The sequence below is a fragment of the Ranitomeya variabilis genome, chromosome 7 (genome assembly GCF_051348905.1).
Source record: "Ranitomeya variabilis isolate aRanVar5 chromosome 7, aRanVar5.hap1, whole genome shotgun sequence".
Lineage (NCBI taxonomy): Eukaryota > Metazoa > Chordata > Amphibia > Anura > Dendrobatidae > Ranitomeya > Ranitomeya variabilis.
This window is the reverse complement of record NC_135238.1, coordinates 31,683,662-31,755,750: the sequence shown is the minus strand read 5'-3', so window position 1 is coordinate 31,755,750 and position 72,089 is coordinate 31,683,662. Positions and strand designations below refer to the sequence as shown.

At 43.4% G+C, this 72,089-nt stretch overlaps 1 protein-coding gene across 1 annotated transcript; it reads right to left on the bottom strand.

Annotated features, from left to right (window-relative positions):
• Nucleotides 1-27,388: 27,388 nt before the first annotated feature.
• LOC143784890 (galanin receptor 2a-like) lies at nt 27,389-56,810 on the bottom strand. Its single transcript, XM_077273517.1, has 2 exons — nt 56,470-56,810; nt 27,389-29,485 (listed from the first exon to the last, which is right to left on the bottom strand). Exon 2 carries the CDS (start codon nt 29,341-29,343, stop codon nt 28,045-28,047), a length of 1,299 nt encoding a protein of 432 aa, XP_077129632.1. The 5' UTR covers nt 29,344-29,485; nt 56,470-56,810; the 3' UTR covers nt 27,389-28,044.
• Nucleotides 56,811-72,089: the final 15,279 nt, after the last annotated feature.

Sequence of the window (72,089 nt, the reverse complement as noted above, 5' to 3'; positions counted from 1 at the left end):
AGAAAAGATTCAGCTTGCTGCCACTACACTGTATATATGTATATCCCACCAAGGACATTTGCAAGGAGTTTGTACGTTCTCCCCGTGTTTGTGTGGGTTTCCTCCTGGTTCTCCGGTTTCCTCTCACATTCCTAAGACATACTGATAGGGAATTTAGATTTTGAGCCCCAATGGGGACAATGAGGATAATGTATTTAAAGTGCTGTGGAATCAATGGTGCTATAAAAGTGAGTAAAATAAATACCGTAATACCTTGGCCAAGACAGAATGGCTTCTTGGTCACCCTAGCATGCAACACCCCCTCTTAGCTATGCCCCTCTGTGCAACCTCCTCCGACTAAGTCTTAATCTAATATTCTTGTGTTTTGATCCAGGCTCCAGAGCCACATGTATTGAAAAGGGAAAACTATCAGAACCCTAAAACTCACTATTGGGATTGTCTACACCATTCTCATATCCTATAGTTATACCTTCTGCAGGCACCTAGTGACGGTAGAATGAAGTTGAAAAATATTATCATTTTGCATTTTCTCAAATTGTACTATGTAGGTAAAGGGGACAGAATAGCCATTGATACCTGTCAATTTACACTTATTTAAAGCTACGGGTACCCCATTTCGAACCCGGTTGGCACATCTAATAAATATATATATACAGCTTGTTTCAAGCATTTCATCTCTTTACACTTTTTTTTCAAATTTAGACATGAATAGTACTGGTACACAAATTTTTCACAGTATATTTTTTCTTGCTGAATGTGATTTTTTCTCTCTGTATCAGCGCATTCCCCTTTGTCTTTTTCATTTTTTCACGGACATTTAAATGAAGCATTTCTGATTGATTGATCACAATCAAGACTTTTTATTTTTATTGACAGGAATTTTAAGCCTGTGAGAACAGATATATGTTACTGCATAGGACAGAAGAGCATTATACACCCCCCATGAGAGTACTTTTTACCCAAGCATCATCAAATATGAGATTTTTTTTTCAATTACAGCAATAATTATGTACTGAGACCAGATGGTCTAATTTCAACTTCTGCATTGCCAAAAGCTTTTTAGTGTCAAAAGCTGAAAAATCTGACCTCGCCATCTTTAACAACTTTTTCAGCATTGCTTTAACTTACATCATACTTATTTTTTCTACTCTAAGTTATTGAAAAGTACTGTATGGAACGTCACACAGTGGTGTGAAAAAGTGTTTGCCCCTTTCCTGATTTCTTATTCTTTTGCATGTTTGTCACACTTAAATGTTTCAGATCACCAAACAAATTGAAATATTAGACAAAGATAACACAAGTAACACAAAATGCAGTTTATAAATGAAGGTCTTTATTATTAAGGGAAAAAGAAATCCAAACCTACAGGGTGCTGTGTAAAAAAGAGATTACCCCCCCCCCCCCCTTTAAAACATAATTTAACTGTGATTTATCGCATCTTTGGGAAGCTGAGTTCAATTTCCCTAACTAAATCGAGGCCTGATTTCTGTCACACCTGTTCTCAATCAAGAAATCACTTAAATAGGACCTGCCTGACAAAGTGATGTAGACCAAAAATGTTTTAAAAGCTAGACATCATGCCACGATCCAAAGAAATTCTGGAATAAATGGGAAACAAAGTAACTGACATCTATCAGTCTGGAAAAGGTTCTAAACCATTTCTAAAGCTTCAGGACTCCATTGAACCACAGAAGAAAACCAGGAGTTTGGATATACTTACAAACTGAAAATGAATAGATAATCCTGGACTTGCAGCAGACAAATAGTTGATGGCAGAGTCGTATGCAAGCAACAGAGATATGGTTAACTGTAAGGCAGCAGTGATGAACAGTAGTGTTGAGCATTCCGATACTTGCGGTATCGGAATTCCGATACCGAGTTCCGATACTTTTGTGATATCGGGAATCGGTATCGGAACCATATTCATGTGTAAAATAAAGAATTAAAATAAAAAATATGGATATACTCAACTCTCCGGCGGCCCCTGGACTTTACCGATGTAACCGGGAGCCTCCGGTCCTAAGAATGAGCGCGTGAAGGGCCTTCGATGACGTCGCGGCTTCTGATTGGTCGTGTGAGCGCTCATGTGACGACTCACGCGACCAATCACAAGCCGCGACGTCATCGCAGGTCCTTCACGCGCTCATTCTTAGGAACGGAGGCTCCCGGTTACAGCGGTAAGGTCCAGGGGCCGCCGGAGAGGTGAGTATATGGATATATATATATATATATATATATATATGGATATACTCACCTCTCCGGCAGCCCCTGGACCTTACCGCCGTAACCGGGAGCCTCCGTTCCTAAGAATGAGCACTTGAAGGACCTGCGATGACGTCGCGGCTTGTGATTGGTCGCGTGAGTCGTCACATGAGCGCTCACACGACCAATCAGAAGCCGCGACGTCATCGAAGGCCCTTCACGCGCTCATTCTTAGGACCGGAGGCTCCCGGTTACATCGGTAAAGTCCAGGGGCCGCCGGAGAGTTGAGTATATCCATATTTTTTATTTTAATTCTTTATTTCACACATGAATATGGATCCCAGGGCCTGAAGGAGAGTTTCCTCTCCTTCAGACCCTGGGAACCATTCCGATACTTTGCGTCCCATTGAAATGCATCGGTATCGGGTATCGGTATCGGCGAGATCCGATATTTTGCCGGTATCGGCCGATACTATCCGATACCGATACCAATGCATATCGGAAGGTATCGCTCAACACTAATGAACAGGTAAACTGGCTTGCAACGAGGATTACATACTGTTGCAGAAGAGTTATGTGAGCAGCACCAGTATTAGCAGAGAAGATATGGTTATGCTAACTGCAGAGAAATTGTTAGACACAGGTATAAGCCAATAAGTAAATGTAGATAGTTGATGAACAGGCAGGAGATTGATGAAGAAATTAGTGAAGAGGATGGTGAGGCAAACTCCAGAAGTACATGTGAAAACTGAATGCAATGCTTACTGAATACAAAAGGTGTCTGAATAGGTATTATTAAAAGACTCTGGGTCTCTGGGCTTAGCTCACCTTCGATTTTGGGGGTGACAGGTTCCCTTTAAACATGGATTTTTGATCGTTTTGAATGGCTAATGTTTGCCTCATATATCAGCTCCTACAAATTATTCCTCTACCTTTGCAAGACAAAACCAAGAGAAGGAACAGCCGAACTCAAAGAGTCTCGAATGGTGGCAAAAAAGAACTTGTGTTTATTTCATGTGCAAGAAATGTTCACCACAGGAAAAGAAAATTAGTGAAAACAAGGTAACATTTCGACCCTGCTCTGGGACTTTGTCCAACCTCACTTGAAGAGTAGATAGAATCAATAGTAGATTAACATGGGTAGAGAGAGAAACAGGAGTCCCATCACAGGCTTATCCAATATATGGTATGGAGTCTGGATGCTATCTACCGTACGAGACTCTTTGAGTGTGGCTGTTCCTTCTCTTGGTTATGGTTACTGGACTTGGTCCACCTTCAGTCTGCACCTATACTTAAGCAGAGTGCATATCATTTATCCTATACTATCTTTGCAAGACAGTGATGCAAGGTCATTGGACAAGGGATGTTTGCTAAATATGTTGATTGACAATTGTGTGGGTCCTGTGGCTTGTTGACTTGCAAAAGAGAGGAGTGAAAACTATGCAAATTGATTAAATAGTCAAACAATGTGAGTTAATCTCATTACCCCTTCCCCTTGACCTGTGAATAATGGCTTGAAGAACAGTTGTGAATTATAAAAAGGGGAGATATGCCTCTGTAAGGGTACTGTCACACAGTGCAATTTTGATCGCTACGACGGCACGATTCGTGACGTTCTAGCGATATCGTTACGATATCGCTGTGTCTGACACGCTACTGCGATCAGACATCACGCTGAGAATCGTACGTCGTAGCAGATCGTTTGGAACTTACTTTCGTCGCTTGATCACCCGCTGACATCGCTGGATCGTTGTGTGTGACAGCGATCCAGCGATGTGTTCGCTTGTAACCAGGGTAAACATCGGGTAACTAAGCGCAGGGCCGCGCTTAGTAACCCGATGTTTACCCTGGTTACCAGCGTAAACGTTAAAAAAAAGTACATACTTACATTCCGGTGTCTGTCCCCGGCGTCTCAGCTTCTCTGCACTGTGTGAGCGCCTGCCGGCCGGAAAGCGAGCACAGCTGTGACGCGGTGACGTCACCGCTCTGCTTTCTGGCTATGGTGCTCACACAGTGCAGAGAAGCTGAGACGCCGGGGACAGACACCGGAATGTAAGTATGTACTGTTTGTTTTTTTTACGTTTACGCTGGTAACCACGGTAAACATCGGGTTACTAAGCGCGGCCCTGCGCTTAATAACCCGATGTTTACCCTGGTTACCCGGGGACTTCGGCATCGCTCCAGCGCCGTGATTGCAAAGTGTGACCGCAGTCTACGACGCTGGAGCGATAATCATACGACGCTGCGACATCACGGATCGTGCCGTCGTAGCGACGAAAATTGCACTGTGTGACAGTACCCTAACAATATACATCCATACATCCAGACATACAAGTGAGTCAAGAGAGTCATCTGTTCCTTAGGTGTTTTTACATTTTTTAAGTATTTTTGCACATATAATATGAGAAGCTCTCAGTATATCTGACAGTTCTAGTAACAATACATAATACATACTCTAATAACATTTGAGCTTAGTTATCCCAACTCACTTTGGAATCTTGTCACAATGTATGTCGGCTTATGGAGGCTTGGAGACATGAAGGCCATGATAAAATCTTTAGATCCCTAATTAAAGAGGTAGGTTTGAGGCAATGCAGCAACACCATCCCCCCAGGGATACTTCATCTGCAGTCTTGGTTAGAGGTGGAGAACATTAACCAGACGTATTCACAACCCGTAAAATCTTTTTCTCCTGGTCTTTCATTTATTTTTCACAGTTGAGCGCTGTAGGAAATCATGGAGGCAGCTATATCTACCATATAACCCTATATGTGTCTTATTAGTGGGATTTCTGTACGAAAAGGTCCCTATTGATTAAATAGAACATTTGAGTGGTGATATCACTGGATTTAATTCTGATCTTCTGGTGCTGCCTAGGACAAGTCTCCAGATGCCTGTCTGTAGATGTTTTATCTCTTCTTCCAGTGACTCCAATTATGTAGGGTAGTGGGTTGAATGATCACATTCTGGTAATAGGACGGTGTCGGTTAATATATGGTCCTTATTACCAACATAAATGAAAAGTAATAAAGATCCTATGGCCCCCATAGTTATGTTGGTTTCACACACAACAGTAGGCCTCATTATCTTGGTTTCCCATAGCAACCAATTAGAGCTCAGCTTTCATTTTACCAGAGCAGTTTAAAAAATATAAGCTGAGCCCTGATTGGTTGCCATGGGCAAAAATAAGCAGTTTTTGCTAATTACCCCCTCACAGCAAAAAGCGGATGTTGTTAGCTATTATAAGTCAAAAGGGAAATATTAACGCACTACAAACACTGTGAGTGTTTTTTCACAACTTCAGCGCAATTTTAAGTTTTATTATTTACTTACTGCAGGGTATATGCTCATTTTGTTTTTTTTCTTGGGTTTTGTCTGTGAAATGGCCACAGTGTGGACGTGCTCTTACATATTGCACGTAGACCAACTTATGCTCCAGCTCCTTTTTTTTTGGTTTTGCTGTTGTTTCTTGAACTTTGTACAAACAGGGACGCGGCTCCCCCTTTCTGTGCTAGGCATTTCATCTACATAGCTTCCCTTGGGCTCCTGTCTGAACAGTCAGGCTCCGGTTCTGGTCTTCCCTTATTCACATTGATGTCGTATGACACAAGGTGAGGTTTGAATACTAGAAGATAGGACTTTCCCGATTGGGTACACCTTGCTGCAGTCAGATGACTTTTATGATTTTTTGATCAAAATAAAAATCTTAACTAAATACCCTATGTTATTACATGTAGTATTTATATTTACTAACTACAGGGTATATGCCCATTTTGTTTGTTTTTTTTCTTGGATTTTGTCTGTGAAATGGCCACTGTGTGAATGTGCTCTTATACTTAGCATGAATACCAGCTTATGCTCCAGCTCATTTTTTTGGTCTTACCTTCTCATCTTTGTCTTTATTGTGACATCGCCAACCACAATGTTTTTTTCACTTATTTTTTGCCTTGTAATTGTTTTAATGAGCCACTCTACCGGCTTTAACAGTAGACAGATAGTGATAAGCGTGCGTGCTCGAATATCGTGTTGTCTGAGCATGCTCGAGTGTTATCCGAGTATCTCTGGTATGCTCGAATAATATGTTCAAGTCCCCATGGCTGCATGATTCGTGGCTTTTAGACAACCGCAACACATGTGGAATCTTTGCCTTTTTGTTACTCAACTCCTGCATGTGTTGCAGCTGTCTAACAGCCACGAAACATACAGCCCTTGGGATTCGAACATATTATTTGAGCATGCCCGAGATACTCGGATAACACGATATCTAAGCATGTTTGCTCTTCATAGATAGATAGATACCGTATATACTCGAGTATAAGCCGAGATTTTCAGCCCAAATTTTTGGGCTGAAAGTGCCCCTCTCGGCTTATACTCGAGTCACGGTCTGTGGCAGGGTCAGCGGGTGAGGGGGAGAGAGCGCTGAGGCATACTTACCTAGTCCTGGCGATCCTGATGCTCCCCCTGCCCGTCACACTGTCTTCGGGTGCCGCAGCTCTTCCCCTGTACAGCGGTCACGTGGGACCGCTCATTAGAGAAATGAATATTCATTTCTCTAATCAGCGGTGCCGGTGACCGCTGATAGAGGAAGAGGCTGCGGCACCCGGAGACCAGCTGTCCGGGGGAAGGAGCGGGACGCCGGGAGCAGGTAAGTATTACATATTCACCTGTCCACGATCCACACGCTGGGCGCCGCTCCATCTTCCCGGCGTCTCTCCGCTCTGACTCTTCAGGTCAGAGGGCGCGATGACGCATATAGTGTGCGCGCCGCCCTCTGCCTGATCAGTCAGTGCGGAGAGACGCCGGGACCGGACGCTGGGGAGCTGCAAGCAAGAGAGGTGAGTATGTGTTTTGTTTTTTTTATTGCAGCAGCAGCACCAGCGTTATATATGGCACAGATTTATGTGGAGCATCTATGGGGCCAAACTGAACGGTGCAGAGCATAAAGGGCACAGCTTTATAATGAGCATCTATGGGGCCAAACTGAACGGTGCAGAGCATATATGGCACAGCTTTATAATGAGCATCTATGGGGCCAAACTGAATGGTGCAGAGCATATATGGCACAGCTTTATAATGAGCATCTATGGGGCCAAACTGAACGGTGCAGAGCATATAGGGCACAGCTTTATAATGAGCATCTATGGGGCCAAACTGAACGCTGCAGAGCATATATGGCACAGCTTTATAATGAGCATCTATGGGGCAATAATGAACGGTGCAGAGCATATAGGGAACAGCTATATAATGAGCATCTATGGGGCCAAACTGAACGGTGCAGAGCATATAGGGCACAGCTTTATAATGAGCATCTATGGGGCCATAATGAACGGTGCAGAGCATTGTATATGGGGCACAGCTTTATATGGAGCATCTATGGGGCCATAATGAACGGTGCAGAGCATATAGGGAACAGCTATATAATGAGCATCTATGGGGCCAAACTGAACGGTGCAGAGCATATATGGCACAGCTTTATAATGAGCATCTATGGGGCAATAATGAACGGTGCAGAGCATTGTATATGGGGCACAGCTTTATATGGAGCATCTATGGGGCCATAATGAACGGTGCAGAGCATTCTATATGGCACAGCTATATATGGATAATATATGGGGCAATAATCAATGGTATGGAGCATTATATATGGCACAGCTTTATATGGAGCATCTATGGGGCAATAATGAATGGTATGGAGCATCTATTTTTATTTTTGAAATTCACCGGTAGCTGCTGCATTTTCCACCCTAGGCTTATACTCGAGTCAATAAGTTTTCCCAGTTTTTTGTGGCAAAATTAGGGGGGTCGGCTTATACTCGGGTCGGCTTATACTCGAGTATATACGGTAATACAGTCCTTAACATTAAAATTGGTGGAAGTATGGCTATCACAGGATGGATAGACATGTTAATCACATATAAATGATGAAAAAATGGAAACAAGCATGTCAATGATAAGGAGTGTGGAAACATACTTATGAGTTAGATAGACTGACGGATAGCTATTTAAATAGACAGATAGAATGGGATGTAAAGGTGCCAATATACCTTAGATGGCTCATTTGTCTGACAATTATTCCGCATTACATATGCATGCCCGACTGGGCCAGTTTTGGTGAACTTTATTTGTATATAAGGGAATTACATTAGAAACGGCACTAACCAGGGGGTCTTCCGGAGCATACAGTCATTAGGCTCTTGGCACTCATAGATATATCTCGTCCATAACTGCTGAAATGTACATAATGAACAGAATGTTCCATTTCCATTGGAGGGAAACTGATATGACCTGCTTGCTGTGTGTTCTCTTCATTACTATAATGACTATTATCACTGCATGTGGTGAGTGATTCTATAGATGACCCTGGTATAAGGAATCACTGCTTGTTTTCTGCCTCCTGCAGCAATTTGCACCATTATCAATACTTCTTAATGCATGCATGAATTTCATATATCTCGTCTATTTTCCAGCAACTCTTCATGCTCCTTCATACATACGTATGCTTTCTACATTCTTTTGCTGATTGGAAATTTTCCCCCATCATTCTACTTATAATCAAGTATTTCTTATACTTGTATCTTGCCTATAAAATCACTGGAAAGGTTTGTGAGCAGATTTAAAGCAATTACTGAATTTTATCACGTGTAATTACATCACAAAGTCATTTCTCCGTGCGTCTCATGTGCACTCATGTGACATCAGTTTAGTGATGTATCCACTACATACATCTGCCTATCTACAGTATTTCTATCAATCAGTAATGGGACTCAGGATGGTAGCCATAGGTGTGGGACTCGTCACCCCCGGCCCACTACAAACGGGGTTCGTTTTACGGGTGTATGAACAGGTTACCGTAATGGGCACCATCCGGTTCTCTCCAATGCCTAGCGATCCCAGAAACGGGAAACCACACCAGTCCATAAAACCAAAATCATCTTCACTGTCAGCTTCACTTGTACACAAAGAACAGCTGTAGATGCAGACATCTTTCTCTTAGTTATCCCACCACTGCTACAATGTGATGAAAACACAAACAAGGCTATTGACCTATCAATTTACCGCAGGGACTTATTTTAGTTATCCCACTGCTGCTACAATATATCACGAACTGCAGGGATTTATGTATATCCCGCTTTCTAGTTCCGCTTCAGAACTTGCAGCTCTCTGGCACCCCCCTACCCTCAGGTCAGTCAGGGAACTACACCTACGATAATTAGTTGCCGGAAGGGCCGCTTCACTGTGGACTGGCTAGCAGGCACGTTGCAGGAAGGGAATTATAAATGTTCAGGCCGCAGCCAGACAATAGCTTATAAAACACCGTTCTGTCGCTGCCAGCTGTACCCACCTAGCCCAGAACGCACTTCGCTGCCACCAGCTCAGATTTCTCACAGAGGGGTTCGAGCCAATCCAAATTAGTAGCGTAATTAACTTCAGAGGACTTAGGGTTTTAGAGCAAGGAAAACAAAGCTAGTAAATTTATCTTTTACTCCATAAAAAGACATAGGCAGTGTTTTACAAAAGTATATAAAGATTTTACCATATGAGACAAAGTATGTACAAAGCAATCCCAAAAGAAACCAGGGATTAAAACAGAAATTAACACTCACATGTGACTTAGGTCATTCCAGACTAACCATGCTGGTAGGCGGAGCCAGATGTCCCAATTCATTAGAGAGTCTTTGTGCAGTGAGGACCCAGGCAAGAATGAAGGCCGGGCTGAGTTCAGTGACTTATACTTGCAGGCTTGTGACATCACTTAAGGGGGTTGAGTTGCCATCGCCCTCCACTTTTCTCAGAGTTACAGTTTGCCAGCCTAACTTATCTATAATATAACGCTGGGAGCGTCACTCTGTCCGAAGCCTTTATAGACTGCGCAAGCGCCGGCGCAGTCTGGACCCCACAGAGTGACGCTCCCAGGAGATCGCGGTATGCGTAAGCGCTGAACGCACACCGCGATCTCCAACGGAGAAGCAGGGACGAGCCAGGAGGGTGAGTATGCAATACTTACCTGTCCCGTTCCACCAACGCGATTCCGGGCCGTGAATGTCCCCCTGCTCCCAGAATCGGCGCCTGCGCAGTCCGCGCTTTCCGGCGCCATTTTCTTGAAGACACACTGCGTTTCTTCAAGAAAATGGCGCCGGAAAGCGCGGACGCCTGTGACGTTCAGTTCAGAGGGCGCGATGATGCGCTTAATGCGCGCCGCCCTCTGACTGAACAGTCACAGTCAGAGGACCCGGAAGACGGAGCGGTGGAACGGGGGACAGGTAAATATAGCAAGTGCCGGGGGCCTGAGCTAGCGGCGACTCCGGCACCTGACCCCCACAGCGCGCCGGTGTCCCCGCCTGCTCAGGCCCCCAGCACAGCCGCCCGCACTCTCAGCACCACCACGCACAGCCGCCCGCACTCAGCACCGCCACGCACAGCCGCCCGCAGTCACCACCGCCACGCACAGCCGCCCGCACTCACCACAGCCACACACAGCCGCCCGCACTGAGCACAGCCGCCCGCACTGAGCACAGCCGCCCGCACTGAGCACAGCCGCCCCCACTGAGCACAGCCGCCGGCACTGAGCACAGCCGCCCGCACTGAGCACAGCCGCCCACACTCAGCACAGCCGCCCGCACTCGGCACAGCCACGCACAGCCACCCGCACTCACCACCGCCACGCACAGCCGCCCGCACTCACCACCGCCACGCACAGCCGCCCGCACTCACCACCGCCACGCACAGCCGCCCGCACTCACCACCGCCACGCACAGCCACCCGCACTCACCACCGCCACGCACAGCCGCCCGCACTCACCACCGCCACGCACAGCCGCCCGCACTCACCACAGCCACGCACAGCCGCCCGCACTGAGCACAGCCGCCCGCACTGAGCACAGCCACCCGCACTGAGCACAGCCGCCCGCACTGAGCACAGCCGCCCCCACTGAGCACAGCCGCCCGCACTCACCACTGCCACGCACAGCCGCCCGCACTCACCACCGCCACGCACAGCCGCCCACACTCACCACCGCCACGCTCAGCCGCCCGCACTCACCACCGCCATGCACAGCCGCCCGCACTCAGCACAGCCGCCCGCACTCAGCACAGCCGCACTCGGGCAGTAGAGCCGGAGAGAGAAAGATGGGAGCAACATATGGCAGAATGGAAACAGGAACAGGCAGAATGGGTGCAGCACATTACAACAGAATGGGGGCACAGGATGGGAGCAGCACATGACAGAATGGGGGCACAGGATGCGAGCAGCACATGACAGAATGATTGTGCACGATGGGAGCAGCACATGACAGGATGGGGGTGCAGGATCGGAGCACATGACAGGATGGGGCGCAGGATGGGAGCAGCACATGACAGGATGGGGGCACACACATGACAGGATGGGGGTGTAGGATGGAGCAGCATATGACAGGATGGGGCGCAGGATGGGAGCACATGACAGGATGGGGATGCAGGATGGAGCAACACATGACAGGATGGGGGCGCAGGATGGAGCAGCACATGACAGGATGGGGATGCAGGATGGAGCAGCACATGACAGGATGGGGATGCAGGATGGAGCAGCACATGACAGGATGGGGGCGCAGGATGGGAGCAGCACATGACAGGATGGGGGCACACACATGACAGGATGGGGGTGTAGGATGGAGCAGCATATGACAGGATGGGGCGCAGGATGGGAGCACATGACAGGATGGGGATGCAGGATGGAGCAACACATGACAGGATGGGGGCGCAGGATGGAGCAGCACATGACAGGATGGGGATGCAGGATGGAGCAGCACATGACAGGATGGGGATGCAGGATGGAGCAGCACATGACAGGATGGGGGCGCAGGATGGAGCAGCACATGACAGGATGGGAGAGCAAGATGAGAGCAGCACATACCAGGATGGAGGCCATATACCAATATAAATGCTCGCCACCCGGGCGTAGAACGGGTTCAATAGCTAGTTATTATTATATCTTCCCTGGAAAACCTAGCTGAGTAACGGCACACACATTACTCATCTTATATTAAATTTAACTTTCTAATGAGTCTACGCTTGGGCTAGCTATTTCACATGGTTCAGGAAAAATCCATTTCTCAGGTTCTGTTGGAGCTAACGCTTAGCGACAGATGTTGCAGTGAAGCTCTATTAACGCACGTTCTGAATATGTTTCTGGCATATCTCTATCATACACTGGCTGCACGTTATGGCTTATTTAATATCTCCCTTTTTTAGCAAACACATGGGCGTAGACAAAGAAACTTGTACACACTCCTGGCTAATTAACATTCCTGGCTTGGAGGAGGAGGAGGTCAGAGCCTTCCACAGTGGAGGCTCAAGTTGCAAGAGCCAGAGACAGATATCCCTAGTGCAGTGGCTGCGAGGGGGGCCACACAGCGTGTGTGATAACAGGGGAAAATGAAAAATCCTACTCCATTTTATACATTCACATGACACAACCTTTTTTTTACATATAGAGACAATTTAGCTGAGCTTTTCCAGTAACCTATTTCCTTCAGCCCACTTTTCAAGAACAACATAGTGATGCGTCTGTGGCTTCCACCTTACCGAGTGTGCCCCCAGACTTGCTGACCTGTTTATTCTCGGACCCACATCTTCTAAGACCTGGATTACACTTTTCCATTCCCTAGAAACTGTTAGGTACTCTAACAAAGTTTCCTGCTTTACGTCCCATTCCCCATCTCGCCTACTAAGAGTATTCCGCTGCTTTCAAAGGAGTTCTTCTTAGTTTCCTTCCTCTATCTTGTTCTCTGCTCTCTTCTTCCATGCACACCCAGGTGAAGATCACCTTGACCAGAAGGTGTCCTTTTTCTTCTTCCTTGATCTTAACTAGCTTCCTTCCTCTCCCTGCAACTAACCCAGAGATCCCCAAATCCTCCTCCCCACTATGGGCCGGCCCTACAGTTAACCCCGTGACCCGGACCTAAACAGGAACTGCAGCCACAAAGAAAAACAATAAAATAAAATACAGTAAAATACATTTAAACGACAGGAGTTGTCAAAGGAGTGGAACACCATCTTCACACCACCCTCACACTCACCCTCACATATCTATCTATCTATCTATCTATCTATCTATCTATCTATCTATCTATCTATCTATCTATCTATCTGTCTATCTATCTAACTATCCACTGGTTGACACAGACAGAAAAGGGCCCCTGTGTAAGAACAACATATTGGCACTTTGCAGCCCAACAGCTCCTAAAAATGCAAAATTGCTTTTGTGGTACAAAAGGGCCCCCTTACCTCTTGGACTCTGTCTCTATCTAAAGTGTCTTAGCTAAGGTTGTAAGGTTATATAATTAACATACTAATTTAATAAAAAATAAAGTATAGTGGATTAGCTTTTACCATTATACAGGATGATTTTTAATAATGAAACATTTCATTGCCTTTTTTTCTGGCTGCGATATAACTTGGGTAATATTCAAATTGGCCACAAGTATGACTTTATGCATCCTCCTCTAGAGGAAACAGATATTGCAAATTGCTCACAGGATGATTCATAGGTGTAAACTATCACTTCTCTGAGTTATCACAAAAGCTATCTGGGTCCAATGTCTCATTTGCAGCTCATTCCATTAGGATAAATTAAAATATTAAAATATATGTACCAAAAGCGCTTCCACACCTATGAAAACCTGCAGCTGATAGTTCTACAGTACCACCGATCTGTAATAAATATAAATAATTTATAAAAGAAGACTAAAACTATCTGCGCTGGGATCAAAAAATGAGGGAACTATATATAAAACCAATATTAAATATAATTAGACTGCTGCGAATAAATATATTAAAAAACAAGTATATAATGACCTGATGATGAAGGCGGAAGCCTGAGACTGAGACCGTTGGTATGGGTGTCTCTCTCCGCTGTGTCTTTCCTCAGGGAGGAATGAGCACGTTTTGGCTCCGAAACGCGTAGGAATTGGTCCTTCTCACTATTCATAGGCTGTCACGTGAGGAATCACGTGTACGTGACGTCACGGAAGGTCCTGCGGTAAGCAGAGTACCTACCCAAGCCGAGCAGCGTGCAGAGACTGTACGGAGGTATAGAGCGCAGGAGTTTTTGTCACCGGCCGGGACAGCACCTGCAGCTCATACCCCTGAAGATTCAAGCAAGCTTACATCGTATTACCCTTTTTCCGGACCATGGGAATGGATTAACCAGCAGAAAGACACAGCGGAGAGAGACACCCATACCAACGGTCTCAGTCTCAGGCTTCCGCCTTCATCATCAGGTCATTATATACTTGTTTTTTAATATATTTATTCGCAGCAGTCTAATTATATTTAATATTGGTTTTATATATAGTTCCCTCATTTTTTGATCCCAGCGCAGATAGTTTTAGTCTTCCATTAGGATAAATTGTGTATTTAATCTGATAAATGTTGGTACCTATGACTGCTAATATTACAGGCAGCTGCTCTTATGAATACTCCAAATTAGTCTTTTAAGTCTTTTTTGATGGGTGTAACGGTGGCAGATCCCCTGATGGTATGCCCTGCCGTGCAACTGATTGGTAAGTGCCACTATGTTTATCTCCTGATTATTGACTTGCACCTACTAGATTGAACACTGCCAAAGTAGAGCTCCTGTTTCTACTCCTGTGAGGTATGTGATTGTTATCACCCATAAAAATACTACACCGTTTCGGTTGCGAAGGACAAAGCAGGAAAGGGGCCGACTGTTCTGACAGCTGCCAATGGGAAGCTATATAGATGAAATGGCCAGTTTGTGGAAAATACAAGAAATTACAGTAAAACCAAATAAAGGAGTCGGAACATAAGTTGATATATGTGAAATGTGTAAGAGCACCTTCACACTGTGGCCATTTCACAGACAAAACCCAACATAAAAACAAAATGAGCCTATTCCTTGCAATAAATAGTAATAGTACATGTAATAACATAGCGTACTTAGTAACACTATTTTGATCAAGAAAGCATAAAAGCCATCTCACCGCAATGTGAACACAATCGTCATGGTCCTATCTTGTCTCTTTTTTTGGGGGGGTTTATCTATGAAGTGGCCACAGTGTGAATATGCTCTTACACATTGCATGTATGCCAACTTATGTTCCGGCTCGTTTCTTTGGTTTTGCTCTTTTTATGATCTCCATTTTATGCGGCTCTGGCACCAGAGTTTTGCACTCTGAATGCAGGCATTATGACTCGTGACTGACTTTCAGCCAATTCACAGCTGGTCTGTTGTGAATTTGCTTTTTGCTCCCTCTAGTGGTTACTAGTTTTTTGACTCTGGTTTTTCTGTCATTCCTTTTATCCGCACCTGGGTCGTTAGTTAGGGGTGTTGCTATATAAGCTCCCTGGACCTTCAGTTCAATGCCTGGCAACGTAGTTATCAGAGCTAGTCTGCTGTGCTCTTGTCTACGTTTCCTGGTTTTACATAAAATGCATGATTTGGTTGTTTTAGGGCTGCCATGGTTACAGACCCATAATCCAGTCCTGGACTGGAAGGCTATGTCAGTCTCAAGTTGGGGCTGTCGTGGTATTCATGGGGATTCCCTGCCTGTGTCTATTGCTTCTTCTACGCCTTCGGAAGTTCCGGAGCATTTGTCTGATTATCAGGATGTCTTCAGTGAGTCTGAGTCCAGTGCACTGCCTCCTCATAGGGACTGTGACTGTGCTATAGATTTGATCCCAGGCAGTAAATTTCCTAAGGGAAGACTGTTTAATCTGTCGGTACCAGAACATACCGCTATGCGTTCATATATCAAGGAGTCTCTGGAGAAAGGACATATTCGTCCGTCTTCTTCCCCTCTTGGTGCGGGATTCTTTTTTTGTGGCAAAAAAGGACGGATCTTTGAGACCTTGTATTGATTATCGGCTTTTAAATAAGATCACTGTCAAATTTCAGTATCCTTTACCGCTGTTGTCTGACTTGTTTGCCCGGATTAAGGGTGCCAAGTGGTTCACCAAGATAGACCTTCGTGGTGCGTACAACCTTGTGCGCATTAAGCAAGGTGATGAATGGAAAACCGCATTCAATACGCCCGAAGGTCATTTTGAGTACTTGGTGATGCCTTTTGGTCTCTCCAATGCGCCTTCAGTTTTTCAGTCCTTTATGCATGACATTTTCCGGAAGTATCTGGATAAATTTTTGATTGTTTATCTGGATGATATTTTGGTTTTTTCTGATAATTGGGATTCGCATGTGGAGCAGGTCAGGTTGGTCTTTAAAATTTTGCGTGAAAATTCTTTGTTTGTCAAGGGCTCAAAGTGTCTCTTTGGTGTACAGAAGGTTCCCTTTTTGGGGTTCATTTTTTCCCCTTCTGCTGTGGAGATGGACCCAGTCAAGGTCCGAGCTATTCTTGATTGGACTCAGCCCTCGTCAGTTAAGAGTCTTCAGAAGTTCTTGGGCTTCGCTAACTTCTACCGTCGTTTTATCGCTAATTTTTCTAGCATTGTGAAACCTTTGACGGATATGACCAAGAAGGGCTCCGATGTAGCTAACTGGGCTCCTGCTGCCGTGGAGGCTTTCCAGGAGTTGAAACGCCGGTTTACTTCGGCGCCTGTTTTGTGCCAGCCTGACGTCTCACTTCCCTTTCAGGTTGAGGTGGATGCTTCGGAGATTGGGGCAGGGGCCGTTTTGTCGCAGAGAGGCCCTGGTTGCTCTGTTATGAAACCTTGTGCCTTTTTCTCTAGGAAGTTTTCGCCTGCCGAGCGAAATTATGATGTGGGCAATCGGGAGTTGTTGGCCATGAAATGGGCATTTGAGGAGTGGCGTCATTGGCTCGAGGGTGCTAAGCATCGTGTGATGGTCTTGACTGATCACAAAAATCTGATGTATCTCGAGTCTGCTAAACGCCTTAATCCGAGACAGGCCCGCTGGTCATTGTTTTTCTCCCACTTTGATTTTGTTGTCTCGTATTTACCTGGTTCAAAGAATGTGAAGGCCGATGCTCTTTCTAGGAGCTTTGTGCCTGATGCTCCTGGAGTCGCTGATCCTGTTGGTATTCTTAAAGATGGAGTTATCTTGTCAGCTATTTCTCCGGATCTGCGACGTGTGTTGCAGAGATTTCAGGCTGATAGGCCTGAGTCTTGTCCACCTGACAGACTGTTTGTCCCGGATAAGTGGACCAGCAGAGTCATTTCCGAGGTTCATTCCTCGGTGTTGGCAGGTCACCCGGGAATTTTTGGCACCAGAGATCTGGTGGCCAGGTCCTTTTGGTGGCCTTCCTTGTCAAGGGATGTGCGGTCATTTGTGCAGTCCTGTGGGACTTGTGCTCGAGCTAAGCCTTGCTGTTCTCGTGCCAGCGGTTTGCTCTTGCCCTTGCCTGTCCCGAAGAGACCTTGGACACATATCTCCATGGATTTAATTTCTGATCTTCCGCTATCTCAGGGCATGTCCGTTATCTGGGTGATATGTGATCGCTTCTCCAAGATGGTCCATTTGGTTCCTTTGCCTAAGCTGCCTTCCTCTTCCGATCTGGTTCCTGTGTTTTTCCAGAACGTGGTTCGTTTGCACGGCATCCCTGAGAATGTTGTGTCTGACAGAGGATCCCAGTTCGTTTCCAGGTTCTGGCGATCCTTTTGTAGTAGGATGGGCATTGATTTGTCGTTTTCGTCTGCTTTCCATCCTCAGACTAATGGACAGACGGAGCGAACCAATCAGACTTTGGAGGCTTATTTGAGGTGTTTTGTCTCTGCTGATCAGGACGATTGGGTGACATTCTTGCCGTTGGCTGAGTTTGCCCTTAATAATCGGGCTAGTTCCGCCACCTTGGTTTCACCTTTTTTCTGCAACTCTGGTTTCCATCCTCGCTTTTCTTCGGGTCATGTGGAGCCTTCTGACTGTCCTGGGGTGGATTCTGTGGTGGATAGGTTGCAGCAGATCTGGAATCATGTGGTGGACAACTTGAAGTTGTCACAGGAGAAGGCTCAGCGCTTTGCCAACCGCCGCCGCGGTGTGGGTCCCCGACTACGCGTTGGGGATTTGGTATGGCTTTCTTCCCGCTTTGTTCCTATGAAGGTCTCCTCTCCCAAATTTAAACCTCGTTTTATTGGGCCTTACAAGATATTGGAAATCCTTAATCCTGTATCTTTTCGTCTTGATCTTCCTGTGTCGTTTGCTATTCACAATGTATTTCATAGGTCCTTGTTGCGGCGGTACATTGTGCCTGTAGTTCCTTCTGCTGAGCCTCCTGCTCCGGTGTTGGTTGAGGGCGAGTTGGAGTACGTGGTGGAGAAGATCTTGGATTCTCGCCTCTCCAGGCGGAGGCTTCAGTACCTGGTCAAGTGGAAGGGCTATGGTCAGGAGGATAATTCCTGGGTGGTCGCCTCTGATGTTCATGCGGCCGATTTAGTTCGTGCCTTTCATGCCGCTCATCCTGATCGCCCTGGTGGTCGTGGTGAGGGTTCGGTGACCCCTCACTAAGGGGGGGGTACTGTTGTGAATTTGCTTTTTGCTCCCTCTAGTGGTTACTAGTTTTTTGACTCTGGTTTTTCTGTCATTCCTTTTATCCGCACCTGGGTCGTTAGTTAGGGGTGTTGCTATATAAGCTCCCTGGACCTTCAGTTCAATGCCTGGCAACGTAGTTATCAGAGCTAGTCTGCTGTGCTCTTGTCTACTGATCCTGGTTCCAGTTATATCAGCTAAGTCTGCCTTTTGCTTTTTGCTATTTGTTTTGGTTTTGTATTTTTGTCCAGCTTGTTCCAAAACTATATCCTGACCTTTGCTGGAAGCTCTAGGGGGGCTGGTGTTCTCCCCCCGGACCGTTAGACGGTTCGGGGGTTCTTGAATTTCCAGTGTGGATTTTGATAGGGTTTTTGTTGACCATATAAGTTACCTTTCTTATTTCTGCTATCAGTAAGCGGGCCTCTCTGTGCTAAACCTGGTTCATTTCTGTGTTTGTCATTTCCTCTTACCTCACCGTCATTATTTGTGGGGGGCTTCTATCCAGCTTTGGGGTCCCCTTCTCTGGAGGCAAGAAAGGTCTTTGTTTTCCTCTACTAGGGGTAGCTAGATTCTCCGGCTGGCGCGTGTCATCTAGAATCAACGTAGGAATGATCCCCGGCTACTTCTAGTGTTGGCGTTAGGAGTAGATATATGGTCAACCCAGTTACCACTGCCCTATGAGCTGGATTTTTGTATTCTGCAGACTTCCGCGTTCCTCTGAGACCCTCGCCATTGGGGTCATAACACTGGTCAATGGGTCTGTTCACACAGCTAATGGACTTGATTGCAGAGCAAATTGCATGGGCACTTAGGGGGATCGGTCATTGCCTAATCACATTTTACATTGATCATAATAAAACACATTTTGAATGTAAAAACTAATGTCATGTTGCAGCTTAGCGAGGATATAGAATTATTCATCTTTATATATTTAGGTTTCATTACATTAGAGAAGTAGTCTCCAACTGTTGCAACTCGCCCTCTAACTACATCTCCTACCATACCGTGACATCCCGAAGCTTAGGAGGCCTCTGTATGTTGCAAATAAAGTAATTATGATGTTCATCTAATGTGTGCCACTGTGCCTAAGAAACCACAGCCGGAAAATAGCTTACCACATATGGATATGCCCCACTATGTATTTTATTTTACCTGCTGTAAAGGCTGCTGTTCCTCTTAATCCGGCATTGTTGCTTTTTTCCCTGCTCCACTACATTACTGAGACATGGCCACCTCTTCCCTGTATGTAAACGTAGTCTTGTTAGCCAACCAGTCGCGTGGAGGAGGAGGAGCAGTAGGAGGAAGAGGAGGAGATAGAGATGGACTGGAGCATCAACTGTCATCTCCTCTCTCAGTTATGGGACAAATCTGTCTTCACTGAATCCTAATTTTTCAGCTTTTACCATTGAATTGAGAGTAGAAGATCAGTCCAAGAGGAGAAAGAAGCAAATTTCGCTGATAAAATGTATTACAAAGTTACTTATTTTCTCGTGTACTGTTGATTTCTCAAATAAATATTAAAATGGCGCTTACTTCTAACCTCTTCATGACACAGCCAATTTCCATTTTTTCATTTTCATTTTTTCCTCCCATTCTTCCCAGAGCCATCACATTTTTTTTCTATAAGAATGGACATATTAAGATTATTTTCATTCATTTTACCAAATTTACCAAAAACAATTTCAAGTTGTCAGAAATTGTGAAAAAAAATCTATCTATCTATCTATCTATCTATCTATCTATCTATCTATCTATCTATCTATCTATCTATCTATCTATCTATCTATGTATCTTTCTATCTATCTATCTATCTATCTATCTATCTATCTATCTATCTATCTATCTATCTATCTATCTATCTATCTTTATCTTTCTATAAAAGCTTGATATATACAGAAAAGCCATGAAATATTTACTCAGCCTAAAGCCTTGGACATTTCCGTGATTTATAGAAGACTTCTCTCCGGAAAATATGAGGTCTTCCTATATTGAACGTCTCCCTTTGTATTTCGTTATGCTCCCAGGTACCATCAATCTTTGGAAAACACAAATCAGACAAAACCATTGTTCTTATGTAAATCTTGGCAGTGAAAACTTCCGATCCTTGTGGAAGAGGAGATCAGAAACTAACACATGCCGCTATTTGCCGCTACTTTGTAACACTAATCACTACTTGCTTGCATGGTTATATAATCCATTTTAGGTCAAATTATTCAGTTACTAACTGTCACAGAAAATTCCCTTCATTTTTTATGGAAGCCTATGTGGTCGGTGGCGCTAAATAATCAGATCAATCATTCTTTTATTTCTTAGGGACATAAAACTTACATTTGTGCAGTTTGTTCATAAATTTCGGCATGCAATCCACACAATTAGCTCCTAAGGTTATGCATGAGCTCTTGATTGCTCTTTTTTCGAGTTAATATGGCAGAGCAATCTGTAGATATGGTGCTTACAGTCACAAATATAAGAACAGAGAAACAAGAAGGTTGGATCAGTTGTTCTCCAATGTCTCCAAAATAGAACTAGATCAAGCGAACCATAAACTGTGGTGGCAGAAAGGTAGAAAGCTAGATAGAAGGATAGATAGATAATGGATAGATAGAAGGATAGATAGATAATGGATAGAAAGAAGGATAGATATATAATGGATAGATAGAAGGATAGATAGATAATGGATAGATAGTAGGATCGATATATAATGATAGATACTTAGATAATTGACAGTTAGATAATAGGCAAATAGATAACAAATGCTAGAAACATATATAGACAGATAAATCATTATTAGGTAAAAAAGAGAGAATTTAAAAGAAAGGTGTTTAATAGTTAATTAATGATTTGTAGATAGATAAAAGATTCATACATGGATTGTAAGGCAGCAGCTGGACAGGTCCTGGACAAGAGGTATGTGTCATTGAGGTGCCAAGCCTCAATGATGTAGGACCCGGAGAAGCAGGCTCCAGCATGTATAATGCTGAGAGATGCTTTTTAATGGGCCTGGATTTTGGGTCCGGGTTTTAGGAATGGCCATAAATCTGGGAGGGACTGGCTGTTCCCATGCCTCCAGGTCCAGGCCTTGGGATGGCCTATTTAAGGCAGCTCAGCTGCCTCATTCAGTGTCTGTGTCTGGGAGCACAGGTGGAAATTCCTCTGGAACTTGGGCCTGTGTGTGGATGTGGGAAGATCTGTGAATATTACTGACAGAGGTTCAGAGCTGGACTTTTTTCTATTTAAGGGAGCCATGCACTGACATACCTGTGCCTACTGCATGGACAATGTATTTTCTATATATCTTTGTACCTGAAAGGCTGCTTTGTTTGGAGTCCCATGGAAGTTCATATATATAGTTATTAGTAGATAAACATATAGATGCTTAGATAATGATTAGTAGATAGAACATAGCATGCTAGATAGATAAACATAGATTTATCTAATTCTCAGTAACATATCCAGGCTAGTCATGTCCTTTATAATGGGGCTGTACATAGCGGGAGTTTCATGGCTGCGGTATGACTTAGTTGCACTTTGTGACTAGCAAGACGAGATGTAATTATGAAGCAGTTACTATGATCCCATTGTATAGAAATCATTGACTTCATTTTTCACGACAGAAGCATAATTTTTTTTCTTGAGAGCTTCTGCGTAACTCAGTGTAATCTCCAGTCAGTAGCTCACTCTCCAGCCCCCGCCGCCAAACCATAATCGAACTCCCGCTGGGAATGAAGACAATATAATTATCTTCTCGAGCTATTACTGCGATGCACATTCTGTATAATAATTATTTGTTAAAAATACTTGTTTTTTTTTTTACACTTTTCCTATTTATTGCACTTTAGCTATAGAGTAACTGATCTCTGGCGGAAGTAATCTGGAAGATTTATATAAAGGTGTACAATACAAAAATGGATCCTGTTAAAGGGTGTGTTCCTTTTTTTAAGAAGGGTCACTGATCATACAATCTGGGAACCAGCAGCAAATGTCCAATTCCCCTACAGCACTCCCACAGGGGAAATGGGGTATTACATAGTTCTTCTTCCTCCAAAGCTTTTGCCCAATGTTACCACCCCCAAGGAACACCCCCAAATAACCAAAATGGTTCTTCATGGGTGTGTTTTAGCTAAACTCCACCCAGTTGTGACTTGACTCATGCACCTGCCACAGCAGAATCATGACTACTGGCAAGTATGGGAGAGTGACTTGAAGCTCTTTGGCCACCAATGTAAAATCTGTCACAGGGCCCTAAGCCCTGAAGTCTGGTCTCCTCATATGACAGAGAGGATCCGTTGGGTCATCTTTAGCCTCTAAGGCCTATGTGCGACTGAAAACTATGCAACCCTATAATTATTTTACTTACAGAAATAATCAATGACACAATAGTTTTTTTTATACAAAAATTTATTCCATGCTCATGAAAAAATACGAATAAATACTATATGTAGTTTTATGACCTCATATGTTACGTGGACCTTAAAAGGTCCTTGAAAGTATAGGTTCACAATTTATACAACATTGGGTAATCTCACACTGTGTATTTTGGAAAATATTTGACTTATTGCCTCGGTTTACTTTATATACAAGAAAAGGGACTAAAAAATAATATTTTTTTATTTAAATCAGAAACCCCTTTAAGTGTGCGAAATGGTCTGTTCCAATTCAAACCCACAAATAGACTTTTGTATCCGACTGATTGCATCAAGGGAATAAACCAATACATGCAGAAAATGGGGGTGATGGGGTAAAATAATTTTAAAAAGTCAGATACCAGGATCTTTTTCATTTCTGCTTTGAAATGAAAAACAATAAATATAAAAACAGGATGTTTAAAGCCATTTCTTTTAGTTTTCCTTAGAATTACCCAATTATTATTTAAAATAGGAAGCCGTACTTTAACGAGAGCCTTTTATTAGAATATGCCTATTTAATTATGAAGATATTACAGCTCAGCTCTATTGAACTGAATGGGGTTGAGCTGCAATACCAGGCACAACCTGCAGTCAGATGTGGCACTGTTTGTGTAACAAATTAACCATATGTTTATTTTTTTCACAACAGCAAGAGAACGGTAAGAAAAACTATAATATATGATATATATCAATGGTACCATTACTTTATAATAGTCATTATATCTTATTTTTATATATTTTTTACATTGTTATGACAGATATCAAAAAAGTTTCTTTGCGTTTCATAAAATATCTTCTCTTGGACTCTTCTACATGCACCCAAACTATAGATTTGGCTTTATCATATATATTATATCTCTATATACATTCATATAAAGGGCATAAATAATCCCGCATATGGTATAAAAAGCGAGTAAAAGATTTATCACTCAGAAAAGCAAAAAGAAAACTGTACAGAACATTTAAAATATTAAGTTAAGGGTTTTCTAACCATGAAAAAAGCTTGTAAAGTTATATAATATAGAAAACGTCATAGCCAACTTCTAGGGCAGACACAATCTGAAGAGTGCTAGGGATGAGCTAGTGGATGTTCGGGTTATGGCACCCAACCAAACTTTAGTCTAAAAGTTGCTTCTGGAACCAGAGCTATACCCGAACGTCAACCAGAACCCGAACCCCTTCGAAAACAATGGGGACCCAAACTTTGGAACTGGGGAAAAGAAAAAAAACTCACTCTCTCTCTGCAATGGACTTCCGGGAGAGGTCCATGCTCGGCATTAATCACCCAACACTAACTTTTAAGTTCGGGTTCACTCATCTCTAAAGACTACCCTTCTGCAGGAACAATATATAGACTCTTTGCAGTCCAATTGTTCATCTTTATGTACAATTCCACCTGCGTTGGTGCTGCATGTGGACCCTCTTACTTCTTGGACCCCTGTGCAGCTGCACAGGTTGCACCAATGGTAAGTGTGTCCATGCTCAACTCATCGGTACCCCGCAGATAATCTTATACCTTCTACTCACATGACTGCTAGAGCCAACTACTGGTTGGGTGGTCATGTGGCAAGTTGACAGCCAAAGTCTCTGTAGTTCCCTGTAGATGATCAAGTGCCGTCTAGCCAAGGGACCACTGCAGCAAATCACTGACTGACTAACCAGTAAACTGCAGGTTGCACAAGAACTGGCGGGCTACCGGGAAATATCAAAACCAGAATGGTGGAATTATAAAATTGAATATGACAGTATACATATATTACTTTACAACTTTCTGAGATGTTTTAAGATTTTTTTTTCTTAGATGAACAACCCCCTTAAAGGTCAGGTAGCAGATTAGGGTATGCTGCTTTTACAATGCGTAGCAGTATGAAGTCATTGTGGGTTGGGGTTACACTTAGTTTAAGAAGTGCTGTGCATGCTCTTTCTCTCTTGGACACATGTAGAGCGCGGATTCAGATTGTGCAACCTTCATCACTGAATATAGACCGCCATGTTTGTTGGGTTGTCACTTGTGCAAATGGTTATCCATGAGTGGTCAAGAATATTAAGCGTAAACCAATCCTTCCCGTCACCTTAATCTAGTCGTCCCATGCAAGACAAAGTGTAAAGCTAGTCATGCTCGTTAGATAGCTGTCATACACATGCATGCTCGGCTAGGCTGAGAGTACACTGTGTGTTGTCAATGGGGAGACGGGAATAAGTCACTTATCTCCAGTATATGGTTATATCCAGTGAAAGCAAAAGCTTGAGGCAAGTCAAAATTCTATCATCATGGGATGCACATTGAATAGTTGGCTGATCCCACCACCATTAATCTGACATACCATAATTAAGACCCCAGATGTATGTTATTATTCCATTAATCCATGAACTACACCTTAACCAGACATTGTTTCTTTTTGCTGGAAGGGTTCGCTTGGAAGGAAATAATTGGAGAGTGTCCTGCTGCTGAGAATCAAGGTGATCAACTCTATGAAGGAACCAGGTTACAAGTGTTCAATTACCCTGCACTGCCTCCACAGGTCAAAAGAAGCATTGCAAGTCTCTTATTGAAAAGCAATAGGCTGTTGGTGTACCGCATGGGGCTGCCAAGCCCTCCAGTGGAAGAGACGCTCTTTGAAATACCTTTTTTACTTTGAAAAACCAATCAGGGTCTTGAATGGGGAAGTCGCTATTATCCCAATTATTCTCTAATAAGGTATTTGAAAATTAGTTTTCTGGTTCACGTGTTCTAATTCTTGTAGACGGTATAACCTAAGCACATAGAGCTCCTGTAAAAATCACACCTTTAGTGTTCTAATCACTGCCTCCATGCTGTATAAACTAAAGATTAAGCAAATAAGTTGATTAAAGTGCTTGGTGCACCCTTGGCGTGACCGAGAGACTCAGTACACCATATGACATACTGGGTTTGCATGCCCTGCCTCCTTCACTGGTGATTGACAGCACTGGCTGGTCAATCATGAGTGACGGAGGACGTACATGCCAAACTATTGGGTGGAACACTAGACTGACCCATTTGGTTACACCAAAAGTACACTGAGCACCCTAATTAACATATTTGATTAAACTTCACTTTCTGCAGAATAGAGACAGCGAATAGAACACTAAAGGTGCCATTATTCTAGCGACTATTTCCTCTGCAAATCTATGTGGTTAGTTTATATTGTCACTTTTGGCTGACGGACTCCTTTTATTATTCTCATTTTCATGAAATAAATGTCTATTTTGTAACTTTATTCTTTCTGCAAAATGAACATATATCATGAAGTATACCCTGCCATGACATACACTACTGTGCAAAAGTTTTAGGCAGGTTTGGAAAAATGCTGCAAAGATGTAATGCTTTCAAAAATAGAAGTGTTAATAGTTTATTTTTATCAATTAACAAAATGCAAAGTGCATGAAGAAAAAGAAAAACCTAAATCCAATCATAATTTGGTGTGTCCACTGTCCACCATTTACCTTCAAAACAGCATCAATTCTTCTAGGTACTTGAACTTGCACATGGTTTTTTAAGGAACTTGGCAAGAAGGTTGTTCCAAACGTCTTGGAGAACTAATCCCACACTGACTGGAGGATGTTGAAATCAGAAAGCAGTACAGTTATTGCTGTTCTCAGATGCTGTATTAAACTCATCATTGTGGCCTGGTCTCCCTACGATCAGCGAGACCAGGCGGCACTGATGTGAGGTGGAGTCAGCACCCGCTGTGTTTGTATATCGTGTATTAAATAAATAAATAAGAAACGACGTGAGATCCTCTTTCATTTTCCTAGCCAGCTGAAGGAATACCGAAAGCTGGGGGCTGAAGTTAATATTGTGGGAAAGAGCCAATAGCCATAAAGGTTCCCAGCATATCAATATCAGCTCACATCTGTTTGCTTAGCATTTACTGGTTATAATCTGGGAGGGGACTAATATTCATGGCCCCGTCCCAGCCTATTAATAACATCCCGCAGCTGTCTGTTTAGTCTTTGCTGGTTAGTAAATATAGGGATGACCCCAAGAAATTTCTTTTTCAATTTCCTCACTATAATAACCAGTAAAGACTACGCAAATATCTGTGAGCTGTTGTTAATATGCTGGGAACCTTTATGGCAATTGGCCCCTTCCCAGAATATTAACATCAGCCCCCAGCTGTTGGCTTTCCCTCAGCTGGTTAGGAAAAGGAAGGAGGACCCCACGCAGTTTTTATGTATTTATTTACTTAATACACAATATAAACATTCAGGGAGTGCTGACTCCAACTCACATCAGCGTCACCTGGTCTGGCTGATCGCAGGGTGATCAGGCCACAATGATGAGTTTAATTCAGCACCTGGGAACAGCGATAACTGTACTGCTTTCTCCAAGGCGCTGGTACATGTGACATCGATGACACACGGATGTCATCCGTGTCTCATCAGTGTGCATGTGGGCAGCCTGCATTTCATCCGTGATCCGTGAAAAAAGGACATGTCTGTGCACCACCATTGAATACAATGGGTGTGCGTGTGTCCATATTTGCAGTTCTTAAAAAACGGACTGCATATGGACATAAAAAACGGACGCGTGAAGGGGGCCTTTGCAGCATTTTTTCCACACCTGCCAAAAATTTTTACACAGTACTGTACATTACGTATTTCACATACCAAGAGTATAAATAGTGAGAAGACTACAGTACGTAGTATTCACATCGTTTCCATATTGGATCATTTGCATTGGGTTCAGTTACTTTCTCTGATAAATCGGAAAGTGATCTGTTCGTTCGACCCATCTGAACTTGTTTGATCAATTCATTTAAGTCAGATTTATTTCTTATGTCTACCTAGAGTAGCTGGTAGGTAAATTAGACATGATAATTGAAATACAGTAGAAGAAGTCAATGTATGGACAATGAAATGTCACTGTTTTGTTCATGGATCTATAATGCAAATTGTAGTCGTTAGTGGAAACTCTTGCACAATTAATCTTTACAGGAGTGAATGACCATTGACACTCGTAGGTCAATAAGACCTTTCCCTAGGACAACGAATGAGTGCTAATATCAGGTGTTTCACTCACACTGATCTCAGGATAACAGTTTTCACATTTATCCCCCATCGATAATGGACAGTTCAGTTTGGACCTTTTAGTGGAATGTAAAGAGTTCCTGTAAGATAACAGCTTGGGTATTGACGTTGGAGATCCATCAGAAAACGAGAAACTAAAGAGAGAAACCATCCGATTGTGGTACATACTCTTCATGTGCTTTGCAGACCGGTAGAGATCACCAACAAAACAATAACATATTGGATTAAGACTAGAGTTTGTCAGTCCTAGCCATTGAGCGAAAGGCCTCAACTGAAGAATCCAAGTTGATGGCGTATCATCTTGAGATGGTTCTGGAATATTAAAGTCAATCCAGATATCCAACATGTACACTGGAAGCCAAGAAGCCGCAAAAAGCGACACCAGGGCAACCACCATTTTGGCAATTTTTTTCCTAATTTTTAGTCGGGACACTGGTAACGACTGGTTCCTGGAGTCACAATCTTTAAAATTACCTGAAGAGCTCCATAGTTTACGTATTGTAAGGAAGCAAATGATCAAATTGAATAGAACAGGTAAGCAATACAAAGAACAGAAGAGGAGGAAGTTGTACGCCTGCTTGAACATGACATCAGGCCAGACCTCTGTGCAAATTGGGGAGACCAAAGGAAGTCCTTGGGCGATCTCAATCTCATCTCTTTTATTCATAAATATTAGAGGCAAGCAGATACTGGAGGATATAAGCCACACCACCACTATAGAGCCGTAGATTTTCTTCTGGGTGAAAAAGGATCGTGCATTTAGTGGGTTATGGACATTATAATACCTATTCACACTGATGACCGTAAGACTTAATACACTTGCCGAAACAGATACAGCTTGGATAAAGGGTACTGCCCTACAGAGGAAGTCTCCAAATACCCAAGCTTTGTAGATCAGGTTGCCAACTGTGATGGGCATACACACACAGACCACCATGAGGTCACAGATGGCCAAATTTATAAGGAGACTTTTGGTGGCGCTCAAACTGGATGTCCTACCAGTCCGTTTCCTAGTCAACACTTTAATAGACATTATATTGCCAATGATGCCCACGACAAAGGACACGATGTACATGGCGATGAGGCTTATAGTCACTGGTTCCTTAACAAAAAGGAAAAGCATTTTCTCCAACTCCTCAATATCCAGTTCTTGACTGTCATTTCCAAAGGTCTGCATGGACTGATTGACCTTATTGAGGAAATCTCGAAGAGAATAGTTGTACATGTGTGTTTGATCAGAGGAATTCATTGCTTCCTTTAGGCTGGTGAACAGGTCGTTGATAGTTTTAGCTCAAGATTTAATTGGGAGAATTTGGTATCACCTCCTACTGTTCTGTTCTCTTCAGACGCTAAATATGGTTTTTGCATGATGCGAACGAAAAAGTCCAACTCTGAAAGAGAAAGTAAAATAAATATGGATTAGCAGTTGTTATTTTTAATGCACGTTAACGAAAAAGGCAGTGTACATCTGATGAAAGAGAGGTAATAAATTGTGAGTACTTGACTTTCAAGGGCCGCTCTATAGATGACTCCCTCTTCGAAGTCTAGGAAATTTATTGTCAAGATAATTAAGAAATTATGAGCAAATAAAAATTAAGTGTCAAGATAAAACGGATTGGAAACACAGCTGTACATGCACATCCCCTTGGATTTGTAATGTACAGAGCACACATAGTATTATATATTGTAGATTCACCAACGTGTTGCCATCCATCCATTAGTATGTGTCTTGAGTAAAATTGTAGGAGAAATAGTACCTTCGACTACAAGGAAAGTTGACTAGCGCTCTGTTCACATTGGCTTAATGGCTTCTCCTTGACATGTTGGTGCGGTGGATCCAAATGGTAACCGCTATAGGGTCCATCGGGGGGCAACAGTGTGAAAAGAGCCTAAGGTCCCTTAAACCTTTAGTAGCAGTTGAGCATATTCTCATATATTTTAATGTCATGATGACTATGAAAAGGCCAGAAACGCATCGGGTTTTATACGGCTTCCTTGGATCCCTGTTTTTAATGGCTTGATAATAAACTCGATTTTAATGTTGGATGGTTGTGCCGGATTCCTTCCTTCCTCATCCTCATATTTTCATATAATCAGCCGCTATCTCTCTCAACTCCCCCTCATACACAGGAGCACTCGGCTCACGTGTTTTTAATTGGGAGAGGGGAATAAACCACTGCCAGACGCCTCTGGTGGCAGCTTCTCTCCTATGGGACCCAAAGAATCAAGTTGGCTAAATCCAAACTATCTGAGAATTATCTCCCTGCCATAATTTTTCGGGGAAACGTCGGGATGCTCCTATACATATTAGATGGTCCATCGGACCCTCTGAAATTGCAGGTTCAGACTAATTAAATTAAATGGCCATGCAATAGTTTTGGGGCAATGCCAATACCCCAGGTGATCAGTAATCTCCCAACTCGCAGCACGCACTGATAGTCTGAGCCTATAACTTTCAATTACAGCATACAATGTTCATCAGGGATAAACTGGTTATTTTGGGCATTGGAGAGTGTCCATTTATCCCTAGATCTGTATTCCACCAAAAGGGATTTATGGCATTTAGAAACCCTTTAAGGGGGTTATCCAGAACTTTGAAGAAGTTGTCCACTACTTGGACAACTTCTTGTCATACCTCACGCTTGGTCCCATAAAATAATAAAGCTTATACTCGTCTGCCATGCTGACACCGTTCCCGCGGTGTTGGTACTCCATCTCCCGGGGCTCCCATGTGGTTGTTGTGACACGTGATGCTGACCACCGATCACAGATGGCGTCACTGTCCCCACCTTCTGTTGAATTGATCATGAAGGGGAAGTCTGAGATCAGCTGCAGCCCGGACTTCCTCTTTATGTTCTATTTGTCTGAAGGCGGAGACAGTGACACCAGCGCTGATTGGGCACCGGCGTCAAGTGTCATAACAGCAGCACCAGAGCCCCGAGACCACAAGTGCCAACACCACAGAAACAGCGCCGGGCCAGGAGGTAAGTATAGGCTTCATTATTTTATGGGGACCAAACACTTGGATCAAGAAGGGGTTGTCCTAGTAGTGGACAACCCTTTTAATTTTTTTTTTGAATGGGGCTAAGAACTTACAGACAGGAAGTTGCTAACTATCTGCCTATTCTTCTGGTTGACAATCTCTGCTGGTTCAGGCGTTGAATCTCCTGCTTACTGTAACCTCACGTCTTCAGAGCAACTTTTTCTTTTCCAGTCTGCTCTATCGACGCCTCACCACTGCTGATGTCAAGCTGATTGACAGCCAGCTCTCCGCAGATAGGTAGCGGGGATCCGGCAGTCAATCAGCATAACATCGGCAGTGATGCCCCGTCGACAGAGCGGAAGAGAAGAAACTGCGTTATTGATGTGATGTCACCGAAAGCAGGAAAATCAACATCAGGAGCGATCAGTGACTGCTATAAGCTGGGAGAGATCATCTCTGGGCAGAACAGGCAAGTAGTTGGCAAATATCTCCCCATAAGTTCCTACACCATTGCAAAAAATAAGCAAAGTACCAGATAACCCCTTCAAATTGCTTGAGAGTGCCGCATCCTCCTTTGTGCCCACTACCCAGTGATGGTGGGGACATTATGCTGCAATTTGTTAACCCAACAGAGATGAATGTTGTCATGCAGAAAAGTCATGGCAGACATTTCTGAGGCTGTTCCAGGCATCTGAATGGGATGTGTAAAAATCCATCCACGTGCTGCAGAATCAACCCTACTTTGGTGCATGGGATGGATTAGCAAACATAGAAAGATTTGCCACAAATTCCTTGTGGGTATCCTGGTTCTGGGGTGGTTAATAAGATTTATCGACTACTACTAAAGACTTATCTTTGTTTGCCACCACCAGGAATATTCCTAGAGTAGATGTCTATATCAAATAATAGAAAAATAATGTGAGATCGCCATAAAATAAAAGCGTAATGACTACGGCGTATGAACACGCCATACTTGCAATGTTAATTATGATTTTCTCTGGATAGACGAAGCATTAATATTTTTAGTTTAATCGCAGGATACATACAGGATTGATTAACACAGAAGCCCGACATCGAGCGGTAGGCTACATACATGAGAGCTAATAGTCTGCAACAAAAGAAAATATAGAATTCCTATATACATGTAATAATTAATGGACAGAAGGGGGGTAAAAAAGAAATCAGTTGGCGCCCGCTGGTACAGGTTCCTCAATGTTGACTTAATTAACTTACTGGACATTTCTCTATCAGTGAAAGTAATCGGGCTTCACAAGTCATTAATCCAGAAAATCAGAGGCAGATATAAGTACATCGCTCCTCTGTCGTATGATGGACTACTTAACTGTATGGTTTCATCTCTCATCACTGGTCTGTGGATGGAGGTAAAAAAAACAATAAATCCAGCCCTACAGATTACATAATGACCGCCCTACATCGATATACAGTGAATTATTAGAGATGTGGCCTTCCTTCTCTCTTCTCTTGGCTCAATATATACTGAGAGATGATAAAATAAACCTTCATTTGCAATACTCTGTTGGGAGATGTTTATGCCACATGTGTCTATGTGTGGCCACCCACTGGTTGACATGTGAATTGCAGCCTAAGAAGAGTTTTCGTAGAATGTTGAGATATTTGAACTTTTGGAAGGGGATATCCAGGACTGATGTTTTTTTAACTTTTTTTCAGTGGGGCTAAGCACTTATCAGTAGGTAGTTGCTGATCTGTTCTGCTGAGCAACGATCTCTCCTGGCTCAGAGCAGTCACTGACAGCTCCCGGCGGTGATTCTTCTGCTTTCTATGGCGTCACGTTGCCAAAGCAGTGCCCTCTCTTCTGCTCTGCTCTATTGATGAAGCAGCACTGCTGACATCATGTTGACTGCTATCCGGCTCCCCGCTTCATTAGGTTGAGCTGGTTGTCAATCAGCATGACTTTGGCAATGACGTTCCGCCAACAGAACAATGTGGAAGAGAAGGACCTGCTTGGTCAATGTGATGTTAGAGGAAGTAGGAGAATTGTCGCCAGGAGCAGTCTGAGACTGATCAGAGCCAAGAGAGATTATTGCACTGAATAATCCATAAGTGCTGAGCCACATTGGAAAAAAAATAAGTCCCGGATGACCATTTAATAAAAACGGGTAGAAAGGACAGACCTATCTAAGTCTATTTAAAATATAACCCCTTTAAAACCCTATATCCCTCTATAATATATCACAAATCTCCATTTCAAAATAGAGATGTCATACAACAGTCTTTCTCCTTTTTTTAAGCTTTCATGATTAAGCAGTGCATGTTGCCTTAAAGGAAACCTAAAATAAGTCTGTGCAACATGGAGAGACAGTCTGCTATACAGGAGATTGAAATTACTGCATCCATTTCTTTATATGTAGCTACCTGCACATAACATTGACCTATGTCAGACAGCCATATTATGTCTATATTTAGGGTCCACATTACACATGCAATAAAGTTAGAACACCGTAGGACTCATTAGTGATAAACTTTTGGTACATTAGAACTTTGAGTACTGGTCCTACATTGTTAATAAGGACCATCGGGTGAGGACTTGGTTGAGGCATGCTCCACATACTATACTTTCCGCAACAAGTGGCTCCTGTCGGTAATCGGTATACAACAAACAACCAAATGCCATGTTCACGTACGGCGGCATATAGTAATGCATTAGTTAATTAAATCCAACTTTTACAGATAACATTGGGGGTGATGATGCTTATACAGTTTAATGAGATCCGGGTCAGTCAAGAATTGCTGTGTCATGGGGAAATGATAATTAGGAAAGCATTGTCTCCTGTTTGCCATTCTGCTGCCATCCTCTTGTTTTTGGTCACTTGAATAATTCATAGATAAACTAGTTCTGCATCGTCGTAACACTGAATCTCATTTCGGGGAGGCTTTTCCTAAAATCCAATGTTTTAAGAAATAACTCCTTATTCCCTGATAGATTAATTAGTGCATCTCTAGCCAAACAAATTCAGAAAATTAGTATGAAGAGGGCAGAAGGGCAGTTTCCCAGGGGCCTTCGTCAACTAATTTCTTCCACCACCAAAATATTTAGTCCTAACAGCCATTTATAGGAGTTTCTAAGGTTGAGTTGTTCACATCCCAATGGTGAGTTAGTTTTCAGTTTTGTGATGAGAGCAGAAAGCTGAAAATCGTGGTGTACCGGATCCATCACATGATCGGCATCTTAGTTGCCTGATGGATTCCATCGACGCTTGGGTTCCGTCGATTTGATGCAGTATTCTTCTTGTCAAATGTAAAAGAATCTGGTTCAAGATCTTGGTAGTGGATGAAATCTGATATTTCCTCACTAAGTGGAAGAAATATCCTACTACTTTTCCCATATGTTGTTGATACAGTCAGTTTGGCAGTGGAAAACCAAAAAGGATCTGATCTGTAGAAACATCTAAATTCATCATAAGTTTGCAGTAGTATACAGTCCTAATGTAATGGCACTGCTGCCCATACATAAGTGGTCATATAGCATAGCATGTCTTCCTCTAAGTTCAATACGTTATTAAATTAAAATACCAAAACAAAAACATGAATGTAAAAGTAACCACAAATAATTAAATATATCCAAAGACTATAAGGATATATATATATATATATATATATATATATATATATATATATATATATATATATATATATATATACACAGTGGGGCAAAAAAGTATTTAGTCAGTCAGCAATAGTGCAAGTTCCACCACTTAAAAAGATGAGAGGCGTCTGTAATTTACATCATAGGTAGACCTCAACTATGGGAGACAAACTGAGAAAAAAAAATCCAGAAAATCACATTGTCTGTTTTTTTATCATTTTATTTGCATATTATGGTGGAAAATAAGTATTTGGTCAGAAACAAAATTTCATCTCAATACTTTGTAATATATCCTTTGTTGGCAATGACAGAGGTCAAACGTTTTCTATAAGTCTTCACAAGGTTGCCACACACTGTTGTTGGTATGTTGGCCCATTCCTCCATGCAGATCTCCTCTAGAGCAGTGATGTTTTTGGCTTTTCGCTTGGCAACATGGACTTTCAACTCCCTCCAAAGGTTTTCTATAGGGTTGAGATCTGGAGACTGGCTAGGCCACTCCAGGACCTTGAAATGCTTCTTACGAAGCCACTCCTTCGTTGCCCTGGCGGTGTGCTTTGGATCATTGTCATGTTGAAAGACCCAGCCACGTTTCATCTTCAATGCCCTTGCTGGTCAAGCTCATCAAGAGAATGCCAAGAGTGTGCAAAGCAGTCATCAAAGCAAAAGGTGGCTACTTTGAAGAGCCTAGAATATAAGATATAATTTCAGTTGTTTCACACTTTTTTGTTAAGTATATAATTCCACATGTGTTAATTCATAGTTTTTATGCCTTCAGTGGGAATGTACAATTTTCATAGTCATGAAAATACAGAAAAATCTTTAAATGAGAAGGTGTGTCCAAACTTTAGGTCTGTACTGTATATATATATATATATATATATATATATATATATATATATATATATATACACATATATATATATATATATATGTATATATACTGTATATACATATATATATATATATATATATATATGTATATATATATATATATATATATATATAGTGTTGCCACTCTTGAAATTGTTCCAGAAAAGTATTTGTGCCGGAAAATGTTTGCAATTACATGTGTTGTTATACAGGTGTATATTTCCTTTGTGCATTTTGGAACAACACAAAAACACCGAGAGAAAAAGGCAAACTGGACAAAATTTAACAAAAAAAACCCAAAATGGGCCAGACAAATCTTTTGCCACTTTTCCAAAACTGTGGGTAAACAACTTTATTTCAAGCATGTAATGCTCGCTCAAACTCACCTGTGGCAAGTAACAGGTGTGGGCAATACGAAAATCACACCTGAAACCAGATAAAAAGAGAAGAAGTTGACTCAATCTTGGCATTGTGTGTCCACACTAAGCATGGAGAACAGGAAGAGAAGAAAAGAACTGTCTGAGGACTTGAGAACCAAAATTGTAGAACAATATCAACAATCTCAAGATTATAAGTCCCATCTCCAGTGATCTTGATGTTCCTTTTCCACGGCGCGCAACGTAATCGAGAAGTTTACAACCCCGGCACTGTAGCTAATCTCCCTGTATGTGGACAGCAGATAAAAATTGATAAAAAATTGCAATGCAACATAGTCCAGATGGTGGATAAGCAGCCCCAATCAAGTTCCAAGGAAATTCAAACTGTCCTGCAGGAAAAGGTGCATCAGTGTCAGTGTGAAATATCTATGTAAATCTCATGAATGGTGTTGAGAATTGACTAATAATAAATTGGTGTCCTATGCTATATTTATGCTGATACTGATAATAGTGTGAATAACTTTTGAAAGTTTGAACTGGGAAACTTTGTAGCCTTCTGCCCCCCAGCTATGACTTGGCACCATCTGATTTCCAGCTTTTACTAACCTAAAGACATACATTTGAGCCTTACACTTCCAGACAACATCACAAAAAGTCCGAAATTGGCTACAGTACAATGTTTTACCCTGCAGGGATCTGACTCCTTGGCTGACCACTAAGGCGAGCGCTTCAGCAGAAAAGTCAAATAGACTAAACATGTGTTGAGTAAGTAATTCAACATAACTCCATTACATTTAAAAATAAAGGTAAGGAATCTTAGTTTTTTACTTTTCCTTCTGCAAATTATTCATGCAGGTGGCAAAGTCATATTCACATAGCCGATATGTTGCTTAGGCCACGTTCACACGTTCAGTATTTGGTCAGTATTTAACCTCAGTATTTGTAAGCCTAAACTAGGAGTGGAACAATCAGAGGAAAAGTATAATAGAAACACGTCACCACTTCTGTATTTATCACACTCTCCTGGTTTTGGCTTACAAATACTGATGTGAAATACTGTGTGAATGTGGTAACCCCTTTAAATCCTTTGACATTCTGCATGAATTGTAAATTACAGGTGTACATCTATCATGCGTCTGGGTTTTAGCCCGTCAGCCTGTGCTTTGTGGTTGAGCCACAGCAGATACACCTTTTCCCCAGGTGTTTTGTTTTGGTTATCCTTACTTCAGTCTTTTTAGGGTAACAGGTGTTTTCATTTACTCATTTGTCTGCTCTATCACCTTTCGGGTGCAGCTTTATATACTTTGCCCCTGCTGGTATTTTATGCTGGTGATTTGTATGTCCAGCCATACAGATGTAGTTCAATCAATTCAGTGAAATTCCAGCTAGGGTTTATCTTTTTGCTGTCTCTATTTCTTTACTCTGTACCTATCTTCTGCTTCTTTTTCGGAAGTAGGTGGAATATTATCTAACTATATATACTTTATATTGTATTTAGTAGTTTGGTTTTACTCACTCTGGGATCTCTTTCTATTTCAGCACACTTCCTTTCTGTAGGTAATTCACACTCTGCTCTGCCCTCCGGTTCTTTAGGAGGAACGTGAAGCGCTCGATGGTCTTTCAGGCAGCATAGGTCCAAGTTGCCATAGTCTAGACTATGGTTAGGGTTATCTAAGCTCATGCCAATGCCACTAGAGGCTGCAGAGTCAGGATATCTAGTCTGTACAGGAACCAGCAGGGTCAGTTGAAGTTTTTAGTCTGCTACCTATTTTTGCCGAGAGAGTTGCTACACAAGCATAACAATATCTATTTGAAAAATACATATTGGACTTAATCTAAGACCTTTGGACATACTTTAATCCGTAGGAATGTGTCATAATATGATCATTCTTTAGTACTGAGTATACATAGTATTTTTGCAATATCCAAAAAGAATGAATTTTTGCAAACAACGCGCCTAAGCATTTGTGCAGTGGAAATTTACCTTCAGAAGTTTGTTTATGCTTCTAACACACTGTGACCCCTTTCCCAGCTCTATTATCTCTAAAGAACACTTTTTTCAATCAAAAAAAGTCTTTAGTAATTTAATCTTTTGGTTGAGTAATCTAAAGCAATTTTCACAAGATGAGAGCCCTTAAAATCCAACCTTTTAGTTTAAATAACACTGCGGCATCCAATTCTGAGGACTAGAGATAACTGCAGTTTTATGAAATCTTCCACTTGCAGCTCTACAAAAAAAAAGGATGTGACACTTGATACCGTCTAAAAAAAGAAAGTTTTAACTTTTTAAACTTTTTTTTTTCTTTTCTATCTTTATATAATATCATATCTCAAGGTTCACATAATGGTTAGGGATTACGTTCATTGCACCATCAAACATAAAGTATGTCTCGATCCGCCTCTCTACAGTTTCCTACATTGGCCCTTACTCCCATAGCTAATAAATCTACTGTTACATGGCTTTTTTATATACATTTCTATAAATGCATGTTGTAAAAGCAATGTTATACTTGTGTACCCCAACCAAACACACACATCTGCATTGGGGTTTTATGCTTTCTCCATTTTCGCTTCAATATTCTCTGTGTAGCTCAAATCCTGAAACAGATCTATTAAAGAGGTTGTCCACTACTTTTACATTTATGCCCTATCCTCAGGATAGTTCATCAGTGTCTGATCGGCCGGGTCTGGCACTTGTCACCCACCCGATCAGATGTTATCGGTTCCGCCGGTGTCCGTAAGTACTTACTTGTGGAGCTTGACAGTCTACTTGTAGTGGCTGCCGTGGGTTACTACACATCTGCCTCCTATTGAATTGAATAGGAGGCGGATGTGTAGTAACCCACGGCGGCTACTACAGGTAGATGACCAAGTTGCCGCTGTGGGTTACTACACATCTGCCTCCCATTCAATTCTCACGGATGAGAAAATCATCGGATACTACTCGCCAGCGTGAGTGAGCCCTTATAATGGTCTCTTGATAAATTTGGTGCATCTTTGCTTGTCATAAAAACAAACCTTCTGCTATAAGCAAGCGTAAGATATTGGAGATCGGTGATAGATCAGACATTGAAATTGGTAATAGAAAACGTAAAGATAGATCTAAATCAAATCAATATTTTGACATTGCCCTTTGCCTTCAAACAGTATAAGTTCTTGTAGGTACTTGTCACTTGTAAACAGTTTCAGGACTCCTTGTTTTTCTTTAAGCTAAAGATAGTTCTTATTGGGAATCTGTCAGTAGGATCAACCCTCCTAAGCCGTCTATATGGGCATGCAGATCATAGAAAGTTGAAAACAAAAGGGGGTGACATGTAATGACTGACAGTCTGCTCCCCTGTTCTACATGTCTCACACTGGTAACCACCCCTTTCATATAAAATAATCCCTGGAAGCAGATCCCCAGTGAGATCTATGGCCGGCCCATAGATCTTAACAGTTCATTTACATATAAGAAAAATGTGGATTTCTCTGGAATAAAACATCAGATCGCAGATATCAAGGTATTGTGTTAATCAGCTTTCAATGACCTACATGCCCATGTAGCTGACTTAGGAGGGATGATCCTACTCACAGATATGTAACATGTAATCCCCTTAAAAAATATTTTTTATTAGTGCAGCGCCCCAGAGTCCTGGTCGTTGCAGTAATGTTACTCTTCCACCAGGGGGAGTGATGTTACGTCTGATGGTACTAAAGGAGTTCACCTGACCAGGTATCACAGTCACACACTACATTTCACACTCCAGTCCACCAGTGGGAGCAAAGGTGCTATTTACTAGGCCACTCCTCACACACGGATAAAACTGGTGGGTTGGATAGGAAGTTAGTCAGAAAGCTACCTGGGTTCGACCCAGAGAAGACCTGTCAGGCAGACAGGGGGAGAAGGAGGAACATCTGAGCTGCAGACAGAGGTCCCTGTCAGGGGTGGGATCCTGACAGAGACATAGCAAGAGATAGAATGTTACGGAGCTGCACCTGCACCTCATTGCGGCAGCATCCTAAGAAAGGACAAGAAGCGAAGTATATTGTGGAGAAGTGATAAACGAGATCACAGCACAAGGAGATAACACCGGGAGGAGGGTCTGCCCCAAGATCGGCAGCCTCCTTCTCCTTCCGGTGGCCGGAACACCGAGGGAGTAATTGGCTCTACGCATTACTTTGAACTACGGCAGGACAGTTAATTCCAAATTGGCTGCCCAACCTTTAAACCTAATAAAGACAACGGAGGCAAATTGTGGGAGAGGGGCGTCTCTAGGGTCCCTATAAAATAGCTCCAGGCCTACCCCGTCATACGGGTCGTCCTATCCATACCATCTGGGGGATGGAGAGAGAGAATATCAGAAACATACACGACAATTGTGACAACTATCCCGTGGTGCTCAGCAGGGAGGTACTACAACACACAGGCGCTAGTAGGAAGGCTACTGATTTCCACCTGCAAAGGGAACTCTGGATGTGCCTTTGGACCAGCCGGATTCAGCCAGCCCTGTGAACAGTGCTCTGGACTGTGAACGCTGAAGTCTACAGTAAAAAGGTAAAGAGACTGCAACCTTGTGTCCTCGTTATTTACTGCGACCTACACATCACCATCTACCTTACTGGGAAGCCCTGGGGACATACTTCACCTGTGGGAAGGTACACCATCTAGCTGCCATTCCATCACCCCAGCGGACCCCTAAGCAGCATCGATCATCCTGACCGAATACCACAGGTGGCGTCACGAACACCGTACAAACTACTTCAAACTTCGCCCTTTAAGTGGACGCCCCGGAGTAGGGCCACGGACCGGGTCGGGCCACCGTGACATCCCCAGAAGCACCGAAGGACCCGGTATCTGAGTACCCCATTGCCCTATGCATGGGGGCGCTTCAACTTTTTGCCGTCACGAACAGGATCTACTTAAGTCTGAAAATCCGGTCATGTGTGCCTAAGAACTGTGTCAGAACTGCATTGGAACTGTGATTTGCTAAGGACTGTGTATTGCCATTTGCCACCAAAAATTCCTGGCAAAACTGCCGCCATTACCGCGCCACGAGGAGCGCAGGAGAAGAAGAAGGGCGTGCCATGGGAGGAGACTACCAAAGCGGCGCGAGAAGCGACGACCGCCCCCTCCGACTACTGCTGCGGGAGGACGACATGCCCAGAACCAGAGGAGATCCACCCACTGATTTGCAACGGCGGGAACCAAGACAAGAAGGAGCTCGACCCCAAGAAAATGGCAGAGCCATGTGCATGTGTGGCCACAGACCTCACAACAGCGAGGGCGACCAGCGAGTACCTGAACGATGACGAAGTGATCCAGGACTGTCCCCGCCGACCGGAGGCGGATCCGAACCCACCGCCGCTGGAGGATCCGGACCTCTTGGAACCGCGGGCGGAGGAGCCGAGTCAACCTATCCCGAACGCGGAACTGACCACAACGAAGAAATGGAAGTCGGAGCTGTGCCGGAAGGTCACATTGGAAGACCCGTAATCCGAGCCGCAGCCGATTCCAGTGTCCTCATCAATGGAACTGATCGGCATTGGTGGAATCACATCAGACGCAGGTATGGAAAGCGCCCCTGCTCCACCGACCGATCCTGCTCCCGCGACCGCTCCCCGTCCCGACAATGACCGATCCACTGCCGCTGAGCTCGTTACGGTAGCCCCCGACACCCTGGAGAAAATAGTGCCTCCGCTACCAACCACTATGGGGGAACCGCTAGACGTGAGCGCCGACGGGGTGATCTTCAGATGGGACGCTCCAAAGATTAGACCGGACGGGTCCCGACAGGAAGGAACCTATATTGCTGCACTCACCTGGGAGCAGTATAAGCAATGCTTAATTTCACATTGGAAAAACCGAAAAGAGACAAAACAAAATGACCCATCGAGAGTACAAAAGCCAAAGACCGAATGCGGTAATAAGAACTTGGTAAAACAAGGAACTGTACTAGCCTTTCACCCGAAAAGGGGTTGGGGCTTTATACAGGAACCGGGACTGCCGACTGAGGTCTTCTTTACCAACTACAATGTGAAGGCCCAGTCCCGCAACGGGTATGATAACCGAATCTCACGCAGAGGGGACCAGGTGACCTACACTTGCCATCGGAGTACACAAGGTTGGTGCGCCCGGAACGTCAGGCGATGTGAGCCTACTGTAGCGCCACCCGCTGTCCAGCCTAAGATTAATTCTGAACTGACAAATCCTAACACGACCACTACGGTGTGCATTATCACCGCTGCTGAGCTTGCTACCAAAACCGACATTCGAATCCAGACCCCTGGTGATGTGACCGCACCTGAGAGACGGGTCCATGACACTTACACCGCATCAGACGGGAGCACAGAACCGAAGCTTCCCTGGTCAGGAAGTGTGCATTACCGACTGATGTCTTGCAACATAATATGAGAATAAACCTCGGAAACCTGAGAATAGTTCTTTTAAAACTTTTCCTGTTTGTTTCCATGTTTCCTGCTTTTTGCTGCTAAACCGTCCAGGGTTAATTCTTAAAGGGATCCCTTCGCTTACCCGGGATCCCTATTGTTTTCAGTTTATTGCACAAGTTCATAATTGTTGAAAGACTACCGAATCATGGACGGTGAATGATTCACAAACTGCCTGTAAATAGTTTGCACCTTCTTAAAGGTGCTCCCTACTGGTTTTACAGAAGAGGCTCTTACAGAGACTGCCTCTTAGCAGAAACTGCTGTTGATTATGCTGTGAAAATAACTGTTTTGCCTTACAGACCTGAAGAAAAACCTGTTGGTGTGGCAGAATTCCGGGTCAGGATTACACGTCTTGTAGCCCACCCAAGACCAACGTTTGGGGGTTTGTAACGGGTCCCTCAGATTGCATCATGTCACGTTGCCTTTTAGTGAACTTGGAAATAAATGATGTGATAATTTGCACTACCTCAGAGAGGCTTGAGGTTCCCTCTTAAAGGGAATGTTTACTGTTATACTTAGATAATGTTATTTTAAGAAGATAGAATAATAGAAATGTTGATAATGTTCTTTGAATAAAATTGAAGTTAAAGCAATTATTAGAATTTTATGAGAGAAGCTGAAGAAAGATTCAGTAGGCCCGTAGGGGTAGATAGATAGTCCTGCATACGTGACAGTGAAAGAGAAAAAAAAAGGAAAATGACGATTTATACTTTAAAGTTATAGTATACCTTTAGTGGGTACACGCCCTTAAAGGAGAGATACTGTTTTGTATTTGCACTTAATAGATAGTATACCCGTATGGGTAATGGTCGTTCCTAGTTATTTAATTATTGTTATTTAAAGTGATACGCACAATGTAAATATGTTTTTTGTTTGCAACATTCAAGTGTTCTCACCTCCCATAAAGGGAAGCATTGTTATATTTACTTGTTTACAGCATTTCAAAAATTTTGTATGTCTTTTCCTAACATGCATTGTTGTTCTTCTTTTCACAGTCCGGGAGTACTGGATTTAATGGGGGGAGTGCAGCGCCCCAGAGTCCTGGTCATTGCAGTAATGTTGCTCTTCCACCAGGGGGAGTGATGTTACGTCTGATGGTACTAAAGGAGTTCACCTGACCAGGTATCACAGTCACACACTACAATTCACACTCCAGTCCACCAGGGGGAGCAAAGGTGCTATTTACTAGGCCACTCCTCACACACGGGTAAAACTGGTGGGTTGGATAGGAAGTCAGGCAGAACGCTACTGGGTTTGACCCAGGAAAGACCTGTCAGGCAGACAGGGGGAGAAGGAGGAACATCTGAGCTGCAGACAGAGGTCCCTGTCAGGGGTGGGATCCTGACAGAGACAGAGCGAGAGTTAGAACGTTACGGAGCAGCGCCTGCACTTCATTGTGGCAGCATCCTAAGAAAGGACACGAAGCGAAGTATATTGTGGAGAGTGAGAAACAAGATCACAGCACAAGGAGATAACACCGGGAGGAGGGTCTGCCCCAAGATCGGCAGCCTCCTTCTGAGGCGCGTAGCCGGTGGCCGGAACACCGAGGGAGTAATTGGCTCTACGCATTACTTTGAACTACGGCAGGACAGTTAATTCCAAGTTGGCTGCCCAACCTTTAAACCTAATGAAGACAACGGAGGCAAATTGTGGGAGAGGGGCGTCTCTAGGGTCCCTATAAAATAGCTCCAGGCCTACCCCGTCATACGGGTCATCCTATCCATACCATCTGGGGGACGGAGAGAGAGAATATCAGAAACATACACGACAATTGTGAGGACTATCCCGTGGTGCTCAGCAGGGAGGTACTACAACACACAGGAGCTAGTAGGAAGGCTACTGATTTCCACCTGCAAAGGGAACTCTTGATGTGCCTTCGGACCGGCCGGATTCAGCCAGCCCTGTGAACAGTGCTCTGGACTGTGGACGCTGAAGTCTACAGTAAAAAGGTAAAGAGACTGCAACCTTGTGTCATAGTTATTTACTGCTAAATAAAGAACCGTATGCACTATCTAGTGAGGGTGCTCGGGTAGGGTCCCACACCATTAACAGTAAAAATAAACCCGGCACTCAACTTAGGGTGAATTTCATAGGATTTAATAAAGAAACGTTTCGGCCTATCTGGCCTTCTTCAGTCAACGTGTAGCCTAGAAGGCTAGAAGAGAATGGGGCAATAAGTATTGCCACTGGTATAAATCCTGTAATGTCACTACAAGCGAACTTGCTGCATCCGGCTCAATAGTGTGAAGTTTGAGTAACCTTAGAAGGAGAGAGCGGTGTGTGAGCAGGTCCAGGCGACGCGGTATCCACCGCTTGGCTGACAAGCGGTGGATACCGCGTCGCCTGGACCTGCTCACACACCGCTCTCTCCTTCTAAGGTTACTCAAACTTCACACTATTGAGCCGGATGCAGCAAGTTCGCTTGTAGTGACATTACAGGATTTATACCAGTGGCAATACTTATTGCCCCATTCTCTTCTAGCCTTCTAGGCTACACGTTGACTGAAGAAGGCCAGATAGGCCGAAACGTTTCTTTATTAAATCCTATGAAATTCACCCTAAGTTGAGTGCCGGGTTTATTTTTATAGTTATTTACTGCGACCTACACCATCACCATCTACCTAACTGGGAAGCCCTGGGGTCATACTTCACCTGTGGGAAGGTACACCATCTAGCTGCTTTCCATCACCCCAGCGGACCCCTAAGCAGCGTCGGTCACCCTGACCGAACACCACAGGTGGCGTCATGAACACTGTACAAACTACTACAAACTTCACCCTTTAAGTGGACGCCCCGGAGTAGGGCCACGGACTGGGTCGGGCCACCGTGACATCCCCAGAAGCACCGAAGGACCCGGTATCCGAGTACCCCATTGCCCTACGCGTGGGGGCGCTTCATTATACAAACATTAAAAATACCCAGTCCCAGTGAAATTCTGAATAGATCTATACCATACAAATAACCTAGCAATGTCCCTACACTATGCTGCTATCCCTTCCTAACAGTGGAGGTTGGCACCCTGATAGAAGCGATTTTTTGGCGCCCCCACTCAGCGGCGGCTGTCCCCAACTAGCCCTGTTAGTACCTCAAACACTGAAGGTGGGAAAACAATAAGCAAACAAAAGAGATGAAAGGAAAGTGCTTAATCTAAAAAAGGTACAGTACGGAAATAACATTCCCCAAGCATATATTGCTAATATCCCAAAATAAACAAATAGCTAATAATGCAATGGCATATAGCCATAAAGAGTCCTAAGTGATATTGGCTATAATAATCACTTCACAAATACACAAAACCTATATTCAAAAAGGGCTCAAAAATATCATAAACATATGGGGGAGTAATAAAACAAGATACTTATGCAATGAATAGCCTGGTTCAAATCATGATAAATAGCCCATTATAGCTCACACAAAACTCAAACCAATAGCAGCCTTGTGAACATTCATGGGTAATGCAACAGAAAGCACATGAGGGTGTTAGCCCAGAAAAACTTAGCTTTCAGCCAATAGCCCCAGCCTCAACGCGTTTCCCCGTCAAACGGTTCATCAGGAGGCAGCAGACAGAACCAGATAATCCTTAGATTCAGGCATCCTGATACATGGACAGACCTCAGAGGTCTTAGCTTATTATTTTCCCTGTTTTTGTAAAAATAATTTTTGGGTAGTATTTCCTACTCACAGATACCCTTTAATGACATTGGCTGTATGTTTGGGCTTGTCATTCTGCTACAGAATAAATATTGGAGTCAATCTGACGCCTCCCCCCGATGGTGATACATGGTGGATAAGGATCTCAGCATTAAGAATACCATTAATACTAAACAAATCCTTCACTCCATTTGGTCAAACTTGCAGAACCTCCACCGTGCTTTACTGCTGCCTGCAGACCCTAATTATTGTACCGCTCTTCAACACTTCAGTGGACAAACTGTCTCATGTTACAGCTAAATATTTCACATTTTGGCTCATGAGTCCAGAGCACCTAGTGGCATTTTCCTGCTCCCCGGTGTCTATGATTTCATGCATAACTGAATCACTTGACCTTGGTTCCATGTTGAAGCTATGGCATTTGGAATCCAATTTCTCCATGAAGACCACTTCTGCTCAGACTTTTCCTTACAGTGGTTGGGTGTACCTGGGACCTACTGGTATTCTGCAGGCTCTGAACTGATGGCACCGCTGAATATCTTTCAATCTCAAGGGGAATTAAGCATAATGTGTGTTTCCTCTGATGCAAAAAGTTTTTCTAGCTGATCACTGCATCTACAGCCCACAACGTTTCCCTTTTTTTTTTTTAAAAAACAAAAAACCTTGAGCAGAACATTGTGAAATCCCAGTCTGCTTTGAAATCCTTGCCTAGGAGAGACCTTGCTGATGCAGTATAACTACCTTGTGTCTTGTTGCTGAGCTCAGTCTTGTGATGGTGTATGACATGTGACATATCTTCCACAACCTCACCATTGTAGCAGAGTTTGTCTGTTTGTCACCCAGTTTTAAGACTCCAACACAGCTGTTTCTCTTTCAGATAATGACTGTGTTTTAGCTTACATATGAAAAAATTGGTTACCCCTGACAATAATCCTCCAAATATTGATTTGATTTATATTTATATTTTGTTAATTCACTTTGAATAGATAGATAGATAACAGCTAGATAATAGATAGATAATAGATGACAGATAATAGATAGATAGATAGATAGATAGATAGATGTAATAGATGGATAGATAATAGATAGATAGATAATAGATGGATAGATAATAGATAGATAGATAATAGATAGATAGATAGATAGATAGATAGATAGATAGATAGATAGATGGATAGATAAGAGATAGATAGATAATAGATGGATAATAGATAGATAATAGATAGATAGATAATAGATGATAGATAATAAATAGATAATGGATAGATAGATTATTTATAGATAATAGATAGATAGATAGATAGATAGATAGATAGATAGATAGATAGATAGATAGATAATAGATAATGGGTAGATAATAGATCAATAGATGATAGATAGATAATAGATAGATAATAGATGATATATAGATAGATAGACAGATAGATAGATAGATAGATAGATAGATAGATAGATAGATAGATAGATAGATAGATAATAGATAGATAGATAGATAGATAATAGATAATGGGTAGATAATAGATAGATAGATAGATAGATAGATAGATAGATAGATAGACAGACAGACAGACAGACAGATAGATAGATAGATAGATAGATAGATAGATAGATAGATAGATGATAGATAGATAATAGATAGGACACAGGTATGGCACATCCGCATGCACAGTCATTCACAGTCCTGTCTCACTGAACCCTAGTTCCTCCCGTCATAAATCTCTCTGGAGCTTTCTCATTAGCTTCCTCTGATATAGACATACTATAACCTTCCTCTTTCGTCTTCCCCTTTGCCCTGATCCCCCTACTCAATTATATTCCTCCCTTTCATCTCCCCTATGAACTATATACACATATTCCCATGTGCCCCACATAGATTGTAAGCTTCTAGGGTCAGGCCATTGCTGACAAATCTTTCTATGGTAAAAACAATTTAGGACTATTTTCATAAAGAACTGGCCTCCAAGGATAAAATACAAAGGCGTCATTATATTCTGGCAATGTAATGACAGGTGAGTTAAATTTCGACATATGGCATTGATGACGGCTGCAGATCTGAATTATATGACCCTGGGACTGTGAATACAAGCAGAACACGCTGACCATGTAGTATATAGTATATATTATCTCCTGCCTCTACACCATGGCACCCAGCTCTGCTGTGTAAGGGATTCTGCTCGCTGACCCTATATCCCTGCCGGAGGCACTAATGTGAGTGTGAGGCCGTGAAATCCCCACCGGCAATACTTCATTGGAGTCAATGTAATTTCCTGTTAAATCTCAATTACAAAGTGAAGCATAGAAGACGGGTTATTGATGGGAAAAGATTCCCACATATTGTTAAACCGGTAAATAACGTCAGCGTTAAACCTTTCCTGGTACCCGGTTCTAAGAATTAATCTAAGCCCATCATAATGAGGCATTAATGACGCTGACTAATGGTGGAAGTAAAGCTCTTCTTGAGTCTTCGGTCACAGGAGGCCTTTGGGCAGTGCTGCTCAGCGCCATTCATCCATAATTTAGAGTATGTGTGATGCACCTAAAAACGTATTTGTGGATGCCTGTCTGCGCTAATGCAAATGACATTAAGCAAACCACCATACATCAAGAGATAAAATTGCCCTCTTTTATCACGGATCCATCGTTGGGTGGATTAGAGCGCAGCACATCGTCTCCTTTGGGATGATTAAACACATCACACATTTCCAGGCGGTTTTGTTCTTTGAGAGTCCAAAGTGTGAAGAAGTTAGAGGAAGACGTCGTTTGTCAAAGACACTAGGATAAATAGATGTAAAGAATTCAGAATTATTGGCATGGGATAAAAACTTAAAAATATGAAAAAAAAGGACAAATGACAGGAAGTTTTTAAGGGGACTGGAAATATATATATATATATATATATATATATATATATATATATATATAATTTATTTTTTTTGCAAAATTGCCTGTAAGATCTAAGACATGCCAATTTTATGATTGGCTGTTGGACTGATCGCTGGGAACCAGGGGCCAAAGAGGTGATGGGGTTCACTCCACCTCCAAAGCAGCAAGGACTCCAAGAGGTGATGGGGCTCACTCCATCTCCAAAGCAGCAAGGACTCCAAGAGGTGATGGGGCTCACTCCACCTCCAAAGCAGCAAGGACTGCAAGAGGTGATGGGGCTCACTCCACCTCCAAAGCAGGAATGACTCCGAGAGGTGATGGGGCTCACTCCACCTCCACAGCAGCAAGGACTCCAAGAGCTGATGGGGCTCACTTCACCTCCAAAGCAGCAAGGACTCCAAGAGGTGATGGGGCTCACTCCACCTCTAAAGCAGCAAGGACTCCAAGAGGTGATGGGACTTACTCCACCTCTAAAGCAGCAAGGACTGCAAGAGTTGATGGGGCTCACTCCACCTCTAAAGCAGCAAGGACTCCAAGAGATGATGGGGCTCACTCCACCTCCAAAGCAGCAAGGACTGCAAGAGTTGATGGGGCTCACTCCACCTCCAAAGCAGCAAGGACTGCAAGAGGTGAAGTGATAACTCCACATCCAAAGCAGCAAGGACTCCAAGAGGTGATGGGGCTTACTCTACCTCCAAAGCAGCAAGGACTCCAAGAGGTAATGGGGCTCACTTCATCTCTAAAGCAGCAATGACTTCAAGAGGTGATGGGGCTCACTCCTCCTCCAAAGCAGCAAGGACTCCAAGAAGTAATGTGGCTCACTCCACCTCCATAACAGCAAGGGCTCCAAGAGGTGATGGGGCTCACTCCACCTCTAAAGCAGCAAGGACTCCAAGAGGTGATGGGGCTCACTCCACCTCTAAAGCAGCAAGGACTGCAAGAGTTGATGGGGCTCACTCCACCTCCAAAGCAGCAAGGACTCCAAGAGGTGATGGGGCTCACTCCACCTCTAAAGCAGCAAGGACTCCAAGAGGTGATGGGGCTCACTCCACATCAAAAGCAGCAAGGACTGCAAGAGTTGATAGGGCTCACTCCACCTCCAAAGCAGCAAAGACTCCAAGATGTGATGGGGCTCACTCCACCTCTAAAGCAGCAAGGACTGCAAGAGTTGATGGGGCTCACTCCACCTCTAAAGCAGCAAGGACTGCAAGAGTTGATAGGGCTCACTCCACCTCCAAAGCAGCAAAGACTCCAAGAGGTGAAGTGATAACTCCACATCCAAAGCAGCAAGGACTCCAAGAGGTGATGGGGCTTACTCTACCTCCAAAGCAGCAAGGACTCCAAGAGGTAACGGGGCTCACTTCATCTCTAAAGCAGCAAGGACTTCAAGAGGTGATGGGACTCACTCCACCTCCAAAGCAGCAAGGACTCCAAGAAGTAATGGGGCTCACTCCACCTCCATAACAGCAAGGGCTCCAAGAGGTGATGGGGCTCACTCCACCTCTAAAGCAGCAAGGACTCCAAGAGGTGATGGGGCTTACTCCACCTCCACAGCAGCAAGGACTCCAAGAGGTGATGGGGCTCACTCCACATCAAAAGCAGCAAGGACTGCAAGAGTTGATGGGGCTCACTCCACCTCCAAAGCAGCAAAGACTCCAAGAGGTGAAGTGATAACTCCACATCCAAAGCAGCAAGGACTCCAAGAGGTGATGGGGCTCACTTCATCTCTAAAGCAGCAAGGACTCCAAGAGGTGATGGGGCTTACTCCACCTCCAAAGCAGCAAGGACTCCAAGAGGTAATGGGGCTCACTTCATCTCTAAAGCAGCAAGGACTCCAAGAGGTGATGGGGCTCACTCCACCTCCAAAGCAGCAAGGACTCCAAGAAGTAATGGGGCTCACTCCACCTCCATAACAGCAAGGGCTCCAAGAGGTGATGGGGCTCACTCCACCTCTAAAGCAGCAAGGAATCCAAGAGGTAATGGGGCTCACTTCACCTCTAAAGCAGCAAGGACTCCAAGAGGTGATGGGGCTTACTCCACCTCCAAAGCAGCAAGGACTCCAAGAGGTGATGGGGCTTACTTCATCTCTAAAGCAGCAAGGACTCCAAGAGGTGATGGGGCTCACTCCACCTCTAAAGCAGCAAGGACTCCAAGAAGTAATGGGGCTCACTTCACCTCTAAAGCAGCAAGGACTCCAAGAGGTGATGGGGCTTACTCCACCTCCAAAGCAGCAAGGACTCCAAGAGGTGATGGGGCTTACTTCATCTCTAAAGCAGCAAGGACTCCAATAGGTGATGGGGCTCACTCCACCTCTAAAGCAGCAAGGACTCCAAGAAGTAATGGGGCTCACTTCACCTCTAAAGCAGCCAGGACTCCAAGAGGTGATGGGGCTCACTCCACCTCCAAAGCAGCAAGGAATCCAAGAGGTGATGGGGCTCACTGCACCTCTAAAGCAGCAAGGACTCCAAGAGGTGATGGGGCTCACTCCACATCAAAAGCAGCAAGGACTGCAAGAGTTGATAGGGCTCACTCCACCTCCAAAGCAGCAAAGACTCCAAGATGTGATGGGGCTCACTCCACCTCTAAAGCAGCAAGGACTGCAAGAGTTGATGGGGCTCACTCCACCTCCAAAGCAGCAAGGACTCCAAGAGGTTATGGGGCTCACTCCACCTCTAAAGCAGCAAGGACTGCAAGAGTTGATGGGGCTCACTCCACCTCCAAAGCAGCAAAGACTCCAAGAGGTGAAGTGATAACTCCACATCCAAAGCAGCAAGGACTCCAAGAGGTGATGGGGCTTACTCTACCTCCAAAGCAGCAAGGACTCTAAGAGGTAACGGGGCTCACTTCATCTCTAAAGCAGCAAGGACTTCAAGAGGTGATGGGACTCACTCCACCTCCAAAGCAGCAAGGACTCCAAGAAGTAATGGGGCTCACTCCACCTCCATAACAGCAAGGGCTCCAAGAGGTGATGGGGCTCACTCCACCTCTAAAGCAGCAAGGACTCCAAGAGGTGATGGGGCTTACTCCACCTCCACAGCAGCAAGGACTCCAAGAGGTGATGGGGCTCACTCCACATCAAAAGCAGCAAGGACTGCAAGAGTTGATGGGGCTCACTCCACCTCCAAAGCAGCAAAGACTCCAAGAGGTGAAGTGATAACTCCACATCCAAAGCAGCAAGGACTCCAAGAGGTGATGGGGCTCACTTCATCTCTAAAGCAGCAAGGACTCCAAGAGGTGATGGGGCTTACTCCACCTCCAAAGCAGCAAGGACTCCAAGAGGTAATGGGGCTCACTTCATCTCTAAAGCAGCAAGGACTCCAAGAGGGGATGGGGCTCACTCCACCTCCAAAGCAGCAAGGACTCCAAGAAGTAATGGGGCTCACTCCACCTCCATAACAGCAAGGGCTCCAAGAGGTGATTGGGCTCACTCCATCTCTAAAGCAGCAAGGAATCCAAGAGGTAATGGGGCTCACTTCACCTCTAAAGCAGCAAGGACTCCAAGAGGTGATGGGGCTTACTCCACCTCCAAAGCAGCAAGGACTCCAAGGGGTGATGGGGCTTACTTCATCTCTAAAGCAGCAAGGACTCCAAGAGGTGATGGGGCTCACTCCACCTCTAAAGCAGCAAGGACTCCAAGAAGTAATGGGGCTTACTCCACCTCCAAAGCAGCAAGGACTCCAAGAGGTGATGGGGCTTACTTCATCTCTAAAGCAGCAAGGACTCCAATAGGTGATGGGGCTCACTCCACCTCTAAAGCAGCAAGGACTCCAAGAAGTAATGGGGCTCACTTCACCTCTAAAGCAGCCAGGACTCCAAGAGGTGATGGGGCTCACTCCACCTCCAAAGCAGCAAGGAATCCAAGAGGTGATGGGGCTCACTCCACCTCTAAAGCAGCAAGGACTCCAAGAAGTAATGGGCTCACTTCACCTCTAAAGCAGCAAGGATTCCAAGAGGTGATGGGCCTCACTCCACCTTCAGAGTAGCAAGGACCTCAAGAGGTGATAGGGCTCACTCCACCTCCAAAGCAGCAAGGACTCCAAGAGGTGATGGGCCTCGCTCCTCCTCCAAAGCAGCAAGGACTGCAAGAGGTGAAGTGATAACTCCACATCCAAAGCAGCAAGGACTCCAAGAGGTGATGGGGCTTGCTCCACCTCCAAAGCAGTATATACACCTTGGACTGCAAAGGGCCCATATACTGTTCTTGCACAGGGGCCATTTTCTATGTCTGCCCTGCCTCATTGATCTTGATAATAAAGAGTGCTGCCCCCCCTTTACTGCACATTGTCGTGCTGGTTACCCCCTGTATTGGGAACTGAAGCCCAACCATATGCAAGTAAATTGGGTTTGATGCAGTTTTGAGCACAGTGGGTAGTCAGGAGTGCCACTGCACAACTTTAACATTAAAAGGGGATGCAATGCAAAGCTAGCACAGAGTTCCCTTCAATGGATGGAGAAGTAGGGCCTCAGAGACCGCCCATCGGTCAATAAATGCTTGCATATCCTATTATGTAATCAGATGGGGAAAAGAGGGTTATCCAATTTGGAAAGTCACTTTTTGTTAGAAAGGTATCCTTGGTGAAAGAAGGAATATAAACCAGCTCACCCGTGATGCATAAACCAATCCTCGGGAGCACGGACCCGCTGTGTTCAGGCGTATAGAGTCCAAAAAAGAAAAGAATGTCCAGCTTCACCGAATCCGTAAAAAAGAATTTTCTTTATTCACATACTTTTAAGCATAGAGGATACAGACTTCAGCACAAGCCATATGGGTAAGAATCTCAACGCGTTTCTGGAGACTAAACTCCCTTAATCATGACAAGATCATGATTAAGGGAGCTTAGTCTCCAGAAACGCGTTGAGATTCTTACCCATATGGCTTGTGCTGAAGTCTGTATCCTCTATGCTTAAAAGTATGTGAATAAAGAAAATTCTTTTTTACGGATTCGGTGAAGCTGGACATTCTTTTCTTTTTTGGATCCTTGGTGAAACCCTAGTTCAGATCTGCTGCAGCACCTCTGAAGAGGCTTCCATTCAAGGGTGGACATAGACAGAAGAGGGCCCTTTGCAGTCCAATAGCTCATCATAATGCACATTTTCACCAATATTGGAGGTGGTAGTGGCCCTCGTATCTCTTGGGCCCCTGTACAAAGGTCGCACTAATGGTATGTCTGCTCCTGCTTCCATTGAAATGAACTGTATCAAATTCAGGGTCCTCTGGAGCAAGAGACTTTCGCTGCACCCACTTTCTATAGATGAGGGTACTGAGACAGAAATCTCTCTCCATATATGCTCAGTATATGGTTTTTCCAAAACAGAAAACCCCTTTAGGTATCACATGGTGCGAGGGGTGTATGCAGCTGAAACAAAAATCACACAGACATCGTATTCACACTGAGCTACTGAGCAATGCAAGGATACAAGTGACAGTCTTGGAAGCATGTGTGCCTGGTAGGTCACAGGTAGTCGGGTCAAGACCGCCCCCTGGTGGCTTATTTTTCTTTTTTTTTAATGACAGGTAAATTGTGTGTCCCCCCAAACAGTCCATAGTTTGCAGTACGCAACCTGTGATCTAGTGTGACCTGGGGGAAATGTTTGACTATGGAGCATCTACTTAAAATGGAGCCATTGGGTGATCACTGTGTACTAGGTTCTGGCATCCATCATAGGAGAGGACTTGATCTAACCAGAACCTCTTGAAACTTTTTAAAGAGACACTAACATCTTAACTATGTGATCTTACAGTATAACCTACTATGCCCTGTACGCAGCCACTAAAGAGTTATAAAAAGTCTGGAAAATCTGTGCTGCATCTCAAATATATCCTGTTCTGAGAAACACTAGAAACAAGATATTACGTGTGAATTATGGAGGTGAGCGCTTAAGGGTTAATCCAGTAAATATCACACATAATACTTCATTACTATTGGTATTTAGGATATCTTACACTATTAACTGAACCCTGGAGGCTCAACTTTCTTCTGCCCCCTTACTGACATATATAGGATTGTCCTAGAGACAGGAAATATTTATTGCAAATTTATTCCAGTCCATCTAAAAACTCTGTGAATCTCACCTACAAAATGTTTAAAACCTGAAGAAAAGTATCTTCATGAACCATGCCCATCCAAAGACTGACTATATTATATATTAGACCTTCTGCGGGCCATGGTACTGAGTAAGCTATGCTCTGTCCATGGGACGGAGAGGCTATGCTCTGTCAATGGTGCTGAATAGACTATGCTTTGTCCATGCCACTGAATAGATTATGCTTTGTCTGTGGTGTTGAGTACACTGTACTCTGCTCATGGTGTTGAATATGCTATGGTTGAATAGACTATGCTCTATGTTGCTGCCTATTCTATGCTCTGTCCATGTTGCTGAATAGACTATGCACTGTTCATACTGCTAAGTACTCTGTACTCTGTCCATGGTGCTGAATAGGGCTATACTCTTTCTATGGTGGTCAATAGAGTATGCTCTGTCCATGGTGCTGAATGCTGTTCACTCAATAGAATTAGCTGTGAACATTACATTGAATAGATTATGCTCTGTCCTTTACACTGAATAGCCTATGCTGTGTCCATGGCATCGAATAGACTATGATCTGTCCATGGCACTGAATAGGCTATGCTCTGTCCATGGTGCTGAATGCTCTCCCCATAGTGATGAATAGACTATGCTCTGTCCATGGTGCTGAATGCTCTCCCCATAGTGCTGAATAGACTATGCTCTGTCCATGATACGGAATAGACTATGATCTGTCCATGGTGCTGAATAGGCTATGCTCTGTCCATTGCACTGAATAGACTATGCTCTGTCCATTACACTGAATAGACTATGCTCTGTCCATGGTGCTGAATGCTCTCCCTATAGTGCTGACTGAATAGACTATCATCTGTCCATGAGACTGAATAGACTATGCTCTCCCCATAGTGCTGAATAGACTATGCTCTGTCCATGGTGCTGAATAGACTATGATCTGTCTATGGTACTGAATGCTCTCCCCATAGAGATGAATAGACTATGATCTGTCCATAGTACTGAATGCTCTCCCCATAGTGATGAAGAGACTGATCTATCCATGGAACTGAATAGACTATGCTCTCCCCATAGTGCTGAATAGACTATGATCTGTCCATGGCATTGAATAGACTATGCTCTGTCCATGGTGCTGAATGCTGTTCACTCAATATACTGAGCTGTGAACATTACACTGAATAGACTATGCTCTGTCCATGGTGCTGAATGCTCTCCCCATAGTGATGAATAGACTATGCTCTGTCCATGGTGCTGAATGCTCTCCCCATAGTGATGAATAGACTATGCTCTGTCCATGGTGCTGAATAGACTATGCTCTCCCCCATGGTGCTGAATAGACTATGCTCTGTCCATGGTGCTGAATGCTGTTTATTACACTCAATATACGGAGCTGTGAACATTACACTGAATAGACTGTACTCTGTATGTTGCTGAAATCTCTTTTGCAGTGTAATATCCCAGAGACTTAACGAAATACCATATGTCCACATAAGTTTTGCAAAGAAAAACTCTTACCTGGTCCAAAATAAGGAGAAGCAGCCTGTGCGGAGTATTCACCGTGCTTCTTGGTACAGCACTGAACAATCCACTATCTCCGGTAATGAGTAAAGATACACTGGTGTATACATCCCCTGCTTGACGTCAACATTCTGTGCTGAACTCTTCTTTGCACATTCTCTTTCTCAATAATATATGTCCCTTCAGCTTCCCAGCAACGCAGTGATCTATGGAGTGAACTTCCTGATGCCTGGATCCATGTCTGTAATCCCACATCTCCCCTGAGCTGGGACAAGTAACACAATGTCCATGCAGAGCTTATTCTTGCTTCTTTCTAATGTCTTCCTGAGCAGCAAAGTGCCGCTTTCATGGCTGGAATGAGGATTTCCCTCTTCTTGGCAGTGGGCTGTAGTGCACAGGCAGCCAATGCAGCCATATGATGACTTCCCCTATAGGCTCGGCAGGGCTTGCAGTCAGTGTGAACTGTGCTCCTCCCAGCATCCAGGCATAGGATCCTCAGCGTTGGCTTTCTATAGAGGGATGCTATTATTTTTGTGAATGCATCAACATTTAATTAAATATTTATACATGGCTGCATTTTTGCCTTGTTATTTTATCACAAGGAATTCATTAATTTCTGAAAACAATATATTTTTTTAGGTTTTAAAGATGAGAATTTTCTCAATTGCTTATTATTTGCAGGTTTGTGGAGTTGGGAATAATGGACCAGAAGTTTCCAAATCCTTTTATTTCCATCTTGTTGGGAAAAATGCATAAATCTACAGTACAGTATATTGTTTCACTTGTAGTCCTACAGCGTTGACCGAGAGGAAGGCAACAACCCCATTCAATGCAGATGCTGAATTATTAAGGGGGGGGGGAAATCAATCAATTCCAAGTATGTCACTAAGAAATAAATACCTGGAACAATGACTAATCTCCATCATTGTGGAACAAATACTTTACACCCATCACAATGTCCGCTGGCAGAGAGCAGGGTTGGTCATAGGAGCTTACACCCTCGGCAGCATCATCTACTCTGAAGGCTCCCGGACGCAGCAGATAAGTGTTGGTGTGACTGTAAGACCCTCTAATGTGTATGGGGACCACCGGACTCTCCCTTGTCAGAAGAGAAAAGGATTGGGCAGCTTGGCTTTAATTGCCATATCCTCTTGTTCTCCATGCAGATGAATCTGGTAGCAACTTACTCCGCAGTCCCCATAGAGAACACATGAATGTATATGGGGAGTCAGGAGAAGTATCTGTTGGCTGACACCTTAGATAGCTGTTAGATGTTCGGCCATCAGTTATCTAAGATGTATGGGCATTTTAAGGTGCACCACTGCTCTGGATATCTTCAACCTCCTTCCCTTGCATCCCCTCCCTGACACTTCACAAGCTTAACAAGTTATAGGGGTGGTCCGAAGTCCAAAATCATTTTCCTCCTAAATCCCTATCTATTTGATGCCATAATGTAATCTCTTTTCTAATGTACCTGAATTAAAACTTCTTGATCCTTCTCTAACTACACTATCTTAACTTTTTTAATTTGTTTCACTTCCTTTTTGATGATGTACCATTTCAGCATTCCCAGTGCATGCTGGGATACTAAAAAAACAAAGCGTCATCAAGGTGCTGAGGTGACAGTCACTGCCGTATCCTCTGCCCTCTCCCTGAAATTAAGCATCATCAGTGACATTTATTCCTGGGATTGGGCTAGTCCCAGCGTGTGATGTGCACAATGACAGTGCACTCTCTGTTGCTAGCTCAGATCAGCAATAATGTGCGCCTTGACAGAATACCTGCTGTGCAGAGACCAGCGCAGACCCCGCAAGTGATGTGACTGATTACTGCATTCCACATATTCTGACAACTCTCTTCTGCCGGCTCATTACTGCTGATGTGAGCCGACAGCAGAGAGTGCACTGTCATTGTGCACACTGCACAGTGCATTTTGTGTAGGAACTATCTCAGCCTCTGAAATGAGGGAATTTTCAAACAAGGGGTCATCAAATTGACAGTGAATAAAAATTGAAAAGTAGTTAGATAGTGTAGTAAGGTAATGAAAAGGAATTTAGAATTTTAAAGTTTACCTTATGGCACTAAATAGATAGGGATTTAGGAGGCAAATTACCTTGGACTTCGTACCACCCCTTTAACTGTACAGGATGTAGTTACAATACGTAGTTTGTCAGATGAACCTCTATGTAGTCGACTGTGTTCAATATTATTTGGACACCTTTAAACAATGTTATTAGTACACTGTATGTTGGTATTAATTAGGGGCTGTATATGGAGGTGGTCTGTATAATACCCTATTGTAGTCTTTGCTCTCTGCATGGCACAACATAAAGAGAGGGATTTAAAGGGTTTAATCACAACTTCAACATTGTGATAGTTCATCAATATCAATTATGAATATCAGATAGATGGGGGTCCAAAATCTGACACCCCCATATAGCAGCTGTTACCATCTCCAGCGGCGGCTGGCTATAAGCAATGTATGTAGCTGAGGCGGCACAGTTCTGTACTCTGTTTAGTGGCGGCTCTGGTGAATCGTGGCTATTTTCCTATTGAAGTTAATAGGAGTTATGATGAGGTACTAGGGAGCAGTCCCAACACAGGCAATGGAGCCAGTAAATAATAGGTGATTGGTGGGACCCCCGCCAATCTGATATTAATTACCTATCCTGAGGATTAGAAGTGGGGGATTACTCCTTTAACAGAAGATATTGCACAATCTTGGCAGAGAGCTCCATAGCCTCAACGTTCTTCCAGTAAAGAATCCTTTAAATAATGATAGTAAAAACTTCCTTCCTTTAGACATAATTAATGCCCCCCTTCAAGTTTAATACTCGCTGTTGCTAATAAACTCAAACCATTTCTTTAATTGCTTTTCCCTTCTTCTTCTGCACAATCTTCAGCTCGGCTACATTACTCTTATACATATGGAAAATTCCTAAAAGTGCAGATAATATCCCATGGGTGGCTAATTTTTGGACTCTTCATAAGCCTTGGGTTAGTTGACTGCTCTTCAATCACAGTCCAGACTTCATTCTCTTTTGTTGCCAGGGCAAATAACATAGATTTCCATTTCTGTAGTTGGAGAAAGCAACACCACCAGGGTTAAAATGGGTAGAAAGGCCTAATTATTCAAAAGATTTCATGCTTATTTTCTGTCTTAAAGGGTATCGATCAATTTTAATTATTTTTTATGTTATTTCCCTTTAAGCGTGTTAGAGATAAATGTGGGTGAGGGACCCGAGACCCTCATTGATCACTCAAAAAACAGCTGAAAAGTACTTCTGCGAGCGCCAGCACTCCGCTTCTGCATAAGTGTACAAGCAGAGCGACAGACAGACTCACAAACTGACTATAGATCCCATACACTGTTCTATCCAAGGGCTTATACAACCCCTGGCAAAAATTATGGAATCACCGGCCTTGGATGATGATCGTTCAGTTGTTTAATTTTGTAGAAAAAGAGCAGATCACAGACATGGCACAAAACTAAAGTCATTTCAAATGGCAACTTTCTGGCTTTAAGAAACTCTAAAAGAAATCAAGAACAAAAAATGTGGTAGTCAGTAATGGTTACTTTTTTAACCAAGCATAGGGGAAAAATTATGGAATCACTCAATTCTGAGGAAAAAATTATAGAATCATGAAAAACAAACAAACAAAAAAACACTCCAACACATCACTAGTATTTTGTTGCCCCACCTCTGGCTTTTATAACGGCTTGCAGTCTCTGAGGCCTGGACTTAGTGAGTGTCGCACAGGACTCTTCATCCATCTGGCTCCAACCTTCTCTGATTGCTGTTGCCAGATCAGCTTTGCAGGTTTGATCTTTGTCATGGACCATTTTCTTCAACTTCCACCAAAGATTCTCAATTGGATTGAGATCCGCACTATTTGCAGGCCATGACATTGACCTTATGTGTCTTTTTCAAGGAATGTTTGCACAGTTTTTGCTCTATGGCAGGATGCATTATCATCTTGAAAATGATTTCATCATCCCCAAGCATCCTTTCAATTGATGGGATAAGAAAAGTGTCCAAAATATCCACATAAACTTGTGCATTTATTGAAGATGTAATGACAGCCATCTCCCCAGTGCCTTTACCTGACATGCAGCCCCATATCATCAATGACTGTGGAAATTTGCATGTTCTCTTCAGGCAGTCATCTTTATAAATCTCATTGGAACGGCACCAAACAAAAGTTCCAGCATCATCACCTTGCCCAATGCAGATTTGTGATTCATCACTGAATATGACTTTCATCCAGTCATCCACAGTCCACGATTGCTTTTCCTTAGCCCATTGTAGCCTTGTTTTTTTCTGTTTAGGTGTTAATGATGGCTTTCGTTTAGCTTTTCTGTATGTAAATCCCATTTCCTTTAGGCGGTTTCTTACAGTCCGGTCACAGACGTTGACTCCAGTTTCCACCCATTCGTTCCTCATTTGTTTTGTTGTGCATTTCCTGCTTTGGAGACATATTGTTATAAGTTTCCAATCTTGATGCTTTGATGTCTTCCTTGGTCTACCAGTATGTTTGCCTTTAACAATCTTCCCACGTTGTTTGTATTTGGACCAGATTTTAGACACAGCTGACTGTGAACAACCAACATCTTTTGCAACATTGCGCGATGATTTGCCCTCTTTTAACCCCTTCATGACCCAGCCTATTTTGGCCTTAATGACCTGGCCGTTTTTTGCAATTCTGACCAGTGTCCCTTTATGAGGTAATAACTCAGGAACGCTTCAACGGATCCTAGCGATTCTGAGACTGTTTTTTCGTGACATATTGGGCTTCATGTTAGAGGTAAATTTAGGTCGATAATTTCTGAGTTTATTTGTGAAACAAACGGAAATTTGGCGAAAATTTTGAAAATTTCGCAATTTTCACATTTTGAATTTTTATTCTGTTAAACCAGAGAGTTATGTGACACAAAATAGTTAATAAATAACATTTCCCACATGTCTACTTTACATCAGCACAATTTTGGAAACATTTTTTTTTTGCTAGGAAGTTATAAGGGTTAAAATTTGACCAGTGATTTCTCATTTTTACAACAAAATTTACAAAACCATTTTTTTTAGGGACCACCTCACATTTGAAGTCATTTTGAGGGTTCTATATGGCTGAAAATACCCAAAAGTGACACCATTCTAAAAACTGCACCCCTCAAGGTGCTCAAAACCACATTCAAGAAGTTTATTAACCCTTCAGGTGTTTCACAGCAGCAGAAGCAACATGGAAGTAAAAAATGAACATTTAACTTTTTAGTCACAAAAATGATCTTTTAGCAATAATTTTTTTATTTTCCCAAGGGTAAAAGGAGAAACTGGACCACGAACGTTGTTGTCCAATTTGTCCTGAGTACGCTGATACCTCATATATGGAGGTAAACCACTGTTTGGGCGCACGGCAGGGCTCGGAAGGGAAGGAGCGCCATTTGACTTTTTGAATGAAAAATTGGCTCCAATCTTTAGCGGACACCATGTCGCGTTTGGAGAGCCCCCGTGTGCCTAAACATTGGAGCTCCCCCACAAGTGACCCCATTTTGGAAACTAGACCCCCCAAGGAACTTATCTAGATACATAGTGAGCACATTAAACCCCCAGGTGCTTCACAAATTGATCCGTAAAAATGAAAAAGTACTTTTTTTTCCCCAAAAAATTATTTTAGCCTCAATTTTTTCATTTTCACATGGGCAACAGGATAAAATGGATCCTAAATTTTGTTGGGCAATTTCTCCTGAGTACACCGATACCTCACATGTGGGGGTAAACCACTGTTTGGGCACATGGTAAGGCTCGGAAGGGAAGGATCGCCATTTGACTTTTTGAATGAAAAATTATCTCCATCGCTAGCGGACACCATGTCACGTTTGGAGAGCCCCTGTGTGCCTAAACATTGGAGCACCCCACAAGTGACCCCATTTTGGAAACTAGACCCCCCAAGGAACTTATCTAGAAGCATAGTGAGCACTTTAAACCCTCAGGTGCTTCACAAATTGATCCGTAAAAATGAAAAAGTACTTTTTTTTCACACAAAATTTCTTTTAGCCTCAATTTTTTCATTTTCACATGGGCAACAGGATAAAATGGATCCTAAAATTTGTTGGGCAATTTCTCCTGAGTACGCTGATACCACATATGTGGGGGTAAACCACTGTTTGGGTGCACGGCAAGGCTCGGAAGGGGAGGCGCGCCATTTGATTTTTTGAATGAAAAATTAGCTCCAATCGTTAGCGGACACCATGTCGCGTTTGGAGAGCCCCTGTGTGCCTAAACATTGGAGCTCCCCTACAAGTGACCCCATTTTGGAAACTAGACCCCCCAAGGAACTTATCTAGATGCATAGTGAGCACTTAAAACCCCCAGGTGCTTCACAGAAGTTTACAACGCAGAGCCGTGAAAATAAAAAATAATTTTTCTTTCCTCAAAAATGATTTTTGGCCCGGAATTTTTTATTTTCCCAAGGGTAATAGGAGAAATTGGACCCCAAATGTTGTTGTCCAGTTTGTCCTGAGTACGATGATACCCCATATGTGGGGGTAAACCACTGTTTGGGTGCACGGCAGGGCTCGGAAGGGAAGGCACGCCATTTGGCTTTTTGAATGGAAAATTAGCTCCAATCATTAGCGGACACCATGTCGCGTTTGGAGAGTCCCTGTGTGCCTAAACATTGGATCTCCCCCACAAGTGACCCCATTTTGGAAACTAGACCTCCCAAGGAACTAATCTAGATGTGTGGTGAGCACATTGAACCCCCAAGTGCTTCACAGAAGTTTATAACGCAGAGCCATGAAAATAAAAAATAATTTTTCTTTTCTCAAAAATGATTTTTTAGCCCACAATTTTTTATTTTCCCCAGGGTAACAGGAGAAATTGGACCCCAAAAGTTGTTGTCCAGTTTCTCCTGAGTATGCTGATACTCCATATGTGGGGATAAATCACTGTTTTGGCACACGTCGGGGTTCGGAAGGGAAGTAGTGACGTTTTGAAATGCAGACTTTGATGGAATGCTATGCGGGTGTCAGGTTGCATTTGCAGAGCCCCTGATGTGCCTAAACAGTAGGAACTCCCCACAAGTGACCCCATTTTGGAAACTAGACCCCCAAGGGAACTTATCTAGATGTGTGGTGAGCACTTTGAACCCCCAAGTGCTTCACAGAAGTTTATAACGCAGAGCCGTAAAAATAATAAATGTGTTTCCTTTCCTCAAAAATATTTTTTTAGCCCAGAATTATTTAATTTTCCCAAGGGTAACAGGAGAAATTTGACCCCAAAAGTTGTTGACCAGTTTCTCCTGAGTATGCTGATACCCCATTTGTGGGGGTAAACCACTGTTTGGGCAGATGACGGGGCTCGGAAGGGAAGTAGTGACGTTTTGGAATGCAGACTTTGATGGATTGGTCTGCAGGCATCATGTTATGTTTGCAGATCCCCTGATGTGCCTAAACAGTAGAACCCCCCCACAAGTGACCCCATTTTGGAAACTAGACCCCCCAAGGAACTTATCTAGATGTGTGGTGAGCACGTTCAACCCCCAAGTGCTTCACAGAAGTTTACAACGCAGAGCCGTGAAAATAAAAAATAATTTTTCTTTCCTCAAAAAAGATGTTTTAGTAAGCAATTTTTTTATTTTCACAAGGGTAACAGGAGAAATTGGACCCCAATATTTGTTGCCCAGTTTGTTGTGAGTATGCTGATACCCCATATGTGGGGGGTAAACCACTGTTTGGGCACACGTCAGGGCTCAGAAGGGAAGTAGTGACATTTGAAATGCAGACTTTGATGGAATGGTCTGCAGGCATCATGTTACGTTTGCAGAGCCCCTGATGTACCTAAACAGTAGAAACACCCCACAAGTGACCCCATTTTGGAAACTAGACCCCCCAAGGAACTTATCTAGATGTGTGGTGAGCACTTTGAACCCCCAAGTGCTTCACAGAAGTTTATAACGCAGAGCCGTGAAAATAAAAAATAATTGTTCTTTCCTCAAAAATTATGTTTTAGCAAGTAATTTTTTATTTTTGCAAGGGTAACAGGGGAAATTGGACCCCAACAGTTGTTGCCCAGTTTGTCCTGAGTATGCTGGTACCCCATATGTGGGGGTAAACCACTGTTTGGGCGCACGTTGGGGCTTGGAAGGGAGGGAGCACCATTTGACTTTTTGAACGCAAGATTGGCTGGATTCAATGGTGGTGCCATGTTGCGTTTGGAGACCCCTGATGTGCCCAAACAGTGGAAACCCCTCAATTCTAACTTCAACACAAACCCCAACACACCCCTAACCCTAATCCCAACTGTAGCCCTAATCCTAATCACAACACTAACCCCAACACACCCGTAACCCTAATCCCAACCCTAACCCTAATCCTATCCCTAATCCCAACCCTAACCCTAATCCCAACCCTAACCACAACTGTAACCCCAACACACTCCTAACCCTATCCGTAACCCTAACCACAAGCCTAATCTTAACCCTATTTCCAACCCTAGCCCTAATTCCAACCCTAACTCTAATTCCAACCCTAACCCTAAGGCTATGTGCCCACGTTGTGGATTTTTTGAGATTTTTCCAAACGATTTTTGAAAAATCTGCAGGTAAAAGGCACTGCGTTTTACCTGCAGATTTACAGCAGATTTCCAGTGTTTTTTTGTGCGGATTTCACCTGCGGATTCCTATTGAGGAACAGGTGTAAAACGCTGCGGAATCCGCACAAAGAATTGACATGCTGCGGAAAATACAACGCAGCATTTCCGCAAGGAATTTTCCGCACCATGGGCACAGCGGATTTGGTTTTCCATAGGTGTACATGGTACTGTAAACCTGATGGAAAACTGCTACGAATTTGCAGCGGCCAATCCGCTGCGGATCCGCGGCCAATCCGCTGCAGATCTGCGGCCAATCCGCTGCGGATCCGTGGCCAATCCGCTGCGGATCCGCAGCCAAAACCGCACTGTGTGCACATGCCCTAACCCTACCCGTAACCCTAACCCCACCCCTAACCCTAACCCTACCCCTAACCCTAACCCTACCCCTAGTTCTAACCCTAGTTCTAACCCTAACCCTAGTGGAAAAAGAAAAAAATATTTTCTTTTTTTATTATTGTCCCTACCTATGGGGGTGATAAAGGGGGGGGGGTCATTTACTATTTTTTTTTATTTGATCACTGTGATAGGTTTTATCACAGTGACCAAATTATATCTGGAACGAATCTGCCGGCCGGCACATTTGGCGGGCGCACTGCGCATGCGCCCACCATTTTGGAAGATGGCGGCGCCCATGGAGAAGACGGATGGACACCGGGAGCCTCGGTAAGTATAAGGGGGTGGAGATAGGGGCACGGGGGGGGGGCGTCGGAGCACGGGGGGGTGGCATAAGAGCATGGGGGGAGCGGACAGGAGGACGGGGGAGCGGAGCACAAGACGGAGGGGAGCGGACCACAGATCGGTAGCTTGGGGGGGCGATCGGTGGGGTGGGGGGGTCACATCAGTGTTTCCAGCCATGGCCGATGATATTGCAGCATCGGCCATGGCTGGATTGTAATATTTCACCAGTTTTTTAGGTGAAATATTACAAATCGCTCTGATTGGCAGTTTCACTTTCAACAGCCAATCAGAGCGATCGTAGCCACGGGGGGGTGAAGCCACCCCCCCTGGGCTGAAGTACCACTCCTCCTGTCCCTGCAGATCGGGTGAAATTGGAGTTAATCCTTTCACCCGATCTGCAGGGACGCGATCATTCCATGACGCCACATAGGCGTCATGGGTCGAATTGGCACGGGTTTTCATGACGCCTATGTGGCGTCAAAGGACGGGAAGGGGTTAAGAGTTTGATAATCCTCTCCTTTGTTTCAGTTGACATCTCTCGTGTTGGGGCCATGGTTCATGTCAGTCCACTTGGTGCAACAGCTCTCCAAGGTGTGATCACTCCTTTTTAGATGCAGAATAACTAGCAGATCTAATATGATGCAGATGTTAGTTGTGGGATTGAAAATTTGCAGGGTGACGCCATAATTTTTCCCCTCATAATTGAGTTACTCCATAATTTTTCCCCTATGCTTGGTTAAAAAAGTAACCATTACTGACTACCACATTTTTTGTTCTTGATTTCTTTTAATGTTTCTTAAAGCCAGAAAGTTGCCATTTGTAATGACTTTAGTTTTGTGCCATGTCTGTGATCTGCTTTTTGTCTACAAAATAAAAACAACTGAATGAACATCCTCCAAAGCCGGTGATTCCATAATTTTTGCCAGGGGTTGTACAAGAGGTGAGCTCTGCTGCTTGCAGAAGTGCTTGTGAGCAGTCTTTTGATCAGTTGGGGTCTAAACACCAGAAAACAACACATTTAAGGGGGGAATAGCATATGAAATTGTTAATGCATCTCGTAATCATAGCTCCACTTATCTGATCACCAACAGAGCCATAGAGCTGAATGATAGCATTTTGTCTGCTTGCAGCCACCACTAGGGGGAGCTTACTGCATACTGAGCTAATATTGAGCCCAATGTATGAACAGTATGCAAAAAGCTCTTAAACTCCCCCTAGTGGTGGTTAAGTGTAGCCACAATTTTACTATAGTTTTATAATTTTTACCATTTTATTGAATTGCAGTGGATTAAGGGATTTGAATAAAACAATAGAAGTAAAGATGAGGAGAATCATTTTTCCTGTTTCTGATTTATTCAGTTTATTTTTTAGCATATTTATTATTTTCTTCCTTTTACTTGACGAAAAATCTACTTATGGACCTCTCATCACTTTAAGAATGGCGCATGGTCTATTTTTTGTTCCATTAGTAGCAGGGGAAATACAAGGTACTTCAGATCATCGCAGCGAAAAGAAATTATTCTTAGACAAGAGTAGGTATAAAAAAGGAGCCATTGTTATATGTTATGTCTTTGATGTAAAACCAAACAATAATGCGGTGCTGACATAATGCAATTCTAATGGCGCAGCTCAAGGACACCCTAGAACATTGTGAACTATGGCGCAAGTTTTGCTCCAATAGTTATTTTCAGTGCCATTTTCCAACCACAAGATTGAAAAGAAGAAATATTACATCTTGTCCCTGTAAAAACAGGAATTATTTTTATTCCACATCATTAGTCATATACTTCACAGTGGGTTTTGTTCTCCTCTGAATCAACACAGAGCGATGTAGAGCATCAAACTCCCTAATCTACTTCACATAGTCATAAAAGCATATAATAAAATTCTGGCTGCCTGCAGCCACCACTAGGGGGAGCTCACTGCAGATACATATCAATTGGCACTCACAAAGCTCTTTAGCTCCACCTAGTGGTACTCTTCTTTGAGCACATCTGGGACATCATCGGTCGATAATTGCAAGGGGAGCTGCCAGCAGGGGTTCTTGATGATTTGCCCAAATGCATTTAGCGCAGCAGAAAATTCCTCAGACAACCATTAATAACCTAATATATCATATAAGTGTAACTCCAATTTAATAAAAAAATCAGACAAATGTATTTAAATACAATAAGTATTTTGTTGAGATACATGACTACACAATAAAAATGAAATGTAAAAGTTAATAGTGAAAACAAGGAGCAATGAAAGCAAGGGGAGGCCGATGAGAGACACAAAATAGTGAAAATAAAATTACAATACAAAGGGTAGCCACCAGATGACAAAATGCTACCAAGGAGTAATGGTAATCGGTATGTATAGGCACATATACATAGCATATGCACATATAAACACCCCCATAGCCACCACCATGCTTCACTGTTGGGATTGTATTTGGCAGGTGATGAGCAGTGCCTGGTTTTATCCACACATACCGCTTAGAATTATCACCAAAAAGGTCTATCTTTGTCTCATCAGAACAGAGAATCTTATTTCTCATAGTTTGGGAGTCCTTCATGTGTGTTTTTTAGCAAACTCTGTGCGGGCTTTCATATGTCTTGCACTGAGGAGAGGCTTCCGTGGGGCCTCTCTACCATAAAGGTCTGACTGGTGGAGGGCTGCAGTGATAGTTGACTTTGTGGAACTTTCTCCCATCTCCTTACTGCATCTTTGGAGCTCAGCCACAGTGATCTTGGGGTTCTTCTTTACCGCTCTCACCAAGGCTCCTCTCCCACGATTGCTCAGTTTGGCTGGACGGCCAGGTCTAGGAAGACTTCTGGTGGTCCCATACTTCTATTTAAGGATTATGGAGGCCACTGTGCTCTTAGGAACCTTGACTACTGCAGAAATTCTGTTGTAACTTTGGCGAGATCTGTGCCTTGCCACAATTCTGTCTCTGAGCTCCTTGGCCAGTTCCTTTGGCCTCATGATTCTCATTAGGTCTGACATGCACTGTGAGCTGTGAGGTCTCATGTAGACAGGTGTGCGCCTTTCCAAATCAAGTCCTATCAGTTTATTTAAACACAGCTGGACTCCAATGACGGAGTAGAACCATCTCAAGGAGGATCACAAGAAAATGGACAGCAGGTGACATAAATATAAGTTTCTGAGCAAAGGGTCTGTATACTTATGACCATGTGATATTTCAGTTTTTCTTTTTTAATAAATATGCAAAAATGTCTGCACTTCTGTTTTTTTCAGTCAAGATGGGGTGCAGAGTGTACATTAATGAGGAAAAAAGTTAACTTTTTTGAATTTACCAAATGGCTGCAATGAAACAAAGAGTGAAAAATGTAAAGGGGTGTGAATACTTTCCGTACTCGCTGTATACATATATATCTGCAAAGTTAATTACAATGCAATTTTGCAAGTTGTATAAAGAGAGATTTGGTGCAATATAATGCACAAAAACAGAAAAATCAGTAGTGAAAAAATAAATATAATAATAGACATCGGCCGCCACCTCAGACCCCACAGGATTCTTTCAGCCAGTAATAACTTCCCCGATAGCAGCCATGTCTGTAGGTGCGGAGACACTTCTGGGCTTGGCGCTCATGTCTATACTGAATAAGTGAAGATGTTTAGAAAATGTTGTTTCCATGTTTTCATTATTTGCACAACAGTAACACGTCTATCCATCCTGTAATTTCCATCATTCCACAACTTCTCCTTCTTGGTTGTTGTAGGGCTCTTAAAAAAATGTCTTTCATTGTAAAATTAGATGTACCCTTTGAAAAACCTCTGCGGAAATGACATCTCTATGTAAGTGTCTACAGACAGGGGATTCTTCTCATCCTGTTTACGTATTTGGATAATTTGCACCTTTCATTATCTTGTGTTCTTCTACAAATCCTTTGATTTGATTGTTAAAATGCTAGAAAAACATTTAATTCATGAGAGAAGATTAATTGCTTTCTGGTCACTAATAAATCTGTATCTTGCAGTGATTTATGAATCCGAGGACAGTGATAAAACGCTTAAAATATAGGCGTCATTTAATTTTCAGAGCGTTCAGTGATACATTATGTTATATACACCTATGGGAATGTGTTCTGTCTTCTCTGTCTTTTCCTTTTGTGCTTGTTTAAAGCTGCTCAAAGATAGTAAATAGAGGAACCGTCACTACAGCCCTTCCAGGACCTTACATACAGTTCTGTCACAGTGAAAGGGGCCGTCTGGGACTTTAATATTAGTAGCCTATCCTTAGGATAGGTCATCAGTGTCTGAGCTAACAAATAAAGTTGCACTCTGTAACGCTATAGCATGTTAACATGAAATATATGACATTTGAGTTTAGATACTTTGCACATAAATTGGCCAATTCATGCGTGCACAGCAACCAACGACAAGGCGATCTCATTTCACTGGGGACCTATCCAATTCTGAATCTTCTGTTGTGAAATTGGATTTTGGGCTCCCCCGGTGGCCACTGGTGGAATTGAACTGGTGTGCATCATCCTCTCTGTTCACCTGTTTCCATCAGGATGTGGGAGTCGCTATTTAGCCTTGCTCCTCTGTCACTTCCATGCCGGTCAACATTGTAATCAGAAGCCTTTCTGTGCATGTTCCTGCTGCTAGACAACTCCCAGCTAAGTTGGACTTAGTCCTTGTTTGTTTTTGCATTTTGTTCCAGTTCACAGCTGTAGTTTCGTTTCTGTGTCTGGAAAGCTCTTGTGATCTGAAATTGCCACTCTGATGTTATGAGTTAATACTAGAGTCTTAAAGTAATTTCAGGATGGTATTTTGATAGGGTTTTCAGCTGACCATGAAAGTGCCCTTTCTGTCTTCCTGCTATCTAGTAAGCGGACCTCAATTTTGCTAAACCTATTTTCATACTACGTTTGTCATTTCATCTAAAATCACCGCCAATATTTGTGGGGGCCTCTGTCTGCCTTTCGGGGAAATTTCTCTAGAGGTGAGCCAGGACTATATTTTCCTCTGCCAGGATTAGTTAGTCCTCCGGCCGGCGCTGGGCGTCTAGGGATAAAACGCAGGCTACGCTACCCGGCTACTGTTAGTTGTGCGGCAGGTTTAGTTCATGGTCAGTTTAGTTTCCATCCTTCCAAGAGCTAGTTCGTATGTTTGCTGGGCTATGTTCTCTTGCCATTGAGAACCATAACAGTTTGACCGGCCAAAAAGGGTTAAATTAATTGACAGAGAAAGGAGAGAAAAGAGAAGTCTGCTGAAGATTTTTTTTTTTTTTTTCTCAGTTCTGAGTGTGCTTGTAATTGAATCTCTTGCAAGTCTGCCTATATTGCAGCCTTTCTCTCTCTCTCTCCTTCTAATCCTGGAATGGCTCTGTGTTCACCTGTTTAAAATGGATATTCAGAGTTTAGCTGCAGGTTTGAATAATCTCACCACGAAAGTTCAAAACTTACAAGATTTTGTTGTTCATGTTCCTATATCTGAACCTAGAATTCCTTTGCCTGAATTTTTCTCGGGGAATAGATCTTGCTTTCAAAATTTCAAAAATAATTGCAAGTTGTTTTTGTCCCTGAAATCTCGCTCTGCTGGAGATCCTGCTCAGCAGGTCAGGATTGTGATTTCTCTGCTCCGGGGCGACCCTCAGGATTGGGCTTTTGCATTGGCTCCAGGGGATCCTGCGTTGCTCAATGTGGATGCGTTTTTTCTGGCCTTGGGGTTGCTTTATGAGGAACCTCAGTTAGAACTTCAGGCGGAAAAGGCCTTGATGTCCCTATCTCAGGGGCAAGACGAAGCTGAAATATACTGCCAGAAATTCCGTAAATGGGCTGTGCTTACTCAGTGGAATGAGTGCGCCCTGGCGGCGAATTTCAGAGAGGGTCTCTCTGATGCCATTAAGGATGTTATGGTGGGGTTCCCTGTGCCTGCGGGTCTGAATGAGTCCATGACAATGGCTATCCAGATCGATAGGCGTCTGAGGGAGCGCAAACCTGTGCACCATTTGGCGGTGTCTACTGAGAAGACGCCAGAGAATATGCAATGTGATAGAATTCTGTCCAGAAGTGAACGGCAGAATTTTAGACGAAAAAATGGGTTGTGCTTCTATTGCGGTGATTCAACTCATGTTATATCAGCATGCTCTAAGCGTACTAAGAAGCTTGATAAGTCTGTTTCAATTGGCACTTTACAGTCTAAGTTTATTCTATCTGTGACCCTGATTTGTTCTTTATCATCTATTACCGCGGATGCCTATGTCGACTCTGGCGCCGCTTTGAGTCTTATGGATTGGTCCTTTGCCAAACGCTGTGGGTATGATTTGGAGCCTCT

Excerpts from the sequence above, each read along its gene's own strand:
- LOC143784890 (XM_077273517.1), bottom strand. The coding sequence starts at position 29,343 with ATGAATTCCTCTGATCAAACACACATGTACAACTATTCTCTTCGAGAT.